Source organism: Zingiber officinale, chromosome 6B (assembly GCF_018446385.1).
Source record: "Zingiber officinale cultivar Zhangliang chromosome 6B, Zo_v1.1, whole genome shotgun sequence".
In the NCBI taxonomy this organism is placed as follows: Eukaryota; Viridiplantae; Streptophyta; class Magnoliopsida; order Zingiberales; family Zingiberaceae; genus Zingiber; species Zingiber officinale.
This window is the reverse complement of record NC_055996.1, coordinates 81,582,232-81,654,320: the sequence shown is the minus strand read 5'-3', so window position 1 is coordinate 81,654,320 and position 72,089 is coordinate 81,582,232. Positions and strand designations below refer to the sequence as shown.

At 38.7% G+C, this 72,089-nt stretch overlaps 5 non-coding genes across 5 annotated transcripts; 1 reads left to right on the top strand and 4 right to left on the bottom strand.

Annotated features, from left to right (window-relative positions):
• Positions 1 to 47,492: 47,492 nt before the first annotated feature.
• Positions 47,493 to 47,654, bottom strand: LOC121993344. Its single transcript, XR_006115205.1, has one exon. It is a non-coding gene; the product is annotated as a U1 spliceosomal RNA (small nuclear RNA).
• Positions 47,655 to 48,752: 1,098 nt separating this feature from the next.
• LOC121993405 lies at positions 48,753 to 48,913 on the bottom strand. The gene has a single exon (XR_006115255.1). It is a non-coding gene; the product is annotated as a U1 spliceosomal RNA (small nuclear RNA).
• A 1,109-nt stretch (positions 48,914 to 50,022) lies between these two features.
• Positions 50,023 to 50,184, bottom strand: LOC121993320. Its single transcript, XR_006115181.1, has one exon. It is a non-coding gene; the product is annotated as a U1 spliceosomal RNA (small nuclear RNA).
• A 1,563-nt stretch (positions 50,185 to 51,747) lies between these two features.
• TRNAF-GAA lies at positions 51,748 to 51,820 on the top strand. The gene has a single exon. It is a non-coding gene; the product is annotated as a tRNA-Phe (tRNA).
• A 16,772-nt stretch (positions 51,821 to 68,592) lies between these two features.
• On the bottom strand, positions 68,593 to 68,754 carry LOC121993417. The gene has a single exon (XR_006115265.1). It is a non-coding gene; the product is annotated as a U1 spliceosomal RNA (small nuclear RNA).
• Between the last annotated feature and the right edge of the window lie 3,335 nt (positions 68,755 to 72,089).

The following is a 72,089-nucleotide window of genomic DNA, read 5'->3' as shown; positions in this document are numbered from 1 at the left end:
TCACAAGTAGTTTAGCCGAGCGGATGCACGATTGAGAGAAAAGAATCGGGGGACGAAGGTGGCGGAATTCTCTTGCTTTTGCTTCGCTTTCGCTTTGCTTTCGCTTTCGCTTTGCTTTCGCTTCCGCTTATTTTCTTTCGCTTTGCTCAAGATCCAGCCTCCTTATATAGGAGCTCTTATCTTACCTGCAATAAATGATCAAATTATGATCATTTAATGCTGAGTTTAATTTCGTCATTAATGGGTTTAATGTCTTCATTAATGTCGAGACGTTACAGAATCAATATTAATGAGTTTAATGTCGCCATTAATACTGAGATGTTACGAAATCACCATTAATAAGTTTAATGCCGCCATTAATGTCGAGACGTTACGGAATAACCATTAATTTCACATTAATGCTTCCGTTACACCCTTGAGCATGTAGCAAAAAGAGATTCAAGTGGCAATATGTTGGTTCATTCTTTTGGGTAAATTTTACCTCAACTGGTCCGGCATTCGACATGCGCAAGTCGTGCTCGCACACGAGTCAACCTTGGTTCAGTACAATCCGGGCTCTGGATTTGCACCCACCTTTGCGCACTCACGCGTGAGAGAGTCTCTCCCCATGCATATGTTTACAATGTCAATGCATGTGTAATAATTTAAACCAACAATAAAACCAAGAGACTTCTAATGTGGGACTAAACCCATGCACAATAGAGTCTCTTCGTCTCCACCTCTTTATTCCATTCACATTTCCAACAATCCTCCACATGAATGGAAAACAGGGTATGCGATAGCATTCAACAGTTGAGTCAAGTATAGGATAGGTAGGTTTTATCCTTTGAACATTCCCTTGTGAAGATCTGGTTGCTTACTGGCTGATAGTAGACACGATGCCCTTGAACTATACTGCCGTCTGTGTAAGCAGTGATAAATCTCACCCAAGACTCTCCCTAATACAACTCAGTTCTCATGAGTGTGTTCGTTCTTGGCCATGAACACGCCTGGTTCTATGAGAAGCTCTAAGAATTGTGCCTCCAATTCTCTTCGAAGCGGCCCCACTTCTTTCTCACATAGGTGATCCCTCAAGAGTTACCATCTACTCGTTTTAATCATTAAAAGTCCATCGACTTATCCTGGTCTAGTCATTGTTTCATTGGGCTCCCCCCCACAGTGTGTCTAGTCAGTGCAGATTAGTTGTCCCTTTGAACCTAGTTCTTGGGATCTCCAGTCAGCATAGGTTGGGTGCCCTATGCACTAATTGCTGACAACGACATCAAACCCATTCCTCTTGATGAGCTTGCAACTAACTCTCGATTTAACCCTTTGGTTAGCGGATCCGCTAGGTTATCCTTTGACTTCACATAGTCAACAGTGATAATTCCAGTTGAGAGTAGTTGTCTAATGGTATTATGTCTACGACGTATACGTCTAGACTTACCATTATACAGATGACTCTGTGCCCGACCAATTGTTGATTGACTATCGCAATGTATGTAAATCGCCGGCACAGGTTTCGACCATCGAGGAATATCTTCTAAGAATTGCCGTAGCCATTCAGCCTCTTCACCGCGCTTGTCAAGAGCTACAAACTAAGATTCCATCGTGGATCTGGTTATTACGGTTTGCTTAGAAGATTTCCAGGAAATGGCTGCACCTGCTAGAGTGAAGACATATCCACTTGTAGACTTAGAGTCTTTTATATCAGATATCCAACTTACATCGCTGTATCCTTCGATCACAGTAGGATATCTCGTGTAGTGCAGTCCATATTCACGAGTATACCTCAAGTATCTCAGTACTCTTGTTATCCCTTTCCAGTGCTCAACATCGGGATTACTCATGTATCTACTCAGTTTGCTTACTGCGTAGGCCAAGTCTGGTCGAGTACAACTCATCAAGTACATCAGACTTCCAATCACTCGAGAGTACTCTATCTGGGAGATACTTTCACCTCAATTTTTCGATAGATGTTGACTCGTATCTATCGGTGTTCGTGCCAACGCAGTATCACCCTTGGTGAATTTCTCAAGAATCTTGTCCACATAATGGGACTGACTAAGAACAAGTCCTTCTGTCGTTCTAAGAATTTTAATTCCTAGAATCACATCGGCTAGACCCATGTCTTTCATGTCAAATCTTGAGTTCAACATATCTTTAGTGGATTTGATTATCTTATCATTGCTCCCAATGATAAGTATGTCATCTACATAGAGGCACAAGATAACATAGTCACTCTCTGTGGCTCTCATGTAGACACATTTATCACATTCATTGATCTTGAATCCACATTCCTTCATGGCATTATCGAATTTCTCATGCCACTGCTTTGGTGCTTATTTCAAGCCATATAATGACTTCACCAATCTACAGACCTTGTTTTTCTGTCCTGACACAAAAAACCCCTCAGGTTGGTCCATGTAAATTTCCTCTTCTAAATCCTCGTTTAGAAAGGCTGTCTTTACATCCATTTGATGTACTTCGAGATTCCATAGAGCGGCAATAGCCAACAATACTCTAATGGAAGTTATTCTTGATACCGAAGAGTATGTATCGAAGTAGTCAAGGCCTTCTAGTTGTTGGTATCCTTTAATTACCAATCTGGCCCTGTATTTATCGATTGTGCTATCTGATTTCATTTTCTTCTTGAAGATCCACTTGTAACCTAGTGGTTTACTTCCCGGAGGAAGATCCACAAGTTCCCAAGTGTGATTTTGCAAGATAGATTCTATCTCAGATGCAATTGCCTCTTTCCAACGAGGTCCATCAGAAGAGCCTACAGCTTCTGAGTAACTTCGGGGCTCACTCTCCAACATGAAAGTGATAAAATCCGATCCATAGGATTTTTCTACCCGAGCTCTTTTGCTTCGTCTAGGCTCAACCTCCATGGGTTCCTCGTCATCATCATCTTCTTCTTCGCCTTGTGTTTCGGTTGCCCGTTTTGAGGAGCTAGCATCCTCACGGGTCTTATACAGAAACACATGCTCGAAGAAAGAGGCATTTCTCGATTCGATTATCGAGTTCTTGTGTATCTCCGGTACGTGTGACTCATACACACAAAATCGATAAGCACTGCTGTTATGTGCATATCCAATAAATATGCAATCAACAGTATTTGGTCCTATTTTAATCCTTTTCAGATCAGGTACCAACACTTTGGCAAGACACCTCCACATTCGTAAATATTTGTAGGATGACTGTCTTCCATTCCACAACTCATAAGAGCTCTTATCTATTTTCTTCTGGGGCACCTTATTTAAAAGGTAATTAGTTGTTAACACAGCTTCCCCCCACATGGACTCTGGCAATCCAGAGCTTAATAGAAGAGCATTCATCATCTCCTTAAGAGTTCGATTCTTTCACTCAGCAACTCCGTTTTGCTGAGGAGTATATGGAGCTGTTGTTTTGTGTCTGATCCCATGTTCAGCACACAACTCAGCGAATGGTGACACATATTCACCGCCCCGGTCACTTCGAACCACCTTAATTTTCCTATTAAGTTGGTTTTCAACCTCATTCTTATAGAGAGCAAATTTCTCTATAGCTTCATCCTTACTTTTGAGAAGATACACATAACAATATTTTGTGTTATCATCTACAAAAGTGATGAAGTATTTATTACCACCACGTGTTGGTGTACCTTTTAGGTCGAACACATCAGTGTGGATTAGGTCAAGTGGTTCATTATTTCTTTCAATATGTTGAAAGGATGACCTTATTATTTTCGCTTCAACACAAATCTCACACTTGTGTTTTGGGTCAAGGTGGAATGTAGGTATACTTTGCATGTTTATTAATCTACGCAACACATCGTAGTTAACATGTCCTAGTCTACCATGCCATAAACACGAAGACTCAAGCATATAAGCAGAAGAGATTTCATTTTTATTTATCTTGGGCCTAATGGACATTACATTGAGCTTAAACAGCCCATCAGATACATAGCCTCTTCCTACAAACATTCTATTTTTGGACAATACAACTCTGTCCGACTCAAAAATAATGCGAAAGCCATGCTTGCTCAAAAGTGATCTGGACACTAGATTCTTCCGAATCTCCGGAACATACAACACATTGTTCAGAGTGAGGTCCTTACCCGAGGTCATCTTCAGCACCACCTTTCCTTGGCCCATGATGTTCGAGGTTGTTGAGTTCCCCATGAACATTTTATCTCCAGTGACTTCCTCGAAGTTGTGGAGCAGCTCCTTGTTGCAGCACACATGTCTGGTGGCTCCAGTATCGATCCACCATTGCCGCGGGTTTGAACCGATCAGGTTCAACTCAGAGACCACAGTGCAGAGGTCGTTCATTTCTGGTCCCTCGTTCAGGTTGGCCTCTTGCTTCTTCTTCGGCTTTCTGCACTTCAAAGATTTGTGATCCACTTTGTCACAGTTGAAGCACTTCCCAGAGAACTTCTTCTTATTGATGCCTCCTCTAGGTCCCATCTTGGAAGACTTGGGGTTCTTCCGCTTCGAGCTTTGACCATGCTCAACCACGTTGGCTTTCACAGTAGCCTGAGAGAACAATTTCCTCTCTGAACTCTTGTTGTCTTCTTCGATGCGAAGTCGAACAATGAGTTCCTTCACATTCATCTCCTTCCGCTTGTGCTTCAGGTAGTTCTTGAAGTCATTCCAGCCGGGAGGCAACTTCTCAATGATAGCAGCCACCTAGAAGGTTTCACTCAGAACCATCCCTTCTGAGTGGATCTCGTGCAAGATCACCTGAAGCTCCTGGACTTGGCTGATCACCGTCTTGGAGTCAACCATCTTGTAGTCCAGGAATCGGCCCACGATGAACTTCTTTGCCCCTGCATCCTCCATCTTGTATTTCTTGTCCAGGGACTCCCATAGCTCCTTAGCCGTTCTCTTCATGCTATACACAGCGTACAGCGAGTCAGCAAGGCAGTTGAGGATATAGTTTTGGCAAAGGAACTCAGAATGAGTCCATGCCTCCACTGTACTGATGGTTTACGCATCAGTATCCTCAATGCGCTTGGAAGGGTCCTCGGTCAAGAACCGAGCCAGATTGAGCATGGTCAGGTAGAAGAGCATCTTCTACTGCCACCTCTTGAAGTTCAGTCCACTGAACTTCTCTGGCTTTTCCCTATGACTGATTGGCACAGTTCCAATCGGGGCGGAGGGGGCATGCATGTGTTGAGTCTGTTGCACCTCAACATATCGTTCCGTGGTCATCTCAACAGAATAGAATCTATTTCAAGATTGTTGGATAGAAAGAATCTGTAGCGGGAGATTTACAGGGAATTAGCTGAATCTAAATACTCGAATTAAATTCAACTCACAGTTAAGCTGACCTGAGCAGATAATCTCAGGCTGTTAGCAGGGGCTGATTTTTTGACCTCAGAGTCTGAGCAATCAAAGCGTCCGAGCAAACTGAAGGATAGACAGGCCGAGTAGGAGACTGATCAGGCGGATCAGAAGGGCGAGTGGCCGACCTGGCAGATGAAGAGTCCAACCGAGCGGACAAACAGAGCAGTGGACCGAGGCCTGCGAACGACGCAGTTTCCTTGAAACAGATTCGCCCCACCTCCGGTTGTGCTTCGAGGTTTCCTCGGGTCGTCTATTTCCCAGGATACAACGACAAAACCACGAACGCAACCAAGCACTGGTTGTTTGTGGCAAACTGAGAATGAACCTGAGTGCTATCACAAGTAGTTTAGCCGAGTGGATGCACGACTGAGAGAAAAGAATCAGGGGACGAAGGTGGAGGAATTCTCTTGCTTTTGCTTTGCTTTCGCTTCCGCTTATTTTCTTTCGCTTTGCTTAAGATCCAGCCTCCTTATATAGGAGCTCTTATCTTGCCTGCAATAAATGATTAAATTATGATCATTTAATGCTGAGTTTAATTTCGTCATTAATGGGTTTAATGTCTTCATTAATGTCGAGATGTTACAGAATCAATATTAATGAGTTTAATGTCGCCATTAATACTGAGACGTTATGAAATCACCATTAATGAGTTTAATGCCACCATTAATGTCGAGACGTTACGGAATCACCATTAATTTCACATTAATGCTTCCGTTACACCCTTGAGCATGTAACAAAAAGAGATTCAAGTGGCAATATGTTGGTTCATTCTTTTGGGTAAATTTTACCTCAACCGGTCCGGCATTCGACATGCTCAAGTCGTGCTCGCACACTAGTCAACCTTGGTTCAGTACAATCCGGGCCCTGGATTTGCACCCACCCCTGCGCACTCACGCGTGAGAGAGTCTCTCCTCATGCATATGTTTACAATGTCAATGCATGTGCCATAATTTAAACCAACAATAAATCCAAGAGACTTCTAATGTGGGACTAAACCCATGCACAATAGAGTCTCTTCTGTTGGAACCCCAAGGTTATTTTGGTGTGATCAACAAGTTAAGTTAGGTCTTGCGTTGTTTTAACCTTGTGTCTAAGTGTGCAGGAGCTTAGGAGCACAGGTACTCGAGCGTAAGACGCAGCTAGCGAGAAGAACGGCATGCGGTACGTCCGAGGGACGAGGCGCTGTGGAAGAGTACCCCGGTGGACGAGAAGGAAGCGTGCGGTGGTTCCGAGGGACGAAAGCCGGAGCGGAAGATTGCTCGGGGAGCAAGAGACGCAGCTAGCGAGAAGGTCGGCACGCGGTGCAACCGAGGGACGAAGACTGCGGATGAGTACGCTGGTGGACGAGAAGGAAACACGCAGCGATTCCGAGGGACGAGAAGCCGGAGCGGAAGGCTGCTCGAGAAGACCGGAAGTTGGGTTCGGGTGAGCCCTTTTCCGGATGGCAGAGATCACCCAAGCGAGCGGATCCGGAGGAGAAGAACCGGACCGAGGCGGGACTGAACCAGAGAAGAAGTCTCGGATGAAAAAGTCAACAACTGTTGACTTTGGCCTCCGGGGCGCCCCGGAGGGCACCCTCCGGGGCGCCCTGAGCAGTAAAATTGACCAGATCGAGTTTTGACTCGATCTGAACGTTGGGGGATAAGTTTTATCCCCCCAGGGCGCCCGGAACTCTTCCAGGCGCCCCGACCAAGGCTATAAATATAGCCTTGGTCCAGAAGCTTTAAAATGAACTCTAAATTGTAATTCTAAACACTTGTGCGCTTCTGTTCTAGTTTAGCTTCTGTTTTCTGCACTTCAACGCTGTACGAGGCTTCTCCGTCTGAAGGAGTTTTTAGTGAGCTTAATGTTCCTTGGATTAACAACCACATCGGTTGTAACCAAGTAAACCTTTTGTGCCTCGCTTTTTATTTATGCTTTTAATTTATCAGCTTACTTTATATATGCAAGTGTTAGTTTAAATAGTTCGAGGAGGGTTTGTCTTTTTGTGTTTGTAGGATATCCAACCCCCTCCTAGCCGGCCGTAACAGTCCTACAAGTGGTATCAGAGCCGAGTACGCCTCAGAAGGACTAACCGCCGTCTGAAGCAACAAAACAATGGCCGGAGCTAGCGGCTACCCACCAGCATTCGAGGGGGAGCTTGCTTTTTGGAAGCAACAAATGACGGTATTTCTTTACTCTGATATTGGTATTTCTCTAATAATGAAAACAGGTTATGAAGCACCAAAGACAACGAATGGAGAAGAACTCGATCTACGTCTATGGAACAAGAAGCAACGTGACGAGTCAATGGCAAACGGTCGGACAGAGTTTCACATCTTAACCACAATACCAAACGAAGACTTTGATAGAGTTGGCGAATACAACAGCGCAAAAGAACTTTGGGAAAAGTTCTTAAAACTCTACGAAGAACCGATTGAAGTCGTCCCCTCAATAGACATCGAGCCGTCATCAGAAGAATCCGAGACGGAAGAAATTATCGAGACAGCCCCAACAGTCGAAGTACATCCGGAGATCGATGAAGGGGGAGAATCTTCGGAAGAAATTAATTCAACAGGGGGAGAACCAACGACCAACGAGGTAAGTAAGGTATGGTCTCTACCCTCTGAACAACCGGTTAATTCAATAGAAAAATTGTCTGAAGATTTTTGCGATTTAAAAATTGAATTACCGAAAAAGTTTTTTGAATTAGAAAATCAATTGTCAAATTTATCTTGCAAATTAGAAATATTATCAAAAGAAATTTGCAAATTAAAAAATATTTTGACAAAAGAATTATGCAAATTAGAAGAATTTTTCGAATTACAAATTACTCTCTCGAAAGAATTTTGTGATTTAGAAATTGAGTCATCGAAAAGGTGTTTCGGATTAAGAAATCTATTATCAATAGATTCCTGTAAATTAGAATTTTTGTTGTTAAAAAATTCTTGTAAATTACAAAATATTCTTTCGAACGAATTTTGCACATTGCCGAAAGAATTTTTTATATTGTCGAAAAATTTTATCAAGTTAGAATCTATGCTATTTGAATATTTTTGTGAAGTTGAAATTCAAAAAATAATAGAAATTAACATGATACAAATTATTTCATGTTTAATATCTGTGGCTTTAAATTTGAAAAAGTGTAATTTGAGAAGTTATGAAAAATTGAAATGGAAATTTAAAACCTGTTGATATAAGTATCAGTATAAAATAAATAAATAAATGCATAGAAGTTTTTTTTTAATGCTATCAATTTTCTTAAATTTTCTTGCATAAATTTTTGGGCTTAGAAAGATTTATTTTTGGTGAAAACTTAGAAATTTTTCAAAAGTCATTCTTTGACTTAGAAATTTTTTCCTTTAACTTGGAAATATTTTTTCTCCAAAAAACATTGAAATAGATTTCTATAATTTTTCTGAGTGTCAAACCCTTAGATTATTTTTCTTGAAACCCCATTTTTATTGTGATCAAAGGGGGAGAAGGGAAAGTATAAGTCTAGGGGGAGGTAGAAAATTAAAAATTAAAATTTGAAATTTTTGAAATTCAATTTTTTCCATCATGCTGCATGTTATTGCAATAAATTATTTTTATTCTATGTCTATTTGTAACCCTATCTTAACTTGGGTTGATCACACCAAAAAGGGAGAGATTGTTGGAACCCCAAGGTTGTTTTGGTGTGATCAACAAGTTAAGTTAGGTCCTGCGTTGTTTTAACCTTGTGTCTAAGTGTGCAGGAGCTTAGGAGTACAGGTACTCGAGCGGAAGACGCAGCTAGTGAGAAGGACGGCACGCGGTGCGTCCGAGGGACGAGGTGCTGCGGAAGAGTACCCCGGTGGACGAGAAGGAAGTGTGCGGTGGTTCCGAGGGACGAAAGCCGGAGCGAAAGATTGCTCGGGGAGCAAGAGACGCAGTTAGCGAGAAGGTCGGCACGCGGTGCGACCGAGGGACGAAGACTGCGGATGAGTACGCTGGTGGACGAGAAGGAAACACGCAGCGATTCCGAGGGACGAGAAGCCGGAGCGGAAGGTTGCTCGAGAAGACCGGGAGTTGGATTCGGGTGAGCCCTTTTCCGGATGGCAGAGATCACCCAAGCGAGCGGATCTGGAGGAGAAGAACCGGACCGAGGCGGGACTGAACCAGAGGAGAAGTCTCGGACGAAAAAGTCAACAATTGTTGACTTTGGCCTCCGGGGCGCCCGGAGCCCTCCGAGGCGTCCGGAACCCTCCGGGGCGCCCTAAGCAGTAAAATTGACCAGATCGAGTTTTGACTCGATCTGAACATTGGAGGATAAGTTTTATCCCCCAGGGCGCCCGGAACCCTTCCAGGCGCCCCAACCAAGGCTATAAATATAGCCTTGGTCCAGAAGCTTTAAAATAAACTCTAAATTGTAATTCCAAACACTTGTGCGCTTCTGTTCTAGTTTAGCTTATGTTTTCTGCACTTCAACGCTGTACGAGGCTTCTCCGCCTGAAGGAGTTTTTAGTGAGCTTAATGTTCCTTGGATTAACAACCACATCAGTTGTAACCAAGTAAACCTTTTGTGCATCGCTTTTTCTTTATGCTTTTAATTTATCAGCTTACTTTATATATGCAAGTATTAGTTTAAAGAGTTCGAGGAGGGTTTGTCTTTTTGTGTTTGCAGGATATCCAACCCCCTCCTAGCCGGCCGCAACGGTCCTACATCTTCGTCTCCACCTCTTTATTCCATTCATATTTCCAACATCATCTGCTACTTTCCACATCGTTTGCTTGCTATGATCTCCATCCGATTCACTGTCTGTCTCAGTTGTTTAATCAAAAATAATATTGTCAAGCCCTATTTGACATGAAAATGAAGGAAATTGTAAATCGACGGCTGCATGAGATGTTTCTATACCTTTATCAATGTCACTTGCATCAATACTAGCTCTTCTTGATTCATTGGATTGAATCCCTGGTGATTGAAGCGAATTAGTTCCATGAGATGGAGCTTGCATGAAATATTAGTTATTCTGCCAATATTCTGGTGGATATATATAATGTAAAATACAGTATCCAAATTAATAATTAAATAATAAGGTTTAATAGAAAAATGACCTTATTGGAATTTTTAAATATTTTCTGAGAATTTTTCGGAGCTCGTATGACGAGTTTAATGAGAAGAATTTATAGGATTAGAAAAAGCCTGTTTGAAATACCCACAAGTGGAAGTTGATTGAGGAATTTAACCTAGGGTTTAATTCAAATACCTAAGTTATAAATTTCCTCTTCATTTCACGTCGTGCCCTAGCCATCCTCTCTCCCCGATCTCTTCCTCTTCCCCCGAAACTCGATCGCCTTCCCCCTAATCCGACGCATACAAAACCAGTGCCCAAGGAGAAGCCGGGCACTGCTATTCCCGATTCCCTTCTCCCCCGACTCCTCTCCACCTTTCTCGCATCTTCCTTGCCACTGACAGCCACAACCCGAGCGAAAATGCTCTAGGTGTTGCCCTCTCCCATTGCATCGCTTCATCGCCGCACGGAGCAGCGCCGACGCCCCTACAGCCGACGCCTCTCTTCTTATCACCTCCGCTCATGCCCTTTCTCTCACGCAGACACTGCTATTCCGGTCACTCTTCTCTCTCACAATTTTCCTGGTGTTGCCGCAACTGTTCGCTTGAGGACCAAATCGGAGTAGTGGTTGAAGGCTCATCAGCGACTAAACCCTAGCGATCTGTCCATTGCCTTCTCCTTTTCCATTGGATCTCAGTTCTTTTTCTTCGTCGGCACAGATTAGCTGTCGTTCTTTCAGCCACCTTCTACTTGGTCTCCGGCAAGGGAAAACTGTCAGAACAGATTGGGATCTGGCTATGGTATTCCGGCAGTAACATCTCCTAGGACCAGCTACTCTGTTCTAGCAGTAAGTTGTCTCCGACTGTGGATCACTTGCAAAGGTTTCAGATTTGGATCTTCCATCGTTGGTCGCCTGGCTGTCGAAAGGTAGTCGTCGTCGAAGTTAAATCTGTTGGCACAGATGGGAGGTAAATGCATTGAAGTTAGTATGAAATGGTTGAGGTTACTCAATTTGTTTGGCCATAGATTAGAGATTTATTTATGAGTTGATTTTCTAGTCGGATTAGGATTATGTTTAGCTATTTGGGTTAGCAAATTTAGTGGGATTGTTTAGGATAATCCAAATTGAGGTTCCTAATGAAATTAGGATTTAATTTAGTTAGTTGCATTTGGATTTTGCTAAAATTATATGCATGTTGTTATAGGACTCTAATTCGAGATGAGCGTCTCGACATGGGATCTATCTAATACGATCTCCATTTTTTAGGCAGGTACCTTTGACTTATCTTTTTGATATTATCATTTTGATATGCTTAGTGACTTATAACTAGTAGTAATAGTTATGCTTATATCTGATTAGTATGTCACTACTTGATACCGTAGTTTACCATATTGTTATCTGTTATGCATTTATGCTTATGTCCTCTTGATTCTTGCATTGTGTACTTATGTAGTGACATACAATGCATTACCGGATACAGGTATAGCTACTAGATTTACTTGACATGTGTACCTAATTTACTACTTAGCATGTGTACCTAGTTTATTACCTGACATGTGTATCTAGGTTTATTACTTGGCATGTGTACCTAGATCATTGATATGGATTTGGTTTTTTTTTTTGGTACACAATATAAGGAGGTTAGTATTTTCAGGATTACATGCTTAGTGTCATGCACCATTTTGCATGATTGCATGCTAAGCGATTGTCGGCTCCATTATTGTTGAGCACATCGTCAGTTACATGATCTACACACACAACCACTCATGGGTTAGTGGTTTATCAAGCAGGGTGTGTGATAGTTTGCTCTGTTAGGGCTCCGCTGGTCCGCTCATGGGTAGTGTAACTACAGCGTGGTAGCGGGCAGGGATCCCTCCTCTTGACTATGATACAGGGAGATGAGAGCTTTGGCTCCCCCACTTTGTTTGGGGTAGGAGGATAGGCATACTCTGACAGCATCCTGTCCACTCGGTCACTCAGGTGTAATGATGACAGAGTGCACAGTTGTCACAGCTCTACCCACTCGACCTCACAATCGTATGTGAGGTGGTTGATTGGCGTCAGGGGTGACCAGGACATTTGCATCATATGCATGGATTGCATTTATTGCTTGTGATTGCTGCATTTTGGATGTTGCATTTTTATGGTTGCATATGATTAACATGCATACAGGAGACATGATATGTTTGGTCTGACGACCCTTATATATGGATAGGAGGTCCTGGTGAGTACAACTTCTTTGCTTGTTCAGTTTTCACATTTCCTATTTTTGATCAGGAGACTGTACTCCATGATTATTACTGTTAGATATATCTTACTATGCATGTCAGCTTGATACTCGCTGAGTTGTTGAACTCACCCCATTGCTTTAGTTTTATTTCAGGTTGAGGCTGTCAGGAGATTCCAGTCGCTAGTCCCCCACCTCGTGTAGATATGGTTTTCTACTTTCAGACTTTGTATCCTTGTTTTGTGATCTACATGCGTGTGATGTGTAGATCTCGTACTCGTGGATGTTATATCGAGTTTTGGTCTACTACCCTTGTTTTCCGTTGCGATAGTCTTTTGTTGTGGGTTGTGTTTTCCTCGAGTAGTGGAGTAGGTTTTATAATAAACTGCGTGTTGTGATTTGTTGTGTAGTCAACCGAAGGCTGATTTATTATAAACTGAGTGGATTGTTTATTTATATTATTGTATATGTTCCGGCTGTGTTGGTCGAGGATTGAGAGGCCCTGTGGGCTTTGTATACAAGTTTCAGATTGTCACCCGTACATGAGAGATGCTGTCGAAATTTCACCGATAAGGACTCCCCCGGGGTGTGACATATAAAACGAAGCTCGAGAGTCACTACTAGAAAAATTTGGATAATTTTGAAAATTATGATAATATGGTGGTGGGTATGGAAAATGTTAGAATTTTTGTGGATATTGTGTGGGAAATGGAAATGGAGGAGATTGTAGATTGGGACAAACTCGAGAATGTTCTCCACTTGAATTTTTATCAATATTTGGAGAATTCAATAATTCCTAAAATAATGACCAGAATTTCTATCCATTTTTCTCTAAATTTTGGGAACACAGTGGTTTTTTTTGTTGAAAGAGAATGAAAAAATGAATAATATATAGAAGAAAAAGAAAATCATTACCCAACATTCTAAAAATTGAATGTTAGTTCAAATTGACCGTTACAACGTTTACCTTCAACATTCAACTTTAAAAAAAAATTTAAAAAAAAACAACAATTGCTATAGCAGCAGTAGGCGTCTGGGAGGGCCCACCATTTGTTACTACAGCAACAACTCAATTTACTTTTTTTTTTTAATTTTATTATTTTTTTAATACCATGTAGGATAGAAATCACTGAGCATAGAGTTATGCCCGGTGATTTCTAAATATCCCCATCCCTATCCATCACAATGGAGAATATTTGAGATGGAGGATATTTGGAGAAATATCCTATACTGTGGTTGCACTTAGCAGTGAGCATGTTCTCATGTATGGCAGTATTCTACTATGCATCTAATGAATACCTTGTTGAGTGCAATGTTCAGACGATTAGGTTCATGAATTCCCAAGCACTTCATTCGGGAGTTCTATTAAAATAGTGTGAAGTACTGTCAAGAGAATGCACACTCAGCTGAGGTCGAGTATTGCCTAGTGATTTTGGCATTCCGGATTCGACAACTTAGTCGAACTTAACAACCGAGTGTTTTGGCACTCGGGATCATAACTGCCAAATATGACATATGGGGTACTGAGTAGGTATGTTGGCCGAGTCGATATCACGATGAACCTATTTAGATTCAGTTTCAACTTAAGAAGTCTATCTTCACTAAAACTTGTCGACAGTGACCGTATTATGGCTATGAGTCTATTCAGATTAATATGTTGAATTTGTTTTAGAATATTTTCCTAACTTATTTAAGATTTTTTTAAAATTAAGTTTTTTTGTAAAAAATAAATTTAAATGATGAAAAATTATTTGTATTATAATTATAAAATTTTATGAAAAATTTCCTTTTGTATTCTTAATATATTAGTTCTATGCATACTTTGAATTGAATGAATTAGTTTTATTACTGATTTGTCTGTTTGTACTGACTTTATTATTTTCAATTTCAAATGTCATGGACAATAAACACTATGACTCGTCGTGATATGCGACGAAATAAGATGAGAAAGGTTATCTAGGAAATAGTGTATGCCCCTTTTTGAGAAGTCAAGGGACACATTGAAAAACTCAATACATTATTTTGAAAACTCAAGCGTAATGACATCTCTGGAGTAATGGCTAGGGAGCAACGCAGATGTTGGGTGCATGACATCTTTGGTGCAATGACTAGAGGTCGATTCTCAGGAACTAACGACCTTGATTTACCCCACTATGCGTCTAACACCTATATATCTCCATTTACCTCCCTCTATATCCGTGGGACCGGTACTAGGAGGGTAGCAAGGTAGCAGGTCTACCTTGAGAAACAAGATGTTCAAGAGGCCTTATAAATTTGTCTATTTCCTATTGGAGAGATGTATTATTAGCAACAACCTATATCTTTAACCTAGTACCTTATAAATTTATTCCATCTACTCCATATGAACGTTGGACAGACAGAAAATTATATTTGAGGAATCGAGACCTTGAGGGTCAACCGTTTATGTTTATGATAAGACTCATAAATATGAAAAAAATAGGACCCAAGGGTAAAAAAGTGTATCTTTGTAAGATATTCTAATACCTTAAAGAGTTATGTTTTCATTAGTGAGCAATAAGATGAAATTATCTCCGAAATTGAATTGAGATATGCTGTTGGCGCGGTTAGTACTAACGGTCTAACTCAAGTTTTGATGAATGACAAAGTAGGTTAAGTTAGTTTTTATTGATCTAACACTTCTACGAAGTGTACAGGAGAAGCTTAGACGGGTCGACGGGCTGACCTGACTTCTGGCACGAAGTCCAGCTAGGTCGATGGGCTGACGTGATAGATGACACGATACCCAGACGGGTCGACGGGCTGACCGGACGTTTAGCACGAAGTCCAGCTAGGTCAATGGGCTGACCTGATAGCTGACACGAAGTCTAGACGGGTCGAAGGGATGATCGAACGTCTGGCAGGTAAGTTGAGGTAAGTCACTAGAGGGGAGTGACTGTGAGGACACGTTCTTGAGAAGGGAACATTAGGTGTCGATCCAACTTAGATCTATTTTGGAAATCTAAGTTGAGATCGTGACTAGATTCCGGTCTTGAGGAGATGAAATCTAATTAATACTCTGCTTGTTAATTATAACTGTGCCAACACTTTGTTTTGCAGGATAATATAAATTGCACTTTGTCTCGGACTAACCATTTCTTGCAGGAGAAGGACTTCCTGGAGAAAAAGTGGTCTGGGCGCCCGGAAGGGATCAGAGCGCCCGGAGTGCAAAAATTATCCCCAATGCACATCGCAAGGTGGAGTGCTCTGGTTGGACAGGATACGTCACACTCCAAGCTCCTGAAAGGGATCTAGGTGCTCCGAGCCTCCTATATAAGGAGGATGCACCCTGGAGCAAAGAACAACGAATATCAAAATCTTCCAACGTTTGCTCTATCGTGCTACGCTCCTCGACGCTGCGAAAGCTCCTCCGACAACGCGCCTCGTTCTTATTTCTTTTTGGTTGTTGGTATTCTTTCTTTAAAGCAACTGTACTTTCAATTGTAAAACAATTATTCGAATTGCTAGTGGATTGCCTAATGAAAGCACTCAACAAGTGCGGACCTTGGAGTAGGAGTTGACCAAGGCTCTGAACCAAGTAAAAAGGTTCGCGTTAGCATTGTTCTATTTTCGTGTTTTCCGCTGCGTACTCAATATTCTTTTCGACGATTCAAATCGATATTCACCCCCTCTATCGAATTACACGATCCAACAAGTGGTATCAGAGCAGGTACCGCTCTGATTTGGTGCAACCACCAATCAGACAGGGGTGAAATTTGTTTTAATTTTTTTCTTCAATTTTTAATTTTGTGCTATAAATCTAAGCTGGTATTATTGCCATTTTTGGGGAAAATATTTCGTAGTAATTAAAGCTAAATTGGTGCAACACCAATTCGGTTTTTCTTTAACTTTATTCCGCACTGCTAATCCAAGACAAGTCTTGGGATTTTTTTTCTCTTTGTTTAATTGTGTGCAAGACAAATATGTCTCAAATTGAAGGCTTTAACACAGTACGCCCCCCTATTCAACGGGGACAATTTTCTGTACTGGAAGAAGCGGATGAAGGTCTACCTGAAGACTGATTTCGATCAATGGTTTAGTGTCACCAGAGGCTACAAGGTGCCGGTCGACAACTCCGGAAACCCACTAGACCCGATGTTGGTTGGTCCTAGGAAGATTGTACCGGCTCCACTGTACAAAAATTTGTACAAGTGTCGAACCTTTCCTAAACAACCTATTGTGTTCTTTAGAAATTAAATTAGGAATCGCAAATGGAACTTAACATTATTGATTCCAAATTTAACTTATCTGTTCTTAATGGTTTAGATTTGGATTGCAAACGATGCTTAACATTATTGATCCAAATCCACCTATGTTATAAATTTAATTAAATATTAATTTTCAAAATTAGCTTCCAGGACTGTATGGCGAGGCACTAGTCCTTCTTGGGTATGAGATCATCCACCACCGCCTAGACAAAGTCTTTTAAGAAAATCTAATATTTAATTTTCTTATATAACTCTAGGTTTAACCAAAATGAACAATCGAATCACAAATTCAAAAAACAAAAAAACACAAACTCGAATCTCAAATTCAAAACTCTAGAATCATATGCCTATTGTGTTTGGAATTCATACAAAGAAAAAACTAGCATGATGCGGAAAATAATTACTAGTTATACCTTTCTTTGTATGCAACGACCTCTTGATCTTCTACCGTATTCCTCTTCTTATCTCGGACGTTGTGTGGGCAACAATCTACTGAGATGAGAACCACCCAAGCCCTTCTTCTTCCTCACCAAGTTTCGGCCACCAAGACTCCTCCAAGGATGTAGAGGTTCGGTCACCACCACCAAGCTCCAAGGGATGCAAGAAACAAAGTCTCCTTTCTCTCATTCTTCTCCTAGCTAGAACCGGCCAACAATAAGTGCTCTAAGAGAGGGATGAAAAATCGGCCACTAAGGAAGAAGAGAAGAGGAGAAGAAGAAGCTCTAGGGTCAGCCCCACCAAGGAAGAGAGAGAGGAAAATAGAATAGAGATGTTAGCCATGAAGGCACCCCTACCCTCTCTTTTATAATCCTTGTACTTGGCAAATAAGGAAAATTTAAATAAAAACTTCCTTATTACTTTGCCATGAAAAGGAAAATTTAATTAATTAAAAAACAATTTCCTTTTCATGAATCAAGTGGCCGGCCACCTCATAGCTCCTAAGCAAGGAAAGTTTTAACACAAAATTAAAACTTCCTAATTTGTTTCTGGAAATTTTAAAATACAAATTTCTCTAATAATTTTTCCCTTCAAGGTTGGTTATAAAAGGATTTTTATAAATTAAAATTTTCTTATTAAAACAGGTGGATGATTTCCAAAAAGGAAAGTTATCTTTAAAATTAAAATCTCCTTACAATCTACAAATAAGGAAAGATATCAAATCTTTTCTTAATCTTTTGTAGAAACTTATAAGAGAGAATATTTAATTTTAAACTTTCTTTTTAAATCATGAACATGGTTACAAAAAAGGAAAGTTTTATCAAAATTAAAATCTTCTTTTCAATCTACAAATAAAGAAAGATATCAAATCTTTTTTTAATCTTTTGTAGAAAGCTATAAAAGGAAAGATTTAAATTTAAAACTCTCACTACAATAAAAACATTAAAAGACAACGGTTAAAAACCGTTGTCGTAGGCCCTTTAAAACCGTTGTAATTAACAGTGTTGTTAAAAGTGGAGGGCTATGACAACGGTTTTAAATCATTGTCTTTGAATGAAAAGACAACATTTTTGCAACGGTTTTAAACTGTTGTCTTTGAATGAAAAGACACCGGTTTAAAACCGTTCTTATTTAGAGCATTTTTAAAACAGTACTGCCAGCTACAACCATTTTTGGGGCTACGACAATGGTTTTTAACCGTTGTCTTTGAGGGTGATAGACAACAATAATGGTTTTAAACCGTTGTCTTTTAAATTATTATCTTTTAATACCAATATATCTGATTTCAATTTAAATATATAATAAAGAATCATAATCAAGAAAGAATATTCCCCACATCAGTATCATTCAAAATGTTAGTTATACAAGAATTACAATCACAAAAGAAGAAACATATCTCATGTTCGAATAAAATTTATCCCAATTACAAATAAACAAATAAACTCTATTTACAAGTAATGAGCAATAACCAAAAGACTAGAAACTTGTGATGGTGGTTCATGCCATGTAGGATTACACTTAATTATTGTGAACCTAAGTCCCATCACAATCTTCAACTTGTAGGATTTCATTGGATTCCTCTTTCTCACTTGCTGATGCTTTCATGCCAACCATTTCTAATATTGTTGATCATCAGTTCCATAATAAATCCAGTCTTCCCCATACTAGCTCCATCAAAAAGTCCAATCTTCACCATACCATGCTGTGTAGTGACAAAATAGTGAGGAATTTACCTATAACTGAACCGGGTCAAACTTAAATGTAATGAAATCACACAGAGGGCAGTACAAAAATCTGGATTTAATAGTGGGAACTGAATCAAATCTCTGTTTAACCTGGAAAATATCTCATTACCAGATTCACCTGAAAGGTAAGCAAAAAATAAAAGGAAAAGAAAATAAGAAGTGTCAACCCTTTATTTTCTATTTAGTTTAAAAATATAAACTTAATTTTTTTTTTGTGAGGTTAAGATTGTAATAGAACAATTGGATAGGAAAAAAAATGCAAATATTGTTGGGTTTTTCGGGCCTCTAAAACCGCTTTTTCGCGTCGCGGAAACCCCGAAAGCCCCTAGCCAACGGATCCGTGCAAAGAAAATTTTTGAAAAACATACGAATATGAGTTTCTACCTAGATCTACACTTAGATCTACAAAAGAAAGGTTATACCTTTGAAGCGAAGCCCTTCGCATTCCCGCTCGTCCAAATGGTGCCGGATCTCGAAGTTGTCAACGTAGACAACTCTCTATATGTATCTACACAAACAAGTAGGTGGAGAAAAACCACACAAAAGGTGTGCTAGCACCTTTGGATGGTTCGGCCAAGAGAGGAGAGGGAGAGCAAAATTGGAGCAAGGAAGAAGATGAAGGAATGAATGAGATTAATTCACAAAATGAAAACTCATCAACCCATTCATGTGGCCGGCCACATTAAGAGGGTGTGTAACTCCCATGGAATGCCAAGAGTCACAACTCTTGGTAACTCTCATGAGGTGGCATCCCACTTAAGCAACCATGATGATGTGGAGCATCATCATTGGCCCACTCAATGTCAACTCACCAATGAGGTGGCATAAAGTCAAGTCAAACTTGACTTAATCTCTCTCATGGTTGATCTAATCCAATCATTTAATTCAAGCCAATTTAATATAATGAATCTAATTCATTTAATTAAATTGATTCAATGAGTCATAATCCAAATTAGACTCATTAAACACATGAATCAACTTGAGTCTAACTCAATTAGCCCAATTAGGATTACTCTTAATCCAATTTGATTCATCAAATGAATCTAATTCTCTTGGTTCATCATATGAACCTAGTCTCCATCTAATTGTCATTAGTGTGTGACCCTATAGGTTCTTGTAACGTTGGCAATGCCCCTAAACCCATTTAGGAGCATAAGTAATGAGCGGAATCTAGCAACACATCATTACTACCCAATGTTACAAGAATGTTGAGATCCAACATCACCTTTGTGACTACTAATTGTGACTCCTCACAAAATATGACAAGTGTCCTTCTATCCTAGACATCTAGATTGATCAATGTGAGACATAGACCGTGTCATCCTCTGATCAATCTAAATCTTGAACTCCAAGTAGACTCACTAAATCAAATGAGCTCAATATCTCATATTGACTCATTTGGGCATGACCATGCACTTCGTGGTCTCACTCTATCAAGAATACCGATGTCTCTCCCGTCATATAGGAGGGATAGATCTCATCTACATCACTCACATCCCTCCGCATAATTTGTTACATACCCAGTAATCGCCTTTATAGTCTACCCAGTTACGGGTGACGTTTGACGAAACCAAAGTACATAACTCCTTATGTAGGGAACCATGGTGACTTCAGGTCTAAGGACTAGTAGTCATACTATAGCCACATGAGAAAGTATATGACACTCATATAACGATCCATGATACTTTCTCATGGCGGGTCATTCAGTATACATTCTCTAATGCATACCCATGTGTCAACTTGATATCTCTATATCCATGACTTGTGAGATCAAGTCATCGAGTTGGCCTACATGCTAGTCTTATTACATTAACATTGTCCCTGAATGTTAATACTCGACTAGGAATGATTAAGAGTAGTGTTCCCTATATCATCTCACTATCAATTCAACCAATCGATTGATATAGGTAAGAACCTTCTACTCAAGGACGTTATTATACTTAGTTTATTTGGCACCAATACAAGTAAGTATAATAACAAAAAACCAAATGCCTTTATTTATAAAGAATATGATACAACAAATCCAAAATACAATCATCAAATGATTGACTCTAGGGCTCTAGCTAACAAATATACCTTGTAAAAATGCATTTACTGAGAAGAACACAGCAGCCATTACAGGACCCAATGTAGTTTGCCCAATTAAAATTTTCTTCAGAATGGTGATTATGTCTTGCTTTGGTAGAATTTTTGAGAGAAAATTGTACCAAAAATGCAATGAAGGACCAAGAACTAGCAGACCATATCTGCTCATTCGTAGAATTCTCACAATATCAAGACTAGCAGTACATGCGGTTGTGAATATCTGCCAAGAGAAACACAGTCTAATCAAGATGTAGTAATCTGATAATGTAGTAAAAAAATTGACATTATGTAGATTTGTGTTTGGTTGTAACTAAATTACAATTAAACATCTTGAAGATTACTTTCCTTCAGGATGAAAAGAAGAAAAAAAATATTAATATGATGTGCTAGATTTCTAAAGAAGAAAGAGGGGTCATTTCTTACTTCCTAATAAGTTGAGACTTAGCTAATATCCATGATCATGATAGAGGTTTGAATACTTAAATTTAGTCCCTCAAGTTTCATTTGAATCAATGAAACCTTTGGTATTTGGTTAAGTACACTATGGTCCTTCTCTAGACCGAACCTGGATTCGGAAGCTTGACCCATTATTTCATTGAACTACATGAGTTAAAAAAATAAAAAATACAACAGAAGCTAAAATGAGGCAACTAAACTTAGTTAAATCAAAACCTACAATACAAACTTCAGAGGTTAAATTGGAAAGAACTTTAACTAGAAATCACACTGAAATGTAGTCATGAGATAACTAAACAAAGATTAAATGAGATGAATGAAACTTCGAGTGTCACATTAAAAGCCCCATGCAAACACGAGGGGCCAATTGGGATCAGAATTTTCCCAACAAATTACAACGAAATGTTGTAATACAGTTGCCATGTGTTGTTGGATAACTTAGTGTATAAAATGTTGAACTAGATATTGTTTATCTATTGGGGCACTAAATAATCCTAGTACCTGAGTTTCTTCAATTGCACTGGATGTGGAAATATAAATGTTTAGGTCAGTCAAATCTTACTTGATTTGTATAACCTTCTTTCTTGCCATGTATCCAGCCGCCGCTTTGTAGATAATGGTAAGAATTAGCAATGAGACTAAATGCATGCCTCCTTGGATCACCATCGACACAGGATTAACCTGACGCTTTCACGTAGATTCATCAGGCACGCTGTAGGAAAGCATGCAATGTGCATGTCCATTCTTCTGGGAGGGCCCGTGCACGACATTTTCTGATATGGCTGAACTATAAATGCGAATAAACCCAGAGGTTACATGGATTGGATTGGTTGTGTGGGTAGTAGCAACCTTTCCAGACATAGGAGGAAACTTAGCAAATGCTGCGGGTGCTGAGATTGCACCCAACATGTTTAATAGATGCTTCTTTGCAGCATTTTCCTTATTAGAATCTTTCATGGTGTCATCTGTAGCAAAATAGTGTAAGAAAACTAAAAACCTGAAATCGTCAAATCATCTAATATTCACAGATAGCGGTTTGAAGTTTATCTAACCCAACCAACCATTTGCAAAGTTTTGTAGGCATAATTAGTATACTCTTTTTGCAAATCATTACCACTAATAAAGACTATGACCATCATACCTAGTTTATCACCAACATCCTCACATTTGTCTTCGGATTGATCCATGAAGATTTTACTCAAAGACAATATTTAAAGTGGATGGTACCTTTGGGGCTACAAGACATTGATACAAAATTCTTTGAACCAACAAATTAATTTCAGATGAATCATCCTTCAAAATAGTTGAATTGCAAGTTAGCGTCAGATTGAATAATGCCATCATCAATATTTGATACAGTCCTACCTTTATCATCCAGTAAGCAGCAAATAATTTAGACCCAACCTTGTAAGGACTTTGACATATGCTTCCTTAATGTATATAATCATTGTCTTTGTTCCCTTGAAGGCCATCACACTTTAGCTGCTTGATAGCCACCTCCTTCTCATGCAAAAGATCTTTTTCCCTGTCAACAATGATCTGCTTTGACCGATGCAAAAGTAAAGAAAAAAAGTAGGAAGAAAGAGGGTGTTCGATTGAATTAGCAAATCATGCGTTGATATTGATTACTTACTTCTTCCGTCAAAGATTTCCACTTGTCTCCTCCAGCTTTAGTAACATGTTTAGATCAAATTGATGCACTTATTATGGTGGTAAAAAATCGAAGAGAGAAAAAAAATCAATTATGGAGTAGAAAGATCTACAGGGGAAAGGAAGAGGAAATCTAACCGTTGCGACTGACTTGTTATTAGGGTTCTTTTCCTTGAACGTCTTCCAAAATTCTTCAATGCCGAGATAATCGAGTGAGCAATGACGTACAAAGAAGGGTAAAGTAAATCGATGAGCCGATAAGAGAGGATCTCACATGAAGACGAAGAAGGAACTCTAAGGCCCCTTGGGTGTGTTGGGATCCTTGCCAGCTTTGGACTTCCTTGGCTTCTTTGCCGCACGTTCCGGTCCCTTCTTCACCAAAAGCCTTTAGAGAGAAGAAAACAAGTGTCAAATCCCCCCTCCCAAAATCACACTTTTTCAACACCGATCGATCTGCTAAGAACATTAAAAGGAGAAATGGAATCTCACTTCGTATTAGCCTTCTTGGGAGTCTCAGTCTTTGATTTCCCCCTCTTCATGGCGAGATTTGCAACAAAGACAATCAGATCCGTCCAAAAAAGTAAAAAAACACACAAAAATCATAGAAATCATGAGAAATCGTAAACTTTACCTTGAGATTAGGGTTTTACGCCATAGGAGAGGAGGAGTGATCGATGGGATGCAGAGGCAAAAACAAAGCGGATAAGAAGAGGAGGTGAGGAGGAGCCTGGAAGAAGAGGAAACAAATTGGAATTGACGGCTCAAGATCAGGTCGGGGAAACTAGGGCAAAACATCAAGGGTTCGCAGCGTGAAGAGATTGTATAAGAAGAGGGAAAGAAAATGTTCGAGAAGACTAAGGGGAAAACACGGCGCCAAAAGTTTTTGGCAAAGAGGGAAACCAAAACACGGTCGAAGAGAAAAATGGCAAGAGAATAAAGTTAAAGACAACGGTTTTAGATAACCGTTGTAAAATGCGTTGTTGATTTAAAATAAAATCACTCATTGACAACAGTTTTCACAAAACTGTTGTCTTTTGTACCCGACCCCTTGGGCGGCCCATTTGGCCGCCCCTTGGCGGTCCCTTGGGCGGTCCAACTGGCGACCCCTTATGTCGTCAATGACGACCCTCGACCGTGTCATTACTCACTAGATCTTTCCACCCCTGGCCAGTGGATTTTTACCTTCCCCAGGATTCGAACTCTAGACCTCCAGGCTAAGTACTAGAGTTTATGAATTCTGGTAGCCAAGTGAGCGCCAGGGGAAGGCAAAAATCCACTAGCCAGGGGTGGGAAGACCTAGTGAGTAACGGCACGACCGAGGGTCGTCGGTCGACGACATAAGGGGTCGCCAGTTGGGCCGCCAGTTGGGCATCCAGTTGGGCCACCCAAGGGGCCGCCAAATGGGCCGCCAGTTGGGCCGCCGAAGGGGCCGAGGGGTAGGGTCATTACAGAACTACCGTACCAATCCCAAATTATATTTTGGGCTCCTTCTTATCATGAGTGTGTTAGTCACCCTGTGTTTAAGATGTCGGATGTCCACTAATTAATTGAGTTACTGACAACATTTTAATTAATGTCTTAGTCAAAGAGTAGTACCACTCAACCTTATCGTCATGTCGGACTAAGTCCACCTGCAGGGTTTAACATGACAATCCTTATGAGCTCCTCTTGGGGACATTATCAACCTAGATTACTAGGACACAGTTTCCTTTTATAATCAACAACACACACTATAAGTAATATCATTTCCCAACTTATCGGGCCTTTTTATTCATCAAGCTAAATCTCACCCTTTGATAAGTTAAAGAGATGAATACTAAATATATGTGCTTGTTATTATATTAGGATTAAGAGCACACACTTCCATAATAACTAAGGTCTTGTTCTTTTATTAAGTCAATATAAAAAGAACTTACCTTAAATGATTCTGCTCAATACACTTAGAGTGTACTAGTGTAATTTATTAGTTAAGATAAACTAATACCTAATTACACTATGACTATTCCAAGGGTTTGTTCATTTCCATCTTAGTTGCGAGCTACTATTTATAATTTATAAAGAACCGATAATATGATCTTCTGTGTGTGACACCACACACCATGTTATCTACAATATAAATTAATTGAACAACTACACTTAGCATAAATGTAGATATTTTTGACCAATGTGATTCTTTTATTTCAAAACAAATGTTTACAAAAGCTAGGCTTTTAGTATACACTCTAACACCCGGAACAGTGGACTCCGGACATGAGAAAGAAGTCCTCGATGGACTACAAAGCTCTCAACATGCTGCAATGCGGGCTGTCGAAGGAAGAGCTGAACCGAGTGGGACCGCACCAAAATGCGAAAGAGTTGTGGGACAAGTTGATCGAACTACACGAAGGAACAAGCGACGCAAAGGTAACTAAGCGCGATCTTTTATTAAATAAATTATTTAATATTAAAATGTAGGAAGGAGAAACAACAAGTCAACTCCATGCGAGGATCATAGACATCCTCAACGGACTCCACACGATAGGCCACCAAATGGAGAATCACGATCTAATCAGGTACGCATTGAATACCTTTCCACGTAATACCTTATGGGCATCTATCATGGATGTCAACAAAATTTCAAAGAATTTATCTAAATTAAAACTCGACGAATTATTTTACGAATTAGAATTACATGAGTAGACTAATGCCGGATTCGAGAAAGGTATTGCCTTGTTTGTAGGCCCCTCCAAGAAAAAGAAAAAGACCAAGCCTGAACCTGAAGATGAGTCTGACCAAGATTCTGAAGACGAAGAGTACCTGGTGAACCTGGTAAGAAAAATGTTCACCAAGAGGAAGAAAAACTTCAGCAAAAAGGACATGCAGGAGATCAACTCCCTATCCGAACCAAGGAACGTGACTTGCTTCAGATGTAACAAGAAAGGTCACTACAAGAACGAGTGTCCAAGATTGAAGAGCAACAAGTCGAAGACATCCAAGAAGAAGACTCTCAAAGCAACTTGGGACGACCCTTCATCAGAAGAATCGGAGGCCGAAGATCAAAAGCACCAGAGTCACCTCGTGTTAATGGCCCTCGAAGAAGAATCAGAGGACGAATCGGAAGACGGGTCCAAACCCGAATCGAGCCATAAGTCCGTACTCGTTTCCGAAGGTCCCGAAGAGGTATGTTTTAATTTGAATAAGAAATTTTTTAGAATTATTGCTTGTTTAAATAAAAAATTAATAGTAAAAGAAAATGAAAATAAATTGCTCATTGAGGAAAACCAAAACCTCAAGGAACAAATCATAAATTCCAATCCAAGTCAAGACCTGACACTTGAGGAGGAAAATTTAATGCTAAAAATAGAAAATAATAAATTAAAAGGTATGTTAGAAAAATTTACAACAAGATCTAAGAATTTAGATTTAATTTTAAATAGTCAAAAAGGAGTCTACAATAAAATAGGACTTAACTACAAGTCAAGTTCAAATAAAATATTTAAATCATTAATAACCCAACATAAAAAATAAAACAAAGCTTGGGTTCCGAAAGCGTGCTTAACCACGCAAGTAGGAATTAACCAATATTACATACCTAATGATAAAATATATTATATAAAATCTGATAAAGCAAATCAAAAACCAAAACACAAACCTAAACCAACAAACTCAAAATCGAAAAATTTTAGAACCCATCAAAAATCAGATTATCATTAAGTTAAATATAGTTATAAAAGTAACAGACACAAACCTAGAATTAAAACTTAAAAATAATAGACCAATAATTCAGGGGGAGGCTCTAGAATAGCTAGCACCTCCAAAATTAATCTACCCGACAGGGTAACCAAAATCAACCTACCCGGCAGGGTAATTAGGACTAGTTCAAAGGGAAAGTAGTTTAACTTGACCAATGGTACTGGTGAAGTTTTGGATGATAGTACATTAGGGAAACTATGTCTATGCATGTCTAGGAAGATATGGCTTCGACCTGGTGCATTTGGCTTAGTGGAACTAACCGAAGCTATCCTCTGCGGATCCTAACCAATTAGACTAAGGTTTTGTATTAAGTTCAGTGGATAGGACTATTTGAAAAACCTCGAATGCATGGTTACTCTAATGATGTCCGAGTGACTCACCATAACCCAAAAGTTTATCCAAAGAATGTCTATTTGTTGAGCCCAAAGCTAAACCTGAATCTAACACAAAGTTAAACCAAACATTGAAATTGAATCCAACTCATCTCACAAAAATTATAGAATTTCCTGATTTGAAACATAAATCGGGTGAGATGACTAAGGACTTAAATTAAATTAAAGTAAAATTAAATTAAGTTAAAGTTAAATTAAATTAAATTAAAGTAAAATTAAATTAAATTAAATTAAAGTAAAATTAAATTAAAAGAAATTAAAATAAATTAAATTAAAATAAATAATTAAATTAAATTAAATTAAATTAAATTAAACTAAATTAAATTAAATTAAACTAAATTAAATTAAATTAAATTAAATTTAAATTAAAGTATTTTGTATTAAACTTTATTTTAAAAAAATTATTAGTTTAAAATTTAACATAAAAAATTTATCTTAAATTTTTTTAACTCAAAAATTTATTATTAACTAAACAACTAAAGAATTATTTTTAAGTAAAGACTAAACTCAGATTAACCATAATTCTTTCCTATTGTAGGAAATCAAATGGATCTTGGACAGTGGTTGCTCCAAACATATGACTGGAGATCACACTAAATTCACCCAACTTACTTACAAAAACTTAGGAGCAGTTACCTTTCGAAACAATGACAAACTCAAGGTAATTGGTATAGGTAACATTGAGCTTAAAATTGACTTCATTATTACAAATGTTTTACTTGTTGAAAATTTCAAATATAATCTCCTTAGTATCAGTCAATTGTGCGACACTAGATATAAGGTTAGGTTTTTATTTTTGGAATGCTTAATCAAGCAACTAGATAACCCTACGATAAGTCTAAAAGGGTTTAGAAAAGATAACATCTATGTAATTAACTTAACCACTTCTTCAATTAAGTGTTATTTAACACAAAAAGAAGAAACTTGGTTATGACATAGAAGAATGTCGCACACAAATTTCAGAAATATAAGCAAATTAAATGGATTAGTTAAAGGATTACCAAAATTACCTAACTTAGACTCAACAATATGTAATACTTGTCAACAAGGTAAGCAAACAAAATTTACTCACAAACTAACTAATCAATGTCAAACCAACTCAATACTAGAACTTCCACATTTAGACTTACTTGACTCCCATGGGGTCAAATCAATAAATGAAAGTTTATATTGTCTAGTAATAATAGACAACTATTCTAGGTTCACTTGGGTAAGATTTCTAAAAATTAAGGATGAAACGTTTGAAATCTTCACAAACTTCTGCAAACAAGTTGAAAATGAAAAAGACCTTAAAATTAAAAGAATTAGAAGTGACAATGGGGGAGAATTTAAAAATCATAACTTTAATAAATTTTGTCTTGAAAATGGATATCATCACGAATTTTCGTGTCCTAAAACTCCCCAATAAAATGGAATAGTAGAAAGAAAAAATAGAACTTTACTTGAAGCCTCTAGAACTATGCTGAATGAATATAATTTACCTAAGTACTTTTGGGCAGAAGCTGTTAGTACAGTCTGCTATGTGCAAAATAGAACAACACTAAATAAAACACATAACAAAACCCTTTTTGAAATTTATTACAACAAACAACCCAATATAAAATACTTTAAAGTATTTGGGTGCCCAGCCTTCATCCTAAACATAAGAGAACACTTAGGAAAATTTACTTCTAAAGTAGAAAATGGAATCTTTATAGGATATTCACTGAATATTAGGGGTTATAGAATATACAATAAAATTACATTAAGAATTGAAGAAAACACAAATGTAAAATTTGAGGAATCTAAACAAAACCTAGAACAAACCCAACTTCAGCCAATTGAGTTTATTCAAGGCAACAGTAATCTGGAAGGAACCAATCAAGATTCAAATCATGAAGAGGAACAAGAAATTCAAGAAACTCAACCATCTAGAACCATAAGAGTCAACCTAAATCATCCTATTGACCAAATAATTGGTGATCCAGATCTAAGGGTTCAAACTAGGTCATCCTTTAGAAACCTAAGTCAAATCTCTTCGATTTCAAAAATTGAACCCAAAACCATAGCTGAATCTTTACTTGACCCAGACTGGGTCATAGCTATGCAAGAGGAACTAGCTCAATTTGAGCGAAATAAAGTGTGGGATTTAGTACCACCACCCAAAAATAAGAAAATAATAGAAACAAAATGGGCGTTTAGAAATAAATTAAGCAAAACTGGGAAAATTACTAAAAACAAAGCTAGGTTAGTTGATAAGGGGTTTAGTCAAGTAGAGGGACTTGACTATGATGAAACTTATGCTCCAGTAGCTAGATTGGAGTCCATTAGAATGTTACTTAGTTATGTAGCCCACAAAGGGTTCAAACTGTATCAAATGGACGTTAAATCTGCATTTCTAAATGAACTAATAAAATAAGAAGTCTATGTAGGACAACCACCTGGGTTTGAAAGTCTAGAACACCCTGACTATGTCTTTAAACTAAAGAAAGTCTTATAAGGACTTAAGCAAGCACCCAGGGCATGGTATGAAAGGTTAACCTCTTACCTAATATCCAAAGGGTTCAACCAAGGTCAAATTGACCCAACCCTATTCGTTAAATTAATAAAAGAGGATATCTTCATAGCCCAAATCTATGTAGACGATATAATTTTTGGCTCAACTAACTCGAAATTCTTAGAGGAATTTACTAATCTAATGGAACAAGAATTTGAAATGAGTCTAGTTGGAAAATTAACCTACTTTCTAACAAACAAATGAGGGAAATTATATTTACCAACAAAAATACATCAAAGAATTACTTAAAAAATTCGGGATGGAAAACACTAAAGAAATAAAAACAGTACTTGTGGCAGTTAACACCATTCTAGATGACGATCCAAATGGAAAACCAGTTGACTTAAAATACTATAAGAGTGTCATAGGTAGCCTACTATACTTAACTGTAAGTCGACCCGATATTTTATTTGTAGTTAGTATGTGTGCTAGATACCAAACTTGTGCTAAAGAATCTCACTTGACTCAAGTCAAAAGAATCTTTAGATACCTTAAAGGAACATCAAATATAGGAATTTGATACCACTAAATTGTCACGCCCCGGGGAAGTACCTCCCGAAAAATTTCGGCAGCACCTCCCCTGTACCGGTGACCATCTGAAACTTTCATACATGCAAAAATACGTCAGCCACATGCGGCTGGGATATATATGCAGAAAATAACCACAACCACACAGTTGAATATGTAGCCCACACGGCTATATCAAAAAACTCAGCGGAAAACGAATATGAAACCCACATAATCGAAAGTCCACAAAAACACACCACAGGTATAAGTCCACAATACACGTATCAAGTCATAGTATAAAATGACAACACCAAATCCATGAAACGTAGAATGCGAATAGTAAAAGACTAAAAACCGGTAAGCATCCTCGGATGTAACGCGGGGAGTGGGACCGGCTGGCAGCATACTCCCAGTAACTCCAATCAACTACCTACTACCTGAAAACATAACAGTATAGAAGGGGGTGGTGAGTACAAAGAACTCAGCGGGTAAGAACAGAATAAAGCATGGCAAGTACATAACATAAGAATCAAAGGATACAGTCTCCATAACAAGAATAGAATCATGCTATCGAACATAACGCCTCTAGACATATCTAATACAATGACTGTACATAAACATACCTGACACAGTAGATACACATGCTCGACTAGAAGCAATACTATGATACCAAATCAGGGAACCCACCAGACTAGCAACCGATCAACTAGAGACACCTGTGCAAATATAGATACGACTGCATATACATGTAAAATAGATGACATGTATGCAGTATGACACCCAAATGCAACATACATAGCGCAAACAAATGCAACAGCACACAATCACATGCGCCAATATCTACTAGGCATGTATGCAAAAGTATCTCCCCAGATGCACCGCGCATCATATGCAAAAGTGCATGCATGCTCCATGGTCACCCCCGCCACCTCTCTAGACACCACGACCCCTGTATGGCCGAGAGGCTTGGGTCTGTGACAAACCGTACTAGCCTCCAGTACAAGCACCGCTATAGGCGGCCGAAGCGGACGGTCAGCTAAGTAGTTATATAACTACACAGCTAAGGGTCCCTGACCACTCACAACTCAAGCCCTCTGACTACTGTACCCTCAAGACCCACTACTCCAGAGTGGTCGAGGCTGACAGAGTATAATCACTGAACGACTGAGCAAGCGCGACAGGACTAGCTCCACTCCTATCTACCACTCTCCAAAAGTGGCTGAATGGCAGCTATAAACAACTGACGACCCTCTCACCACAAGGAAGACATCGGTCGTCAGTATGCAATGAATGATGACATGATGTGAATAGTCACAATATAAATACCATCATCCATAGTGTATCCCTGCACCCCCAAGAACCACCACAAACGTATATACATACTCCAACCCACAACGTGGCCAACCCAGTATACAACCCCCATACCACATACCCGTCACATATACACTCGACATCAATATGCATGATAAACACGCTAATCGTACCAGTCAGACGACTCTATGATACCAACTCTATCAATACCCATGCACAGAGTTCTGATACCAAGGGTGAGACTGTATCGAAGTAAAGGTGATCATATCAAAGCTCAAATGGAAGGAGTCAAGCAGGAATAAAACAAATATACAGATCTAAGGTAATGCAACCTAAGCATTCAACAAAAAACAACCATGCTTTATAGTTCAACGAACTAAATAGGAGAAAAGGAAGAAATACCCGCCTCCAGATATCTCGTATCAACAGAACCACCCCGCGTCACGCTGCTCGTATAGATCAAGGTCCTGTGTCACACATACAATTCATGTAATATACATATACATATACCACGCATACATGAAACACCTATAAATAAATAACCGATCCTACAGTGATAGCTAGCTGTGATTACCACTTCCCATTATCACCTAACAAGAACCTAACCTCAACATCAAGATCTTGACTTCAGATTTAGGTTGATCTAGATTTACCCTCTTTAATTTCCCAACATAGTAACACTTACTACTGTTAACCAATCCCGACCAACAACCCACAGCATTCCTAACAAAACAGTATGCTCGAAACCTTCAACCACTAAACCAAACAACTCACCACCTTGTTGACTCCACCATTGCTCTTGATCAAGGGATACACAAAAGCCTACTAGATAACCTCTACAGCAACTACAAGTCGATCAAGAGAACAGAGCAGTAATTAACATTACCTGAATTTCCTATGAGCAGTAAACTACACCTAGCATCTTCACTGATCGGATCAAGAACAGAACAATAGGAAACTGCTAAAAATTCTGTGAACGACAACAACCAATTGATTCCCTTACCTCTACTTCTTCAATTGCTGGAGATGATCACAGATCCGGTGGAGGAATCAACCCAACCAAGCTGTGGTGGCCGGAATCACCACACAACCTCCTGCTTCCCAGAGAGATCACCAGCATCGATTCCCAAAAGATGGATTAGGGTTTCAAACTCCACGATCAACAAGGAAAACCAAACCTCTTACCTCAAGATCGCGGCTAGGGCACGATCGGTCTTGTTCTTGCTAACGCACAGAGAAAAGATCGGGAAGAGACAATGGTTGTTGCCTCTTCCACTCGGCCGACGCCGCCCAGATCCAACACCGACGCCCTCGATTCCCTCCCGACAGCCGGCGACAACCACCAATTGAGATCTGTCGCCGTTGTTCACCGAGATCAGAGAAGAGGCAAGGGATCAGGGAGAAAGAGGGTTCGGCTCTACTAACCTCTCTTCCCTTCGACGCTCCAAGCTCCGCTCCTCGCCGGCGACACCGAGGGAAGAGGAGATCGCCGATCTCAGTCGTGCTCGTGATGGAGAACCCGCAGAGTTTGCGTCGAGTATTCGTGCGAGAGGAAAGAAGAAAGGAAAAGGGTCGGGTCGGGTTTTTAGGGTACGGGTGAGGAATGAAGCCCTTTTTAATAGAACCCACTTAGGGTTAAGGAAATCAAACCCTAACTAACATCTCAATTAATCCCTCACACGCGTATTCCTAACCAAACCTCCACTTCTATCCCCGCGAAACTAGTCATACGACCTCCGAAAAATTCTAGAAAAATTTCTATAATTTCCTAAAATTTTCATAAGGTTATTTCACTGTAACCATAAAATAAATTTGCATATCTTACACCTAGAGCTAATAATTTTGAATTAATAGGCTATTCTGACTCAGATTACGCTGGGTGTAAATTAGACAGCAAAAGCACAAGTGGGGGATGCCAACTACTATACCTATCACTTGTCAGCTGGTTTAGTAGAAAGCAACACTGTGTTGCTTTATCAACAACTGAGTCAGAATATATAGCTATAGGAGAATATGTCGCACACTATTATGGATGATGCACACCTTAAAAGATTTTAATTTAAACCTGACAAATGTAAAAGTATTAATTGATAACATTAACTCAATTAATTTAACAAAAAATCTCGTGCATCATTCAAGAACTAAACACATTGAAATTAGACATCACTTTATCAGAGATCATGTCACTAAAGGAGACATTGAACTCAAATACATTAAGTCCAAGTCTAACTTAGCTGACATATTTACCAAGCCCCTCCCTGAAAGTGAATTTAGCAATCTGTGTCGAAAGTTAGGAATGTGTTTAATAGACTAGGATTTTCAAAATTTAAAACTATTTTAAAAAATAGTGCCTTTAAATTCTAGGATAAAACTTTCAAAACTTCCTATTTTTAGAATTTCAAAAATAATTTTAGCCTTAGACTAGGTCAATCCCTTAGAAAGCATGTTCCTATAGGACTAGAATTTGATCATCTCACCAATACACTAGGACTACCTTGTTTGTGATTGTTGAACATAGAAAGGGGTGAGATGCATAGGCAGATTGTCTGGACTTAAGATGCTTATTTTAGTGCATCGATATAAGTCTGAGCGTTAAATACAAAACATACATCAATTAGGTTAAGTAATTCAGCTTAGTCAAACACTAACTGATTACAATTGACTTAACTTGACTAACTAAGTGAAAGTTGCTGTCCTCTGATAATTAATAAGTAACTAATTGGTTAGACAGTTTTTGTGATGTCAGGTTCAGGGGGAGGATTAATTATTTTTCATACTTATTTCCCATTATTTTGAAAAATATTTTCTGAAAACATATTTTTGAAAATTGATTCTGAAAATTGGTTTTGAAAACATATTTTTTTTAAAATTGGATTTTACAAACTTGGTTTTGAAAATAGATTTTACTTAGTTTTAAAAGTTGGTTTTGAAAGTTGGATTTTCCAAACATAGTTTTAAAAATTGATTTAAAAAGTTGGATTTTACAAACTTAGTCTTGAAAATTTTACTTAGTTTTGAAATTTTAATTTGAAAATTAGACTTAGCCTTAATAATCTCACCTTTGTAAAAAATGCTATATTTGAAAATTGTGTTTTAAAGTTGCAAAGCTTAGGTTAAAATTACAAATTTTATCTTTAAAAATTACTCAAAATTTTTACAAAGTTATCTTTCAAAAGTTATCTATCTAAAGTTTAAAACTTAGTTATTTTTTTAGAAAATTAAGGTTTTAAGTAAAATATTCTATGTTTTCTACTTTAGAATCTCCCAAGTCAATCTGACTTTAATTCTTTGATTTTCTTTTACTTCCCTAAATCATCTATTTTTCTGTGTTATTTTTTTGATGAATGTCAAAGTGGGAGGGATATGTGGCTTAAGTTAGTTAAAACAAATCAGCGAAATACCAAATAAAGACTAACTTAAAAACCTAATAATTGATTGTTTTACTTGCATATTTTTCACTAACTTAACCTAGGTTGTCATTGCATCCAAAAGGGGGAGATTGTTGGTGAGGTTAGCACTAACGATCTAACTCAAGTTTTGATGAATGATAAAGTAGGTTAAGTTAGTTTCTTATTGATCTAACACTTCTACGAAGTGTACAGGAGAAGCCCAGACGGGTCGACGGGCGACCTGACTTCTGGCACGAAGTCTAGCTAGGTCAATGGGCTGGCCTGATAGCTGGCACGAAGCCTAGATGGGTCGACGGGCTGACCAGACGTCTAGCACGAAGTCGAGCTAGGTCGATGGGCTGACTTGATAGCTGGCACGAAGTCCAGATGGGTCGAAGGGTTGACCGAAAATCTGGTAAATAAGTTGAAGTAAGTCACTGGAGGGGAGTGACTGTGAGGATGCATTCTCGGGAAGGGAACATTAGGCGTCGATCCAACTTAGATCCATTTCAGAAATCTAAGTTGAGATCATGACTAGATTATGGTCTTGAGGAGACAGAATCTAATTAATACTCTATTTGTTAATTATAACTATGCTAACACTTTATTTTGTAGGGTAATATAAATTGTACTTTGCCTTGGACTAACCATTTCTTGCAGGAGAAAAACTTCCTGGAGAAAAAGTGGTTCAGGCGCCTGGAAGGGATCCGGGCGCTCGGAGTGCAAAAATTATCCCCAACGCACGTACGTCGCAATGTGGAGCACTCTGGTTGGACGAGATACATCACACTCCAGGCGCTTGGAAGGGATCCGGGTGCCCCGAGCCTCCTATATAAGGAGGATGCACCCTGGAGCAAAGAATAACGAACATCAAGATCTTCCAACATTTGCTCTGTCGTGCTACGCTCCTGCGACGCTGTGAAAGCTCCTCCGATAATGTGCCTCGTTCTTATTTCTTTTTGGTTATCGGTATTCTTTCTTTAAAGCAACTGTACTTTCAATTGTAAAACAATTATTCGAATTGCTAGTGGATTGTCCAATGAAAGCACTCAACGAGTGCGGGCCTTGGAGTAGGAGTCGACTAAGGATCCGAACTAAGTAAAAAGTTCGTGTTAGCATTGTTCTGTTTTCGTGTTTTCCGCTGCGTACTCAATATTCTTTTCAACTATTCAAATCGATATTCACCCCGCCTCTATCGAATTACATGATCCAATATATGCTACTTTTCTCAAAACTGAATTCCCAATGAAAGGTAAAGTTGATAAAATTATTCCTCTTTTTGCAATAGAGGAGGATGATACTTTATCAATAAACTAGGTATTACAAGAGATGTCTGAATCTTATCAACCTAGTGAGACTGATTTACTAATGAATTAGTTAATTTCTCAACAGTGCAACCTACGAAGAAATAATCGTCAGATTATTCCTCAGAGAATGCTTGACATCGAGAATGAGGCATTTATGTTTCTCTTAGTTGACAATGAGGAACCTCGAACGGTTAAAGAAGCATTGAGAATTTGAGATGCTCAATTAGAGAAAAATGAAAAGTTACAAAGAATATAAAGAAATGAACTTTATGAAAAAAACCAAGTTTGAGAATTAATCGATCTTTCTCTCGGCCAAAAGGCTACTGTAATAAGTGGATTCTCAAAATTAAAAAGAAAGTAGATGGATTAATTAATCTATATATACAAAGTTCGTCTAGTTGTAAAAAGATATACCCAAAAGAGGGTATTAATTTTGAAGACACTTTTTCTCCTGTTGTTAAATTTATATCAATTTGTGTCATTTTTGGTAAAGTAGCACATTGTGAGTTAGAATTACATCAGATGAATGTAAAAATAACTTTTCTTAATAGTAATCTTAACAAGGATATATATGGCATAATAGAAGATTACATTACTGAAGTTCAAGAAAAAAAAGTATATGGACTTGAAAAGTCTATATATGGGTAAAAGCAAGCGTCAAGATAATAAAATATAAGATTTAATAAATTCATTTTAACTTATGATTTTGAAATGATAAATGAGAATCATTGTGTATACATAAGAAAAGAACAAACATTTTACCTTCTTATCATTATATATTGATGATATACTAATAGTTGGAAGTGACATAAAGTTTGTGATAGAATTCAAATCATAACTTTTATCACAATTTAACATAATAGATATGGAGAAGCTGAGTAAGAGTAAGATCATAAGAGACCGATCAAAAATATTTTTGGATTTGTCTCAAGAGGTTTATATCATTAAGATGCTATAACACTTCAATATATCAGATTACCACATTAAACAAACTCGTGTAGCGAAAGGTACTATTCTAAGCAAAAGTATGTATCCCAAGATTTTTGAGGAAATAGTCGACGTGAAGAAAAAACTATATGCTAGTATCTTTGGTAGTTTAATGTACACTATATTATATTCATGTCCTAATATTAACTATGATGTTGACTTAGTTAGGCGTTTCAAGTTAAACCCAAGATTGATATATTGGAAAGTGGTGAAGAGGATATTTAGATATCTCAAAGAGACAATGGATTATTATCTATATTTTCAAAGATCAAAGATAAGTCTGAAAAGATACACAGATGCAGCTTGGATAGGGAATCTTGATAATAGAAAAACCACATCTAGCTATACCTTCTTACTAAATAGTGGTGTCATCTCATGGAACAACAAGAAACATACTTATGTAGCGTTGTTAACAATGGAAGCTGAGTATGTGGCTTGTTCAGTAGTCTGGTTAAGAAGGTTTATAAAGTATCTAAAGATTGTTGAGAATAGTAGGAACTCTGTTACAGTGTACTGTAACAATCAAGTTGTTATAACTTTTTCTAAGGATCTTAAATATCGTAGCCAGGGCAAGTACATAGTTATTAAATATAATTATGTAAGAGATATTGTTGATAAGAAAAAATATTTTTTTTTAGTACAACCCTATATATGCTATGCTTGTAGATCCTTTTATTAAGTCATTGACTAAAGGATCATTTCAAGGACATGTGAAGTCTTTGAGACTTTGAAGAATGTAACATATTATAAAGATAATAAGATATGTGAAATGCCATGATTTTTTTAGTGCATATGTCATTGTTACATTTTGGATAAAGTCTCGGTGAGCATATTGGCGAGTTAAGATTGGTCCACTCACATGGACAATTATCTCTATTTATTAAGTATAAGTAAAGGTAAGATCATACTTATGAGACAACTAATGAAGATATAAATGAAGACATACATGTAAGTTGGGGTCATATGATAGTTGTATCAAGTTGAGATTATTTGTAAATTGATAATGATCAGAGTAAATTGGTGGATCGAGAATTCGCTAGAGGGGGGTGAATAGCGATTTGAAAATTTAGCGAGAGTATGCAGCAGAATAAGCGAAAAATATAACAACGCTAACACAGAATCAATTTACTTGGTTCGGAGCCTATGTTGACTCCTACTCCAAGGCTCGCACTCGTCGAGTGCTTTCGTTGGGCAATCCACTAGCAATTCGTAAAATATTACAAGTTTAAGTACAAATGCTTTTAAGGAAATAGTACCGACAATAATTAGAAAAAGAAAACAGTAGCACTTTGTCAGAGTAGCCTCGCGGCGTCGTAGGAGCACCGCAGAGCACGTGATAGAAGATCTTGTTGTTTGTTGTTTTGCTCCAGCCTTCACCCTCCTTATATAGGAGGTTTGGGGCGCCTGGATCCCTTCAAGGTGCCCTGAATGTGACGTAGCCGAGCCAATCAGCGATCTCCACGTGGCGAAGCGACGATATGGATAAAAGTTGCCTCTGGGCGCCCGGATCCCTTCCGTGGGAATCTTATAATTATTGTGAGATGAAGTTAAGTTCAATTTTAGGGTTTGGTTTGTGTTTGTTTTAGATTCAGGTTTAGCTTTGGGCTCAGCAAATAGGCATTTTTTGGATAAACTTCTAGGGTATGGTGAATCTCTTGGACATCATTAGAGTAATCATGCCTTCGAGGTTTTCTAAATAGTCCTATCCACTGGACTTAATACAAAACCTTGGTTTAATTAGTTAGGATCCGTAAGGGGTAGTTTCAGTTAGTTCCACTTAGCCAAATGCATCAGGTCGAAGTCATATCTTCCTAGACATGCATAGACTAAACTTCCCTAACCTACTATCATCCAAAACTTCACCAGTACCATAGGTCAAGTTAAACTTTGTCCCTTTTTATTCTAATCCTAATTATCCTGCCGGGTAGGTTACTTTTGGTTACCCTGTCGGGTAGATTACTTTTGGTTATCCTGTCGGGTAGATTATTTTTGAATGTGTCAACTAGTTTGGAGCCTCCTCCTAAATTATTGATTTTCTTTTTATATTTTTATTTAATTTGAAATTTAAATTTAAGTTTTTAATTTTGAATTAATTAAATTGTTTGAATTATATTTCTTTAAAGGTTTATCTTTTAACCTTTTATTAATTGTTAATTTTGAATTTTCTAGATTATCTTTGTTTAATATGTTATCTTTAACATTTAATTTTAAGTTTATTAAATTTAGTTTTGATTTTATCAAAGTGTTTGATTTTATCCTTGTATTTTCTTCGCCTTTTAAGTTGATATGATTAGTGGAATTTATTAGATAAGTCTTATCTTTAAAACTTAATTTTTTGTTAATTAAATTATCTTGATTTTGGATAATATTTTCTAGACTGATTTTATCTAGATTATTAAATACGTTATTAAGGTATTTATTAGTTTTATCCATTTTCTCATTTTTAATTTTTAAATTCGAATTTATTTTAATGTTTGACTTACTTATGTCTAAATGTTGACTTAATTTTAATTTTTTTGAATTAACTAAATTATTTGAATTGATTTGGTCATTGTTCTGTTTGACCAAGTCAAGGTTGATGTCAAATTGATCAGAGTATTTATTGACTTGATTCGAATCTAGATTATTTTGTGATATTGAATTTAAATAATATAGATCTAGATTATCATGCACCATTCTTGGGATAATTTCATACTTATCTGAATCATCATGCAGATTATTTAACCTACAATTGATAGAGGTATTTTGGTAAACTATACTCACCTTAAGCGCATCCCCTAATTCAGTAGGTTTTTTCGTTGGATCTGACTCGAGTCTGGATTCGATTTCGACTTGATCGTCTAACTCCAACGACTCCTCGTGAAGCTTGGTCAGGTATGTTGGTGCAATATCCCTTAGGTCAAGGTTGACTGGTTTGACCAAGCTTGAGTCTTGGTCATAGTTTCGATGTTTGACAATACATGTAGACACATGAACAATGCAGGTGCAGTTGTTCATATGGGGAGATTCAGATCAGGGACTGATCAGTGTGAATGAAGAAGAGTCAAGTAGGTATACCTGACTGGAAGGAAATCCTGGTGAGTGAAGCCAGGTGAAAGTCCTGGTGAGTGAAGCCAGGCGGAAGGAAAATCCTGGTGAGTGAAGCCAAGTGAAAGTCCTAGTGAGTGAAGCTAGGTGAAAGTCCAAGTAGGTCAAGAGAGTGACCGGATACTTGGCATGAAAGAAAAGTCCAAGTGGGTCAAAGGGATTGACCGGACACTTGGTGAGGAAGTCCTAGCAGGTCAAGGGAGTGACTAGATGCTAGGCATGACGTACCAACAGGTTAAGGTTGACCGGATGTTGGTTTGGGAGGTTTGGGACTTGGTTTTGGGCAAAAACCAAGTGCTGGATCGATCAGTGGATCGATCCAGGCTCTGGATCGATCAGTGGATCGATCCAGGCTCTGGATCGATTAGTGGATCGATCCAGATCTTTCCCAGCGAACAGAAAGCCTCTGGATCGATCAGTGGATCGATCAAGAGGTCTCAATCGATCAGTGGATCGATTGGGACGCTGCTGCTTCGCGCGATAAGCGCTGGATCGATCCGTGAATCGATCCAGGCATTTTTTCAGAGCACAGAGGTGCTCTGGATCGATCCGTCGATCGATCCAAAGCCTCCCCGATCGATTGGGAAAAATCGAATCGATCGGGATCCGACCGTTGAGTCGTATTTGAGCCGCAGGCGAGCGTTGTATTCGGCAACTTCTTCACCGATTCATTTCAGATCTTCACCAGCTCCTCCACAGCACTTCTCAAGCTCGAGATCGCCAGTTCTTGAAGGTTCTTGGAGGCTCTTCCAAGTCAAGAGGCGGATCAAAGCAAGAAGAAGAAACTAGGGTTAGGGTTTGTACACTCATTGTAAGCTTGTAAGCTTGTATTTCTTTACTACGCTTTCCTCTTCTTGTATTGAGTCTTGTAGGGCTTCTCCGCCCTTGGTAGTTACCATAAAGGAGAGTTTTATTTAGTGGAGGGTGTGTGTGTAGGTGTGGATCCTTGGACTAGTCACCTCTTGTGAGGTGGATACCAAGTAAACCAACCGTGTTAGCGTTGTGTGAGTTGTTTCTGTATTTTTCGCTGCACATCTTCGAAGAAACAAGCAACGCCGAACAACGGGCACGCGACGAGCTATTCCCCCCCCCCCCCCCCCCTCTAGCTACTTTTGGTCCTAACAAGTGGTATCAGAGCAAGGTCGCTCTTCACCGGAATCATCGCCGGAAGGGTCAAGCATAACAAGAAAAGCTAGAGGGTGAAGAAGTTAGAGAAAATTCTTCAAGTTCAAGATTTTATCAAGCTCAACTTCAAGATGCAATTCCAAGATGGACTTGGATTTGATACAAGGGTGGCTCCACCATACACATCCACAAGCTTCGATTCTTGGAGATCAAGAATTGAAAATTTCTTGATGATGGAGATAGAGCAATGGTTTGCTCTAATGGAAGGTTTTAAGGCTCCAAGGAATTCAAAGGGCAAAGTTCTCAAAAGGAGCAAATGGAGCCAAGAACAAATCCAAAGATGTGAGGCAAATGACAAAGTGACCAAGCTTTTGGTCAATCTATTGCCAAGCAACATCTTGGAGAAAATTGGAGAAGTTGAAGATGCCAAAGAGCTATGGAGCAAATTGGAAAAGGCTCATGAGATCCCCTCCACTGTACCTAACCAAGAAGAATCCAAAGAGGGTGACTCATTGGAGCAAGATCAAGAGGAGGACTCCGAAGTTGAGAGATGCTCAACTTCCGAAGAAGAGGAAATCCAAGAAACTTCATCCTCAAGGGAATGCATCGAAGGGAACAAGGAGGGAGCATACTCCTTGTTTCATATTCAAGATGATGAAGCCTCCACCTCTAGGATTGAGGGGGAGCGATCCTTGGTGACGCCGGATCAAGAAAAAGAAGAAGCCTCTACATCCGGGTCAAGAGACGAAGAGGAGGAAGAAGATTCTACCTCCACAAGTCAAGAAAAATCAAATGGAGGGGAATCAAGGTCCGATCAAGAGGAAGCTTCCACCTCCAGATCCAAAGGAAAAGATGCCACCCCTACAAGCAAAGGTATAAATATTTCAATTAATAATAAAAATCATATTATATGCTTTGAATGTAGGGAACATGGGCACTACAAGAGCAAGTGTCCTAAATTGGCCAAGAAGAAGGGCCAAGTGGCACAAAAGGGCAAGGTGAAGCCCAAGGAGACCATTCCCAACACAAAGAAGAGCAAGGAGCACATTGTGTGCTTCTCTTGCAATCAAAAGGGGCATTACCGGAGTCAATGCCCTAAGGGGAAGAAGATGGTCAAGGCTCAAGGAGGCTCAAGTCAAGGGGGAGCCTCTAAGGTAAAAAGGAAGGTAACTTTTATTGAGCCTAACCCTTTACATTATGGTAAAAAGCATGATAGTTCTAATTTTTATCATTTTAATGCAATTTACCATAAGAATAGAAAGCATGAGGGCTTTAAGGAAAAACATGTGGCCCTACATGCCAAAACTACCCAACCTAAGGCTAGGAAGGTAGATAGACACTTGGGCGGGAACACTAAGGATAATAGATACATGGCCAAGAACAAAAATGCTCATGGACCAAAACCTAAGGATTTAATGATAGAAAATCAAGTCTTGAGGTCAAGACTTGATAAAATGGAAAAGACCCTAAAGAGGATGGAAAATATCCTACAAGGGCAAAATGAGCAATACCTAGGGCTAAGAAAATCAAAGCCATCCAATGGCCATAGAGGGTTGGGATACAAATCAAAGGCTAAGAAGGATGTGCCCTCGTACCATAGAGTTCCATATAGTTATGGAACAAACCCTAGGTCCAGTGGTCAAGCCAAGAATACTAGGGAAGTCATCCCTAAGAGTATTTTTGCGATAAATGTGACTAAGACTTCTAAGAAGTCTAAGAAAGTCACTAACAAGGCCACAAGGGAGGCTATCCCTAGAGTTGACCTAGAAAATGTGACCAAGGCTTCTAAGAAGCCCAACAAGGTCACTAGGAAGGTATCTAGGGAAGTAATCCCTAGTGAGTACCTAGAGCATCCAAGGAGCACCAATAGGTGTTGGGTTCCTAGGAGCATTTTCTCTACCCCATAGATGGGTTAGAGAGTGTCAACTCCGATTAGAAGGGTAGTTAACCCAACTTTGAGGAAATTGACACTCAAGGAGCATTTTCAAGGTTTTTGTTAACCTTTGAAAATGAAATGGAATTATTATTTACTCTTGGAAAGAGTAAAATGTGCTATAAAGGAAGAAATTTGAGATGACTTTAAATGGCACAAGAAATCAAGTGTTAAGAAATACCAAATTGGGACTTTGGTATTGTCTTAGGAATTTAAGGCAAATCTAAGCCTTAATTTAAAGTGATTACTCTTATGGGAAAATGAAATATGCCAACATTTGAGGAATGTTTTAAATTTTTAATTGGTATAATTAATTCAAGAGATTAAAGAAATGTCAAGTTGGGTTTTGGCATTTTCTTAAGGAAATTGGGCAATCTAGGGTTTATGCTTTAGGATTAGCTAAGGGTTAAGGATACTTAGATAGGAAATCTAGGTATATTTTATTTATGCTAAACCTTGCCATGATTGTTTGCCCATCATATGCCATGACATCATGTCTATTTTTGCATTCATGTTTTATTATGAAAAATCCAAAAATATCATGTCATGACATACATACATCATGTAGTTATAAGAAATTTTCTTCTGAAAATTATTTCTTTTTTATGTATGCCATAACATTATCATGCATTAAATTTAATTCCTTGTAATTAAGGACAAATGGCATTTAACAACACTTATTAACAAGTGACATCCTAGGTGGATGTTTAATATCTCTAAAATGCCTAGATAGATATGCATGATCCCTAGAATAGGGCAAAACCAAAATCTCACATCTCACAAGACCTATAAGATGACTTGTATGTGTTTTAGTGCACATTAGATACAAGTGAGATGTTAGGATGATGAACAAAACTCAATATGTTGATTTAGTGCATTCTTTTGAGTTTTAAGTTCATCAAAACACATAGTTATGTGTTTTCCCATCACTGGGAAAGCTAATGTACAAGTCATGTGCATTAAGCCCAAGGAACATGGTGGGATATTGGTTTGAAAATGTTTTCAAAATGATTTTGGAAAACCTTGGTGAAGGCTAACTTTTGATAGTAATCACCATTGAATAGTTAGACACAAACTTGAAGAAAACACTAAAGTTTTTGCGAGTTTTCAAGTTTGTGTCAATCTTTGAAAATATGAAGTATTTTCATAGAAAACTATTTTTCCTTGATAGTATATGCCCTAAATAATGCCTACACGAAATTTCATGATTTTTAGATTTTTGTAGAATTTTCTAGGGGTTTCTGAAGTTGGCTGATTTTGAAATTCAGCAACTATCAGAGCTCCGATCGATCCATGGATCGATTGGAGTTCCTGAATCGATCTGTGGATCGATTCAGAAGGCAAGTCTCCCGTGAGCAGAAGCTCGCTGGATCGATCAGCCGATCGATCCAGGAAGTCTGAATCGATCAGTGGATCGATTCAGAAAGGTTCAATCGATTGGAACCCAACTCCAATCGATCCAAGTTGCTGATTTTGGCTGGGAAAGCCTGATTTCAGCATCTTTAAACCTATTTTATTCTAGGTAACCATTCCAAACCCCTCAAAATACATTTATATACATAAAAAGGGTGTTTTCGTGTTGAAAACAAGGATGAATTGGTTAAGGAAGACTATATTGAAGTCTAGGGTGAGGTTTGTTTCAAATTTTTGAATATTTGAACCTCCAAGCTTCTAAATTTGGGTTTCCTAAAGGGTTAGGGATTCCAAGTCATTGTTGGTGCAATGACAGAAGTTACCACCATGTCTTTAGGGGGAGGGACTCTTTAAAGGCATGAAAATTATTTTTCATAAACCTTGGAAGGTGGTTAACCTTCCGTTAAGTGGATAATGCTCAAGGATGGGCATTGGCCTACATTGAGGAAGAATGTAGGGTTAAGGATAAATGAAGGGTATGAGACCTTCATTATCGTGTTGGTCACAACGAGTGAAGTTGTGAACAACGAATGAGCAACTCTTCAGGGGGAGAGTTTTCAACAATGGGGCATTTGTTGAAGTGTGCCCAAAATTGAGGCACGGGTTTATGTGTGCTCAAAGATGGGTTGATGTGTGCCAATAGGGGGAGAATGTGTGGTTTAAGTTAGACCTTCATTACCTATGGGGGAGGTCATAGGGGGAGAATGAAGGGAACCAACATTCATACTTTGGCATGAATGGAGTTAAGGCTATGGGATTAGCTTAACTCAGAATGATCCAAACTTAAAGGTATTGTCAAACATCAAAAAGGGGGAGATTGTTGGTGCAATATCCCTTAGGTCAAGGTTGACTGGTTTGACCAAGCTTGAGTCTTGGTCATAGTTTCGATGTTTAACAATACATGTAGACACATGGACAATGCAGGTGCAGTTGTTCATATGGGGAGATTCAGATCAGGGACTGATCAGTGTGAATGAAGAAGAGTCAAGTAGGTATACCTGACTGGAAGGAAATCCTGATGAGTGAAGCCAGGTGAAAGTCCTGGTGAGTGAAGCCAGGCGGAAGGAAAATCCTGGTGAGTGAAGCCAGGTGAAAGTCCTGGTGAGTGAAGCCAGGCGGAAGGAAAATCCTGGTGAGTGAAGCCAGGTGAAAGTCCTAGTGAGTGAAGCTAGGCAGATTGAAAACCCTAGTGAGTGAAGCTAGGTGAAAGTCCAAGTAGGTCAAGAGAGTGACCGGATACTTGGCATGAAAGAAAAGTCCAAGTGGGTCAAAGGGATTGACCGGACACTTGGTGAGGAAGTCCTAGCAGGTCAAGGGAGTGACTAGATGCTAGGCATGACGTACCAACAGGTTAAGGTTGACCGGATGTTGGTTTGGGAGGTTTGGGACTTGATTTTGGGCAAAAACCAAGTGCTGGATCGATCAGTGGATCGATCCAAGCTCTGGATCGATTAGTGGATCGATCCAGATCTTTCCCAGCGAACAGAAAGCCTCTGGATCGATCAGTGGATCGATCCAGAGGTCTCAATCGATTAGTGGATCGATTGGGACGCTGCTGCTTCGCGCGATAAGCGCTGGATCGATCCGTGAATCGATCCAGGTGTTTTTCCAGAGCACAGAGGCGCTCTGGATCGATCCGTGGATCGATCCAAAGCCTCCCCGATCGATTGAGAAAAATTGAATCGATCGGGATCCGACCGTTGAGTCATATTTGAGCAGCAGGCGAGCGTTGTCTTCGGCAACTTCTTCACCGATTCATTTCAGATCTTCACCAGCTCCTCCACAGCACTTCTCAAGCTCGAGATCGCCAGTTCTTGAAGGTTCTTGGAGGCTCTTCCAAGTCAAGAGGCGGATCAAAGCAAGAAGAAGAAACTAGGGTTAGGGTTTGTACACTCATTGTAAGCTTGTATTTCTTTACTACCCTTTCCTCTTCTTGTATTGAGTCTTGTAGGGCTTCTCCGCCCTTGGTAGTTACCATAAAGGAGAGTTTTATTTAGTGGAGGGTGTGTGTGTAGGTGTGGATCCTTGGACTAGTCACCTCTTGTGAGGTGGATACCAAGTAAACCAACCGTGTTAGCGTTGTGTGAGTTGTTTCTGTATTTTCCACTGCACATCTTCGAAGAAACAAGCAACGCCGAACAACGGGCACGCGACGAGCTATTCCCCCCCCCCCCCCCCCCCCCCCTCTAGCTACTTTTGGTCCTAACAAGGTAGGTCCAAAACCCGTGGGCATCCTTGACCTTCCCTATCCTACAAGTAACTTCGTTAGGTAATAAATCTGAAACTAACTTTATTACCTTTTGGTTTGCTTCTGAGTTTTGTGTTGGTCTTCTCAGTGTCATGCCACCATCATGGTCATTCATAAGAATAAAGGTTTCCATCTGCATCCTCCACAGATTGAATTCATGTCTCTCGTACATCTCATATGGAGGTGGTTAATGGATGCTCCGTCATTCTAGATTATTTGGTTTTCTTAGATTATATTAATTTTTTAAAAATATAAGAATGTGTGTAAAATGATTAAATAAAACCAATCATGTGATATATAAAAAATAATTATTATTATTATTAATAAAATTAAGATTAAAATAAATAAAATAATTTATTTTATGAATTAGGAAGGGGTCGCGCGAACGCGTACCCCCACTACAACAAAGTATGACGTCCACTCTCCCAAGTTGGGGAGATGGTAGACCAATACCCCTCCAAAGTGCAATGGAGGTTATTGGGCTAGGTCATAGGTCATCTTGATCACCCATAAACCCCGTCCAGGTAAGTATGGAGCAAAGGCTCATGTCCATATGCTTTAATAGCAGTTTTCACATTTTGCTTCTTGTTATTTTAACAATACGAGACTAATTATAATCTAAAACTTCATTATGTTAGGATTAGAGAAGCAACTTACTTGTTTCAAAAAGATTTCCAATGCAAATATGAAAGTTAAAATATTTCTACTTTGTTAAGATTAAGAATAAGTCGTAAAATAAAAAAACATAAATAATAAACATAAAATATTTTATCATTTGATTTCACTAACTAATTGGATCAATGATTCTTAAATAATCGATTGAATAAATGAATATCTTATCCTAACTTTTAAAGTGTGTTTGGTTCAAGTTATCATATATAATCTTAATTAGTTAAGTGATTATGTAATCACATAATCAAAATTATGGGGAATAAAATATAACCTAATTTATTTGGTTCAACCTAAATAATGTAATAAAAATTTATTTATTTGAAAATTTTAATATATAGTTTAGTTTAATATTTTATTATATTACCCTCCATTATAAAATCAACAGTAACTTTAGGTGTTTTGTTTTTTAAACTTAATTTTTTTAACATTTATTTTTTAACTATACATTTTTTTAAATTTTTTTAAGTATATTTTTTACTTACCTAATAAAAAATATAACTTTATTTTTAAAATAAAATATCACATATTTTTAATTTCATTTCATTTTTATAATTTGAAATAAATTACTTATGCAATTGGTTAATCAGCATTGATGTTATCACCCAAATATTCACGGTTCGAAACTATAATGTATTTATATCTCAATTTACTCTAGCGGTCGGTGGAAAATTTCTATGAGACTGTACCGTTTACTTCGAGAGATAGATAATAAAGCTAAATAGGATTATCATTTTTTTAATTGACTAATTTGAAATGTTTATACTATTAATTTCTGACAATAAATTTAGTTTCATTTATTTGGTTTTCATAGATTATATTAATTTTTTAAAAATATAAGAATGTGTATAAAATGATTAAATAAAACAAATCATGTGATATATAAAAAATAATAATAATAATTATTATTATTAATAAAATCAGGATTAAAATAAATAAAATAATTTATTTTAAGAATTAGGAAGGGGCCGCGCGAACGCGTACCCCACTACAACAAATTATGACATCCACTCTCCCAACTTGGGGAGATGGTAGACCAATACCCCTTCAAAGTGCAATGGAGGTCATTGGGCTAGGTCATAGGCCATCTTGATCACCCATAGACCCCGTCCAGGTAAGTATGGAGCAAAGGCTCATGTCCATATGCTTTAATAGCAGTTTTCACATTTTGCTTCTTGTTATTTTAACAATATGGGACTAATTATAATCTAAAACTTCATTATGTTAGGATTAGAGAAGCAACTTACTTGTTTCAGAAAGATTTCCAATGCAAATATGAAAGTTAAAATATTTCTACTTTGTTAAGATTAAGAATAAGTCGTAAAATAAAAAAAACATAAATAATAAACATAAAATATTTTATCATTTATCAAAATCCTAATATTAATCTTAGAAAAATCATTATACCTAAGGGGGTCTATCTTCCTCACCATATCACTAACTAATTGGATCAATGATTCTTAAATAATCGATTGAATAAATGAATATCTTATCATAACTTTTAAAGTGTGGTTAGTTCAAGTTATCATATATAATCTTAATTGATTAAGTGATCATTATGTAATCACAAAATCAAAATTATGGGGAATAAAATATAACCTAATTTATTTGGTTCAACCTAAATAATGTAATAAAAATTTATTTATTTGAAAATTTTAATATATAATTTAGTTTAATATTTTATTATATTACCCTCCATTATAAAATCAACAATAACTTTAGGTGTTTTGTTTTTTAAACTTAATTTTTTTTAATATTTGTTTTTTAACTATACATTTTTTAAAATTTTTTTAAGTATATTTTTTACTTACCTAATAAAAAATACAACTTTATTTTTAAAATAAAATATCACATATTTTAAATTTTATTTAATTTTTAGAATTTGAAATAAATTACTTATGCAATTGGTTAATCAGCATTGATGTTATCGCCCAGATATTCACGGTTCGAACACTGACTATAATGTACTGATTAGATTACTTCGAGAGATAGTTAATAAAGCTAAATAGGATTATCATTTGACTAATTTGAAATGTTTATACTATTAATTTCTGACAATAAATTTAGTTTCATTTATTTGGTTTTCTTAGATTATATTAATTTTTTAAAAATATAAGAATGTGTGTAAAATGATTAAATAAAACCAATCACGTGATATATAAAAAATAATAATTATTATTATTAATAAAATTAGGATTAAAATAAATAAAATAATTTATTTTAAGAATTAGGAAGGGGCCGCGCGAACGCGTACCCCCACTACAACAAATTATGACGTCCACTCTCCCAAGTTGGGGAGATGGTAGACCAATACCCCTCCAAAGTGCAATGGAGGTCATTGGGCTAGGTCATAGGCCATCTTGATCACCCATAGACCCCGTCCAGGTAAGTATGGAGCAAAGGCTCATGTCCATATGATTTAATAGCAGTTTTCACATTTTGCTTCTTGTTATTTTAACAATATGGGACTACTTATAATCTAAAACTTCATTATGTTAGGATTAGAGAAGCAACTTACTTGTTTCAAAAAGATTTCCAATGCAAATATGAAAGTTAAACTATTTTCACTTTGTTAAGATTAAGAATAAGTCGTAAAATAAAAAAACATAAATAATAAACATAAAATATTTTATCATTTATCAAAATCCTAATGTTAATCTTAGAAAAATCATTATACCTAAGGGGGTCGATCTTCCTCACCGTATCACTAACTAATTGGATCAATGATTCTTAAATAATCGATTGAATAAATGAATATCTTATCATAACTTTTAAAGTGTGTTTGGTTCAAGTTATCATATATAATCTTAATTGGTTAAGTGATCATTATGTAATCACATAATCAAAATTATGGGGAATAAAATATAACCTAATTTATTTGGTTCAACCTAAATAATGTAATAAAAATTTATTTATTTGAAAATTTTAATATATAATTTAGTTTAATATTTTATTGTATTACACTCCATTATAAAATCAACAGTAACTTTAGGTGTTTTGTTTTTTAAACTTAATTTTTTTTTAACATTTGTTTTTTAACTATACTTTTTTTAAAAAAATTTTAAGTATATTTTTTACTTACCTAATAAAAAATACAACTTTATTTTTTAAATAAAATATCACATATTTTTAATTTTATTTCATTTTTATAATTTGAAATAAATTACTTATGCAATTGGTTAATCAGCATTGATGTTATCACCCAAATATTCACGGTTCGAATCCTAACTATAATGTATTTGTATCTAAATTTACTCTGGTGGTCGGTGGAAAATTTCTATGAGACTGTACCGATTACTTCGAAAGATAGTTAATAAAGCTAAATAGGATTATCATTTTTTTAATTGACTAATATGAAATGTTTATACTATTAATTTCTGACAATAAATTTAGTTTCATTTATTTGGTTTTCTTAGATTATATTAATTTTTTAAAAATATAAGAATGTGTGTAAAATGATTAAATAAAACCAATCATGTGATATATAAAAATAATAATTATTATTATTAATAAAATTAGGATTAAAATAAATAAAATAATTTATTTTATGAATTAGGAAGGGGCCGCACGAACACGATAGAAAAATTTATCCATGAAGACCTATATAATTATTGGGTTTCTACTAATGAGCAAAAAAAGTACAACTTGAGTAATGAATTAATAAGTAGAATAAAAATTATAGAAAAAGAAAAAGTATCTCTTACTCTAGATATACTAGAAAAAAGGACTAGATTATGCAATGATGAGAATAAACAAGAATACTTGCCAAAACCAATTTTGATAGATACAATACCTCTACAAATAAACATATATGGGCAAATAATCTCTATTATTGAATCATTCACACACAGTCCATATCATTATCCTTACACTTACTAGTTAAATTTTTTACTACTTTTTAGTCCCTTTAATTGGCATAGTCACAAACACTACACCAGGATGATGTATGGGAAATGGTCGGGATAGCTCAGTTGGTAGAGCAGAGGACTGAAAATCCTCGTGTCACCAGTTCAAATATGGTTCCTGACATGTAAATAATGTATCGGATAGACATTCATACAAATTCATCGTAATCAAGATGGATCGGGATACATTTTCATTAATAGTATAGAGCATACAGTTACTAATTTAGATGTATAGATATATATACTTCCTCTTGGAGGGATTAGTAAAAAATATATGTATGGTTGTGGTAAAGAACAAAGTGAGATTATAGTGTCGTCTCCTTTTTCTTTCTTGTTTCATCATACTGTATTTTCTTTCATTTCTTAATTTCATATTTTTTTTACATTTATTCCATTTCTTCACTCTTGCTTATGTTACTTTGACTTTCCGAGGTCCATCTAAATAAGTTATGTGCGCGGTACAAAGTTCATGGTGCGAAACTCTTTTGATTCATTCTATTATTTCTGCACATATGAAATGGATATAACCGTTTCCTAATTTTTGAATATAAATGAAGTTTTTTTAGGTTATTCATAATATGAATTAAAGTCCGGTTACTTTCTTTCATCTAGAACGGGGTGTAAAAATCTTCCTTCGCTTGAATGAAATATGGAATCGTGTCATAGTCGTATAACTAAACATTAGTTTCTTATTCTTATCATTTAATGAGCATCTTGTATTTCATAGAAATTGGGGATAATATAGTCCTTACGCAGGGGCCAACCTATCCAACTTTCATGGGGATTCGAACCCTCGGTAAACAAAAGTCTACATAGCAGTTCCATGTTGGGTTTTTCAGGCCGCGAAAACCGTTTTTTCACGTCGCGGAAACCCCGAAACCCCCGCCACATAGATCCATGCGAAGAAAAATGTAAACAAAATACGAGTACGAGTTTACAAAATCTAGATCTACACTAGATAAGAGCGTTACCCTCGATGCGATGCCCTTCGCTATCCCGCTAGTCCAACGGTTTGCCGGATCTCGAGATTGTCAAAGTAGACAACCCTCTAGAAGTATCCACACGAACACAAGAAGGAGATTACCAAACTAAAGTGTGCTAGCACCTTAGTAGGGTTCAGCAAGATGAGGAGAGGAAGAGCAAGAAGAGAGAGCACTAGGAGGAAGAAGATGTGAATGACACTTGAATGAAAAATGAATTTTTTCATCAACACACAAAAGTGGCCGGCCACCATAAGATGTGTAACCCCCCTTCACATTAATCACAATTAATGTGGAGGCCATTAAAGTGAAGAATTGTAACCTCCATGAAGTGGCATCTCACTTAAGTAACCATGATGATGTGGAGCATCATCATTGATCCACATCTTGCCAACTCACTTATGATGTGGCATAAAGTCAAGTCAAACTTGACTTTTCCTCTTCCTCTCAAGTCAAGTCAAACTTGACTTAATCTTTCTCATGGTTGATCTAAACCAACCATTTAATTCAAGCCAATTTAATATAATGAATCTAATTCATTTAATTAAATTGATTCAATGAGTCATAATCTAAATTAGACTCATTGAACACATGAATCAACTTGAGTCCAACTCAATTAGCCTAATTAGGATTACTCTTAATCCAATTTGATTCATCAAATGAATCTAATCCTCTTGGTTCATCATATGAACCTAATCTCCATCTAATTGTCCTTAGTGTGTGACCCTATAGGTTCTTGTAACGTTGGCAATGCCCCTAAACCCATTTAGGAGCATAAGTAATGAGCGGTATCTAGCAATACATCATTACTACCCAAGTTACAAGAATGTTGAGATCCAACATCACCTTGTGACTACTAATTGTGACTCCTCACAATATATGACAAGTGTCCTTCTATCCTAGACATCTATATTGATCAATGTGAGGCATAAACCGTGTCATCCTCTGACCAATCTAAATCTTGATCAACAAGTAGACTCACTAAATCAAATGAGCTCAATATCTCATATTGACTCATTTGGGCATAGCCATGCACTTCGTGGTCTCACTCTATCAAGAATATCGATGTCGCTCCCGTCATATAGGAGGGATAGATCCCATCTACATCACTCACATCCCTCTGCATAATTCGTTACATACCCAGTAATCGCCTTTATAGTCCACCCAGTTACGGGTGACATTTGACAAAACCAAAGTACATAACTCCTTATGTAGGGATCCATGGTGACTTCAGGTCCAAGGACTAGTAGTCATACTAATAGCCACATGAGAAAGTATATGACACTCATATAACGATCTATGATACTTTCTCATGGCGGGTCATTCAGTATACATTCTCCAATGCATACCCATGTGTCAACTTGATATCTCTATATCCATGACTTGTGAGATCAAGTCATCGAGTTGACCTACATGCTAGTCTTATTGCATTAACATTGTCCCTGAATGTTAATACTCGACTAGAAATGATTAAGAGTAGTGTTCTCTATATCATCTCACTATCGGTTCAACTAACCGATTGATATAGGTGAGAACCTTCTACTCAAGGATGCTATTATACTTAGTTTATTTGGCATCAATACAAGTAAGTATAATAACCAAAATAAAATGCCTTTATTTATATAAGAATATGATACAACAAGTCCATAATACAATCATCAAATGATTGACTCTAGGGCTCTAACTAACAATCTCCCACTAGCACTAGTGTCAATCAGTGTAGGCTCTAAGCCCCAATGACCTAGTGTAACCATCATGCTTCCTCTGTACCAAAATCTTGGTCAAGGGATCTACGATGTTAGCCTCTGTAGGTACTCTGCATATCTTCACATCTCCTCTCTCGATAATCTCTCGAATGAGATGGAAGCGCCGTAGTATGTGTTTGGTCCGCTGGTGTGAGCAAGGTTCCTTCGCCTGTGCTATAGTTCCATTGTTGTCACAATAGAGCTCAATAGGGTCAGCGATACTAGGAACCACACCAAGTTCAGTGATGAACTTGCGAATCCAAACTGTCTCCTTTGCTGCCTCTGATGCAGCAATGTACTCGGCCTCTGTCGTAGAATCAGCTACTGTGTGCTGCTTCGAACTATTCCAGCTCACAGCACCACCATTTATGCAAAATACGAACCCTGACTGCGATCGATAATCATCCTGATCGGTTTGGAAGCTTGCATCACTGTAACCCTTTACAACTAGCTCATCATTGCCTCCATATATCAAGAAATATTCTTTAGTCTTTCTTAAGTACTTAAGAATATTCTTGACCGCTTTCCAGTGACTTTCACCTGGATCTGACTGGTATCTGCTCGTCATGCTCAAAGCATACGAGACATCAGGTCGAGTACATAGCATGGCGTACATGATAGATCCTATGGCTGAGGCATAAGGGATATGATCCATGTGGTCTCTCTCCTCTCTAGAAGAGGGACCCTGAGTCTTCGAAAGACTTACGCCATGTGACATCAGCAGAAATCCCTTCTTGGAGTTCTGCATGGCAAACCAAATGAGTACCTTGTCAATATATGTACTCTGACTTAGGCCAAGCAATCTCTTAGATCTATCTCTATAGATTTGTATCCCTAGAATGTGGGATGCCTCACCTAAGTCCTTCATTGAGAAGCAACTCCCTAGCCAGGTCTTGACAGACTGAAGCAAAGGGATGCCCTTCCCATTATGTCATCCACATACAATATGAGGAAGACAACTATATCCCCTACAATCTTCTTGTAGACACAAGGCTCATCTTCGTTCTTGATGAAACCAAACTATTTGATTGCATCATCGAATCGAAGATTCCAGCTCCGAGAAGCTTGCTTTAGTCCATAAATGGACCTATGCAGCTTGCATACTCTACTAGTATGCTGTGGGTCTTCAAAACCCTCAGGTTGTGTCATGTACACATCCTCGAGCAGGTTTCCATTCAGAAATGTGATTTTGACATCCATCTGCCATATCTCATAGTCATGGTATGCTGCAATAGCAAGCATGATCCGAATAGACTTAAACATTGCTACTGGAGAAAAGGTTTCATCATAGTCAATACCATGAATCTGCTTGAAACCTTTAGCTACCAAGCGACCCTTATAGATAAGTCCATCCATGTCAGTCTTTCTCTTAAAGACCCACTTACACCCAATGGATTTTACCCCTTCAGGTGGATCAACCAAAGTCCATACTTGGTTGGTGTACATGGATTCCATCTCGAATCTCATGGCCTCTAGCCATTTCTTGGAATCTGGTCTCATCACAGCTTCCTGATAGGTGGTAGGCTCATCCTCTATGAGTACAACGTCATCATGGTCAGACAAGATAAATGAGTATCTCTCAGGCTGACGACGTACCCTATCAGACCTGTGAAGAGGTATGTCTACTTGAGCTGGTTGTTGTTCCTCAACTCTTTGTGGAACAACATCATCCACAACACTTTGTGGTTCCAGTTCAACTTCCATCGAGGCTTCAGTGCTATGGTCCGCATCTTGAACTTCTTCAAGATCGAACGTACTCCCATTAGTCTTTCAAGAAACAAAGTCTCTTTCTAGAAAGACCCCAGTTTTTGCCACAACTACCTTGTGCTGACTGGGAATGTAGAAGTAATATCCCTTAGTTTCCTTGGGATATCCAATAAAATAGCACTTGTCGGATTTGGGTCCTAACTTGTCTGAGACTTGACGTCGAACGTAAGCCTCACAACCCCAAATCCTCATGAAAGACACCTGGGCATCTCTCCCAGTCCATATCCTATATGGTATCTTTATCACGGCCTTGGATGGAACTCGGTTGAGTATAAAAGCTGCCGTGTCTAGAGCATAGCCCCAAAGGAATGTCGGAAGATCTGTGTGACTCATCATAGATCGTACCATATCTAATAGGGTACGATTCCTCCTTTCGGATACACCATTCCATTGTGATGTTCCAGGAGGAGTGAGTTGGGATAGAATCCCACACTTAGCTAGATAGTCACGAAACTCATGGCTAAGGTATTCTCCACCTCGATCTGATCGAAGTATCTTAATACTCTTGCCAAGCTGGTTCTGTACTTCATTCTTGAATTCTTTGAACTTTTCAAAGGATTCAGACTTATGTGTCATCAAGTACACATAACCATATCTACTGAAGTCATCAGTAAATGTGATGAAGTACCTATAACCGCCTCTAGCAGCGACATTGAAAGGGCCACATACATCACTATGTATAAGACCTAACAAGTCAGTCGCTCTCTCGCTGTGCCCACTAAAGGGAGTCTTGGTCATCTTGCCTAGTAGGCATTGTTGGAGGATCGGTGGCCGGCTTGAAGGGGGGTTGGATAGCTAGGCCACCCCCAAATCGATTTCTTCTCTACAATACGTTAGTTTGCGCAAGCGGAAATATAGAAACTAAAAACAAAGAAACACAAACGAGAATACAAACGCTAACACGCTCGATGTAACGTGGTTCGGAGATTGCTTGCTCCTACTCCACGACGTGTCCTTGAGGTGGACGAGCCCTTGATCCTTTGGTGGATCAGTCCCCGGCAATCTCCGGCTAAAGCTTCTCCTTCTCGGTGGAGTAAACCTCTCACAAAGTTCTCTTCCTCTTTACAAGATGAAACTTAGGGTTAGAAGGAAGAGAGTTGACTTGGAAGCTTTGGGCAAGATTCAGAAGGTTTACAATGAGTATCAGTAACCCCTTCAATGCCCCAAAGCTCCCCTTAAATAAGAGGAAAGAGTTGATCACTAATCAACTCAAACCCTGACACCAGTCGACTGGTCCATGCACCAGTCGACTGGTGCTAGCCGTTAGGCAACACCAACGGCTCTCTTTAGAGCCCGTTTTCTGCCAACGGTCATGTACCAGTCGACAAGCACAGAATGCTTCTGTGCATTCTGTGAAGCTGGATCAGTCGACCGGTCTCATGACCAGTCGACTGGTCCCAGTACATTCACTCCTCTCATCCTTTCCAGAGTCGCCTTTGAAGTCCTCTTCCTCGGCCTTCGTCCCTCAGATGCACCTGAGCCCGCGGCTCCTTTCCGTGCCATCCTTCACGCTGCCTTGAAGTCCACTTCCTTCGGCTCCACTCCATTGCTCCTCGTCCGCGTGGTCCCTCGGATGTCTTCCACACCATCCTTCACCGACTCAACGATCCGAGCCCTTGGATGAGCTTCCCGAACTTGGTCACACCAAGTCCTGCATGACTCAAACACATATCAAATACATATGAAAGCCTAACTTAAACTCTTTGACACACACATCAAAACCTAGGTCGATTGCACCAACAATTTCTCCCTTTTTGATGTGTGGCAATATGTTTAAGTTAGGCACCAATAACAACTTTGAAAAGTACAAGCAATATGTAAATATGAAGCATAAAACCCAAGCTCCCCCTTAACACATGCTCTTAATCTTAATTTTCAAAGATTTGCACCCAAGTAGATTTCTAACTTAAACCTACCCATTTCTCCCCCTTTGACACCATCAAAAATATTGTACCAGACACGTACACATACTATGGTAGCAGTTCCAACCAAATTTGAACCAAAAATTTGATTTTAAGACCAACAGAATGCTGAAAGGCTGGTACCAGTCGACTGGTATGTACACCAGTCGACTGACACAAACTGAACATCAATTTCAGCCTACGGCAGCTAACTTCAGAAATCCATAAAAAATTCCAGAAAATTCAAAAAATCATGAAATTTTGAACACATATTTCTTATAATATTCTTTAACTAAGAAAAATATGTTTTCATGAAAGGTCATCATATTTTCAAAATTTTGACCAAGTTTCAAAAATATCAAAAACATGCAAGTTTGTATCAATTTCAAGCTCAGTTTTGCAATCATATGTTTTAATATTGCTATACCATAGTAACTAAAATATAGAATTGTTTTCAAAACATTTAAAATATCCAACTATGATCTATGGGCAAGATGTCCATTAATTAAACATTTGCTTTCCCCATAGTTGGCCTATGATCACTAAACATTGATACACTTCATAACTCATCAAAATGCCATAAGCATAAGTGAATTATTTGTATCATCCTAATATCTCACATTCATGGTTAGAAAATAATACAAATCATTGTGAGATAAAGGTAACCTCTACTTAGCCCTCTTGATCATAAATCTCTATCAAGGCTAAGCCCTCCCCCTTAAGGTCTCAAGTCAACCATATAGGAAAAATTTGAATTATTGACTTCCATGGTTGACTTGCCATAAAATCCTCTAACCCTTGAGGATTGATTTTGGCACCCAATAGAAATTCTTTCTAATTGGGTTGACCAAGTACTCTTTGGGGATCCATTTCCTATCTATGGTTTTTGTCTTGGATTGCCCCCTAGCAAGTAGACAATGATAGGTATTTTCATTATTTTGTTCATTGTATCCTATCCCATTTTTCTTAAAACTTGCCCTTTGGCTCCCAATGATCATATTTAAGGTTTTAGAGCCAATTTCAAATTTCCTAAGGGCATTGGTAAGGTATTCTATCTTTTCCCTTAATTCCCTATTTTCTTCTTCTAAACATGATACATTTGAACTTGAGGAAGAAAGAGCATGCTTATTGTTGTCCTTAGAGCACATGGATTCTAATTTTTCTTCAAGCATACTAATATCATGTTTCAAAGACTTGTTTTTCCTTTTTACCTTGAACAAGTCATCATTTGTGCTTGAAATAATTTTAATTAAAATATGAGGAGGAAGATTATGTACCTCACTTACCGAGAAGTCCGAATCCGATGATTGACCTCCCCCTTCACTTGAGCTCCCCTCTTCATCTTCACTTGAGCTCCTTCCTTCTTCTTGTTCGGATGAGGTGGAGGCTACATCATCAATCCCCATGAGAGCAAAATTGACTATGTGATGCTCTTCTTCCTCCGATGATGATGAAGGATCATCCCATGTTGCTTTTAGGTTTTGAGCCTTCTTCCCCTTTTCTTTTGTCTTCTCCTTCTTCTTCTTTCCTTCCTTCTTTTTCAAGAGAGGACAATCATCTCTTATGTGTCCTTCTCCTTGGCAATTGTAGCAAATTACCCTCCTTGTTCTACTTTTACTTCTTGAGCTTTTCCTAGCATGAGATTTGTTAGTAGAAAAAGATTTAAATGCTTTTCTCATCTTCCTTACCATATACGCCTCTTGGTCACTATCCATTGAGGCACTTGACTCCTCGGAATCGGAAGATGATGGAGATAGAGCTTTCTTCTTCCCCTTTCCCTTGTTTGCCACAAGTGCTACTCCTCTTGATCTATGAGCTTCTCCATCCAATCCCTCAACTCTTGTTTCATGAAGCTCCATTGTTGAGAAGAGTTCATCTAGAGAGGATTTCTCTAGGTCCTTTGATATGTAATATGTATCTACAATGGAACTCCAAGTTGTGGATCTTGGAAAAGCATTTAGGGCTTTCGTAATCACGTCTCGATTTGAAAGTGTCTCACCTACACTTGTTAGTCCATTAATAATCTCCTTAATTCTACAATGTAAAATTGATACCTTTTCTCCTTTCTCAAGCTTGATATTGTTGAGTTGAGTTCGAAGGAGATCTCTTCTTGCCAATTTCGCTTCCGATGTCCCTTCATGAAGCTCCACTAGCTTTTCCCATAACTCCTTAGCGCTTGAGTAGGTTCCAACCCTCGTTAGTTCTTGTTGGGGAAGGACATTTTGTAGATGATGTATGGCTTTAGAATTCGCTACATGTTCTTCTCTTTGCTTCTTGGTCCATCTTGTTATGTCGATTGTCTCATTTCGTTCATCCTTTGGCTCTTCAAAACCATTTCTCATGATTAGCAATATGTCAAAATCGGTATTGAAAAATACCTCCATTCTCTTCTTCCACCAAGAGAAGTCGCCTTCGAATTTGGGTGGATGAATGTTTGAGCCGGCCATTTGATGAAATGCTTCTTCTTGGCGATTAGTCCGTTGAAGGGCGTCCTCGCTCTGATACCAATTGTTGGAGGTTCGGTGGCCGGCTTGAAGGGGGGTTGGATAGCTAGGCCACCCCCAAATCGATTTCTTCTCTACAATACGTTAGTTTGCGCAAGCGGAAATATAGAAACTAAAAACAAAGAAACACAAACGAGAATACAAACGCTAACACGCTCGATGTAACGTGGTTCGGAGATTGCTTGCTCCTACTCCACGACGTGTCCTTGAGGTGGACGAGCCCTTGATCCTTTGGTGGATCAGTCCCCGGCAATCTCCGGCTAAAGCTTCTCCTTCTCGGTGGAGTAAACCTCTCACAAAGTTCTCTTCCTCTTTACAAGATGAAACTTAGGGTTAGAAGGAAGAGAGTTGACTTGGAAGCTTTGGGCAAGATTCAGAAGGTTTACAATGAGTATCAGTAACCCCTTTAATGCCCCAAAGCTCCCCTTAAATAAGAGGAAAGAGTTGATCACCAATCAACTCAAACCCTGACACCAGTCGACTGGTCCATGCACCAGTCGACTGGTGCTAGCCGTTAGGCAACACCAACGGCTCTCTTTAGAGCCCGTTTTCTGCCAACGGTCATGTACCAGTCGACTGGTCTTAGGACCAGTCGACTGGTCCCCTTAGTCGACAAGCACAGAATGCTTCTGTGCATTATGTGAAGCTGGATCAGTCGACTGGTCTCATGACCAGTCGACTGGTCCCAGTACATTCACTCCTCTCATCCTTTCCAGAGTCGCCTTTGAAGTCCTCTTCCTCGGCCTTCGTCCCTCAGATGCACCTGAGCCCGCGGCTCCTTTCCGTGCCATCCTTCACGCTGCCTTGAAGTCCACTTCCTTCGGCTCGACTCCATTGCTCCTCGTCCGCGTGGTCCCTCGGATGTCTTCCACACCATCCTTCACCGACTCAACGATCCGAGCCCTTGGATGAGCTTCCCGAACTTGGTCACACCAAGTCCTGCATGACTCAAACACATATCAAATACATATGAAAGCCTAACTTAAACTCTTTGACACACACATCAAAACCTAGGTCGATTGCACCAACAGGCATGACTCGCACATCTCATAAGATTCAAAATCAAATGTGTCCAGCAAACCATCCTTATGGAGTTGGGATAAGCGCTTGTCATTTATATTACCTAAGCGACAGTGCAGAGATAGGTTTGGTTCATGTCATTTAACTTGAACCTTTTGGTATTTATGTTATAGATATGGCTTTCAAGGTCTAGAATGTAGAGTCCGTTCATCAGAGGTGCACTACAATAGAACATATCTTTTAAATAAACAGAACAACATTTGTCCTTAAATATAAAAGAGAAACCTTTCTTGTCCAAACAAGAAACTGAAATTATGTTCTTAGTTAATGCAGGCACATAACAACAATCATCCAACTCTAATACAAGCCCAGAGGGCAGAGATAGAAAATAAGTCCCTACAGCAACAGCAGCAACCCATGCTCCATTGCCTACGCGTAGGTCCACCTCGCCCTTCGCCAATGTTCTGCTATTTCTCAGCGCCTGCACATTAGTACAAATGTGAGAAGCACATCTGGTATTTAATACCCATGATGAAGAAATAGATAGATTGACTTCTATAACATATATACCTGAAGTGGAAGTCTCACTTCGCTTCTTCTTAAGATCTTCCAGGTACACCTTGCAGTTCCTCTTCCAGTGCCCGGTCTGACCGCAGTGGAAGCAGGTAGCATCCTTGGCGACCCCTCCTTTAGGTTTCAGTGCCTTGCCTTTGCCCTTGGCTTGGGACTTTCCCTTGCCTTTGGGCTTGCCCTTGTGTTTCTGAACCTTCTTAAGGTTCAGCTCAGCAGTTCTTAACATGCTAAGCAGCTCAGGCAGTGGCTTGTCAATTTCGTTCATATTGTAGTTTAGAACGAACTGACTATAGCTATCCGGCAAGGATTGCAAGATCAGGTCAGTGGCCAGCTCTTGGCCAAGCGGGAATCCCAACCTCTGTAGGTTTTCTATGTACCCAATCATTTTGAGTACATATGGGCCTATGGGAGCCCCATCTGACATCTTGCACTGAAATAATGCCCTTAAGATCTCAAATCTCTCATGTCGCGTTTGTCCTTGATACAGTTGACGAAGATGTTCAACCATATCGTAAGAGTCCATCAAATTGTGTTGCTTCTGAAGCTCAGAGTTCATGGTTACGAGCATTAGACAGGACACATCTAATGCGCCATCTTGATGCTTCTTGTAAGCATCTTTGTCTGCTTGTGGGGCATTGGCAGGAGGAGCCTCCGGAATGGGCTGCTCCAGAATGTACAGTTTACGTTCCTAGGTGAGAACTATTCTCAAGTTCCTGTACCAGTCCAGGAAATTTGTGTTAGGACCTTCGGATGCGGCTAGAGAGGGGGGTGTGAATAGCCGACCCCAAATTCGCGTTTCTTTCTACAAATCAAGTTAGCGCAGCGGAAAAATAACAACATAAACGTAAATGGAGAAATCAAACCTCAAGCACAGCGATGTAACGAGGTTCGGAGATGATACTCCTACTCCTCGGCGTGTCCGTAAGGTGGACGAAGCCTATCAATCCGTCGGTGGATGAGATCCCAGAGAACCGGCTAACAACAACTCCTTCTAGGTGGAGAAACCTCGCCACAAACTCTTTTGCAACAGCAATAAAGGAGTACAAGAAATAAAGCAAGAAACAATGGATAATATGAATGTAAATACACTCTACCAAGTTTGCTTGCCTTCTTCTCGTCGACTGGAGTCCATTGATGAAGCAGCAACTTCACGGATGATGCCAACAGCAGTTGATCCACCAGTCGAGGGAAGCTCACACGAAGCTTCAGCAAAGAGGAGCTCAGCAAAGCTCAAATCGCAGTTAGGAGGAAGAAGTGTTACTGTAGAGGCGCTCAGCATCTGATTTATATCTGCACCTGCGAAGAAGAAGACAAAGAACAACACAGAAATCTAGCCGTTGAGTCACAACGGGTAAGCCTGGACCGATCAGGCTCCATCCTGATCGGTCCAGGAGGTCCCTGATCGGTCTGTGGACCGATCAGGCCCTAGTCTGATCGGTCCCCAGACCGATCCCCAACTATCTGTGAGTGTCGGTACCGAAGCCTGATCGGTCTGTGGACCGATCAGGCTATAGGTGGATCGGTCCACAGACCGATCCCCCTACCTTCTCTGCCTCCTGATCGTTTCCTGATCGGTCTGCTTACAGTGAGCCACTGTTTGGTTACTGATCGGTCACCAGACCGATCAGAAAACCCATAGTATCACTAGATCGGTCACCAGACCGATCCAGGTTTAGAGCTCCCAGCCCTAAACCCTAAACCCTACCTGGTCCTGAGAACGAGCTACCGAGCCCTCTCTGACCTAGTCCGGAGAATGAGCTGCCGAGCCCTCTCCGACTTCATCCGGTCCAGAGAACGAGCTACCGAGCCCTCTCTGACTTAGTCCGGAGAACGAGCTACTGAGCCCTCTCCGACTTCATCTGGTCCAGAGAACGAGCTCCCGAGCCCTCTCTGACCTAGTCCGGAGAACGAGCTACCGAGCCCTCTCCGACTTCCACGTCCGGTCCAGAGAACGAGCTCCCGAGCCCTCTCTGACCTAGTCCGGAGAACGAGCTACCAAGCCCTCTCCGACTTCCCATGCCAAGTCTCCATACTTGGACTTTTCCCGTGCCAAGCTCCCTGCTTGGACTTTTCCGTGCCAAGTCTCCATACTTGGACTTTTCCGTGCCAAGTCTCCATACTTGGACTTTTCCCGTGCCAAGCTCCCTGCTTGGACTTTTCCGTGCCAAGTCTCCATACTTGGACTTTTCTCGTGCCAAGCTCCCTGCTTGGACTTTTCACCAGATGTCTGGTCAACCTTGACCTATCTGGATTTCCCTTGCCTGGCTTCACTCATCAGAACTTTCCAACTGCCTAGCTTCACTCACCAGGACTTTCCCTTGCCTGGCTTCACTCACTAGGACTTTCACCTGGCTTCACTCACCAGGATTTCCCAAATCAGGTCGACTCACCTTGGGTCAACTAGGTCAACCTTGACCAAAGATTGCACCCACAATCTCCCAAGTTTGTATTCTGTCAAACATCAGAATACAACTTTTCTACTCTCGTCAAACATCAGAATAGAACTTTTCTATTCTCGTCAAACATCAAAATACAACTCGAGTCAGGTCAACCAGGTCAACCTTGACCTAAGGTTGCACCAACAATTTGCTCCGTTGAGCTTGTCCTTCTCAAGGACAGAACGCAGGGAGAAAGTATTTGTATTCGACGTCATGGTTATATACAACAGAAAAATACAGAAAATAAATATCATATTCTTTTAAATCATTTAATTATGCCTTTAACTAAATGATGCTCCCACTGAATTCTATAATTCATGTGGGACAAGATCCACATCATACTAACCCTTGAGTTAGCTTTGGCTAATACGCCCAAGATTTAGTATGATCGGTAGGTAACGATTTACCAATTACATCTCTATGCAACTCTTGTTTATAGGATCATTATCCGCAGTTATATTAAAACTTGAGTTAGCTTTGGCTAATACGCCCAAGAATTAATATAAATGTGATTTATGTCCTATCTTTCCAACCATTGGAAGAATGTCTATAGTTGTACTCGATCCAACTGAGTTAACTAGGAATACTCAATCTGATTGAGTTTGTATTCGCTCATGCGTTGATAAGCGGGACCAAGATTGTCCCTCCGTACCCTACCAAGATAATATGTGTTGCTCTGCTTTGGCAGATTCAACAACACATGTGATCGAGGTAGTGATAGGTATCACGGCACGGTAGGCATTAGAGTTGACGCAATTTAGATCTAATCTAATCGTCGATGTGTATCAAATACGTGATAGATCTAATCTAATCGGAAGGGTGCATCTTGTACACGATTTAGATCTAATCTAATCGTTAGGCACTAATTAATTACTAATCATGCATCACATTCACACAAGCAATTAATTAAATTTATTTGTGATTAGTGATGGCCCTACTACGATCTTCTCAAGCCAATGAGAAGATCGGATGGTCAAACTAAGGTCAACAACTTCTCAAGCTCCTCCCTTTGACCACCTGTGTTGCTCGCGCCCTCCTCGTAACTCCGTCTTGAGTGGACCTTCCACGGCTCCAATTTTGTACATTACAATTTTGAAACTCGAGTTACATTTGAGTCTAAACTAATTTACAACAAGAATAAATGGAGAAAGGCACGACGCGCAGGTCGCGTATCAAATATACAGAACACACAATCAAATGACGGCGCACAGGCCATAATATGAATTACAACACAAATATGTCAATCCAATTGGGTCTTTTGGGGTCATGACTATCACAAATTATACATAATTCTAAATTATGTAATTTTCATAATTTTCTGTAATTTTAATACCAATTTTTTATAATTTTTACGAGTAAAATTTTTCGGCGGTCCCGATTAGCGGTTTTCGGGTGCAATCGCGGAACGAATCCCCTTGCGGGGCCAGGGGCAGCACCCCTACCCGCGATCTAACCATCGCGAGGGTTCCTTAGCGATCCCACAGTGCCTTAGCCCACTGTCCCAAAAATTTTGGGGTGAAACCTTGCCGTTTCGGGAAAAACTTCTCGGTAGTTGAAGCCTACAAGTGTCGAAACACTTGTGCTTCGCTTCTACAAGAAAAATACCCATAAAAATCATAAAAATCAGAAATTTACAGAAAAATACAGTACTGAATTTTTGTCATAAAATAAAAACTAAACTCGTACAAGCTTCGCACGTGGCTCTGATACCACTGTTGGGTTTTTCGGGCTGCGAAAACCGCTTTTCCACGTCGCGGAAACCCCGAAACCCCCGCCACATAGATCCATGAGAAGAAAAATGTAAACAAAATACGAGTACGAGTTTACAAACTCTAGATCTACACTAGATAAGAGCGTTACCCTCGATGCGATGCCCTTCGCTATCCCGCTAGTCCAATGGTTTGTCGGATCTCGAGATTGTCAAAGTAGACAACCCTCTAGAAGTATCCACACGAACACAAGAAGGAGATCACCAAACTAAAGTGTGCTAGCACCTTAGTAGGGTTCGGCAAGATGAGGAGAGGAAGAGCAAGAAGAGAGAGCACTAGGAAGAGGAAGATGTGAATGACACTTGAATGAAAAATGAATTTTTTCATCAACACACAAAAGTGGCCGGCCACCATAAGATGTGTAACCCCCCTTCACATTAATCACAATTAATGTGGAGGCCATTAAAGTGAAGAATTGTAACCTCCATGAAGTGGCATCTCACTTAAGTAACCATGATGATGTGGAAAATCATCATTGGTCCACATCTTGCCAACTCACTTATGATGTGGCATAAAGTCAAGTCAAACTTGACTTTTCCTCTTCCTCTCAAGTCAAGTCAAACTTGACTTAATCTTTCTCATGGTTGATCTAAACCAACCATTTAATTCAAGCCAATTTAATATAATGAATCTAATTCATTTAATTAAATTGATTCAATGAGTCATAATCTAAATTAGACTCATTGAACACATGAATCAACTCGAGTCCAACTCAATTAACCTAATTAGGATTACTCTTAATCAAATTTGATTCATCAAATGAATCTAATCCTCTTGGTTCATCATATGAACCTAATCTCCATCTAATTGTCCTTAGTGTGTGACCCTATAGGTTCTTGTAACGTTGGCAATGCCCCTAAACCCATTTAGGAGCATAAGTAATGAGCGGTATCTAGCAATACATCATTACTACCCAAGTTACAAGAATGTTGAGATCCAACATCACCTTGTGACTACTAATTGTGACTCCTCACAATATATGACAAGTGTCCTTCTATCCTAGACATCTATATTGATCAATGTGAGGCATAGATTGTGTCATCCTCTGACCAATCTAAATCTTGATCACCAAGTAGACTCACTAAATCAAATGAGCTTAATATCTCATATTGACTCATTTGGGCATGGCCATGCACTTCGTGGTCTCACTCTATCAAGAATATCGATGTCTCTCCCGTCATATAGGAGGGATAGATCCCATCTACATCACTCACATCCCTCTGCATAATTCGTTACATACCCAGTAATCGCCTTTATAGTCCACCCAGTTACGGGTGACGTTTGACGAAACCAAAGTATATAACTCCTTATGTAGGGATCCATGGTGACTTCAGGTCCAAGGACTAGTAGTCATACTAATAGCCACATGAGAAAGTATATGACACTCATATAATGACCCATGATACTTTCTCATGGCGGGTCATTCAGTATACATTCTCCAATGCATATCCATGTGTCAACTTGATATCTCTATATCCATGACTTGTGAGATCAAGTCATCGAGTTGACCTACATGTTAGTCTTATTACATTAACATTGTCCCTGAATGTTAATACTCAACTAGGAATGATTAAGAGTAGTGTTCCCTATATCATCTCCCTATCGGTTCAACTAACCGATTGATATAGGTGAGAACCTTCTACTCAAGGATGCTATTATACTTAGTTTATTTGGTACCAATACAAGTAAGTATAATAACCAAAATAAAATGCCTTTATTTATATAAGAATATGATACAACAAGTCCATAATACAATCATCAAATGATTGGCTCTAAGGCTCTAACTAACATTCCAATGCTACGCCTTGAACCACTCGACCATCTCTCCTACATAATCTTATTATTGACCAGAAACTGAGTGAATAGTGAATAGCGAGTCATTCATATTATTGTAGTACAAGTGCGACTAATGAGTAGTTCCATAGGAAAAATTCCTTTCAAATCAAATAAAAATTTCTATTTCTCAACAAAAATTTAGCTCATTAGCTATCCCATAGATCTAATACAAATTATTGAATCGTCCCATGTATTTTTATATTTAAATTGTATGACATGACATATGCATGTTATGCAAACAAAAAACAAAACGAAATAATTTTTCTATAAAAAAAATGGATTAGACTAAGGTAAGTATCTGTTTTGTTTTTTGTTTCTTCTTTGGATCATAACCAAATAAAAACTTCTTGAATTATCAGAATCCGCAGTACAATCATTGATTATACCCCCACTACAACAAATTATGACGTCCACTCTCCCAACTTGGGGAGATGGTAGACCAATACCCCTCCAAAGTGCAATGGAGGTCATTGGGCTAGGTCATAGGCCATTTTGATCACCCATAGACCCCGTCCAGGTAAGTATGGAGCAAAGGCTCATGTCCATATGCTTTGATAGCAGTTTTCACATTTTGCTTCTTGTTATTTTAACAATATGGGACTAATTATAATCTAAAACTTCATTATGTTAGGATTAGAGAAGCAACTTACTTGTTTCAAAAAGCTTTCCAATGCAAATATGAAAGTTAAAATATTTCTACTTTGATAATGTAACACCCCAAATTTCATTATTTGGAGTTCTAAAAGTGCTTATAAATATTTAGAAATGCTTTAGGAATATTCTAGAGATTTTTAGGAATTTTTAGAATGTTGTTATGTAATTTTCGGAGTTCGTTTGGTATTTTTACCAAAAGAAAGAAGTTGCAAAAAAAAAAAATAATAAAGAGGTTCGGCCGAGGTTTGAACCCGCGACCTCCGACCCGATCCAAGACTTAAGCGAAGCGCGATAGCCAAGCGCTCAAGCGGGCGTTTTCGTGATCAAAGTGATGGCGAAATAAATTTAAGTAGTAATTGAAACCGGGAATACCCATTGGTATAAAAAGGAATCGGGTTATTTCCTCACGACCAAAACCCTCTCTTCCTCTCCTCTCTCGCGTGCGACGGCGCTGCTCGAGTGAAAACGAAGCCGAAGCTAGGGCTTCGTCTCCGGCGGTCGGCCAAGGGGTAATTCCGTGAGCTTTTCACAGATTCGAGACCCTCTCATCGAGGAGAACCCGTAGGCACGAAGAAGAGGCCGAGATTTCAAGCCCTCTGAAACCCTAGAAGCTTCTCTTCTCGGCTGTAAGTCCAAGAACACATAGGCAAGTGCTCTCGCCTGCAGTAGGAGTAGTTTTCGGATTCTTGTTTCCTTCTTTAGTTTGAGTTTTTCAACGGACAATTAATAGAAGTCTAATTCCAGCAAGTTCAGATCTTCTTTTGCTATTTATGGGGCACGAACAACCCCTTACCCTTAGCACGTTAGTTGAATTTTCTTGCTTCTTAATTGTGCATGTTAGTATTTCAGTTTTTTTAGTTTCGTTACTGATTTAGGGAGCATGAACGGCCTGTGTTTTAAGTATATCGTGTTGGTTTGCTCTGTTACTGCAATGAATAAGAACAGCTTTATTTGAACCATGCCGTTTAGACCTTTTCTGCTTTCCAATCAGCACGGACAACCTTACCTAAGCTCCAGTATGCAGTCTTAGATGTTCTTTTAGCATCCCAGTTGCTTTTTTTTTTCTTTGCCACGGTGTTGAGCATGAACAGCTATGGGTAGCATTTCAGTCTATTTTGTTTTCCTTGCCATGGTACTGAGCATAAAGAACGGTTATGTTTTTTTTACGTTTCAGTAGCAATTTCTTTACTAGCTACATTGTGTATGAACTGCTATATACTTTATTAGCATGCAGTGGGTTTTGCCTTGGTTTTGGGTACATGTATCATGAACAGATAGCCTTAGTTTTTTCAGTTTTTAAAGCATGAAACTTAGCATTCTGCAGATTTAGTTTCGTGTTGAGTTATTGAGCATGAACAGATCGTATATTTGAGTAGTTATAAGTAAGAAAAGACCAAGGATTTAATTTATATAATCCCAAATTCCAAAATTTGGGATCAAACGTACACCAAGTGTTTGAAGAAATTCCGAGGCACTTTATTTTAGGAGTATTTAAAGATAATATGTATTTTATTTGAAAAGGCTAGTACCCGACTTTCGAGGTTGTCGTTAAATAAATCCAGGTAACTAATTCCGAGGTCTTGGCCCTGGTAAGACCAAGGTCTTTACCCTCGTAGGGCTGGTGGCTCGCTACCTCAGTTTCTATTAGGGAGCGTGCAATGGTACTAAGCCTGGGCCCAAGAGATTATTATTTTGAAGTATAAGAGTATAAGTTTTGGGAACAAATGAAATAAGTTTCACATAGGTTTAAAAACTAGCAAGTTTAGCTCTTTTATTCTAGCATGCTGTATAGACTTTCTTACTGCTATTTGCAAGCATGAGCAGCCTTACATGTTTAGAATTTCAGTCTGTTTTGATTTCTTTGATTTCGGTTCCTTTGCTATTAGATGAGCATGAGCAGCTTCTCCTTTAAAGCATTCAGTTTCTAGATTCCTTTTTGTACACATGCATATCCGGGTTTTGTGAGTTAGATAGCGCTTACTAAGCATCCGCTTATAGTTGTATTTCCTCTTACTGCAAATAAAGGGAAAGGAAAGCTACAGTCAAGGAAGGTGACAAGGAGGTGTGGGATGAATGTGTGATGTCTGGACTATGGAAGCCTTGGGACCTTACTAAAGAATTTATTAAGATTAATTTTTATTTAAGTTGATAAGAAAATTTTGGGATTGGATTTTCTATTTCGTGCTGCTAGGGGATTCATTGATGGGCTAACTATTTTCCTTATTGTTAGCTAAGGTTGCCTGGAAATTTTAATATGATACAGTCATTACACTTAAATTGAATGCATTAGTTGATGTAAGTTACATGTTCTGATCTTATTTCAAAAAAAAAAATGTTAAGTGTTACTATCTTTAGAGTAAGCAACATCAGTTAAGTAGAATGAGTAGTTAAGTAGCGTCCACCCTTAGAGAGTAGTAGTAAGGAGGTTGGTTGCTACAGCTGGTATCAGAGCAGTCCTCATTCTCCAACATCACACACATATCAACATCAGCCTTGCCGTCTTCAAGTAAGAAAGTACTTAATTTTTTTATTTATTATGTCTTTCCTTATTAATTGCAGTATAGAGAAATCCTTAGAAGTATTTGCTTATATGTGTTTAAGTAAGATAAAAGTTCTTGTTTTTATTTTCTTTCTATATATATATATATATATATATATATATATATATATATATATATATATATATGTTTAAAGAGTATAGGGACGATTTCAAGTTTTCTCTCTCTACATGACTAGATGGCAAGAAGAGGGCGTCCCCGTACCGCTCGTACTAAGGACCGAGCTCAGGAGAACGAAGAGCCCAGAACAACTGAGCCTAATCTCTCTAAAGTTGTTGCTCAACTCCAGAGACAAGTAGCAGAGCAGCAACAAGTAATCGCCAATCTGATGGCAAATCAGCAGCCAGTTCCTCCCCCTCCCCCAACTATCAATGTGGAGACCCCAGTGGTGGCTGAGGTTCCACCAGTTGTCCTGGAAGGCGCCACAGCACCTAAACGACAAGAAGCATACCTGATACAGTGGCTGAAGTTGAAGCCAGAAAGTTTCTCAGGCACGACTGAGCCCTGGGATGCCCAAGCTTGGTTCAAGACACTGGAGAGCACAATGGAGCTTCTTGGCTGGCCATAAGTCGAGAAAGTCAAGTGTGCCTCCTTCTGCCTATCTGGAGATGCTCGTATGTGGTGGGAGAGAGTTAAGAGCAAGAGAGC